General features: G+C 43.2%; 1 protein-coding gene across 2 annotated transcripts; it reads right to left on the bottom strand.

Moving 5' to 3' along the window:
* Positions 1–11,702: 11,702 nt before the first annotated feature.
* On the bottom strand, positions 11,703–39,124 carry LOC115638768 (phospholipase A and acyltransferase 3-like). Of its 2 annotated transcripts, none has more exons than XM_030540751.1 (6): positions 39,044–39,078; positions 17,041–17,176; positions 15,451–15,713; positions 14,729–14,811; positions 13,967–14,202; positions 11,703–12,147 (listed from the first exon to the last, which is right to left on the bottom strand). In XM_030540751.1, exons 2-4 carry the CDS (start codon positions 17,138–17,140, stop codon positions 14,740–14,742), a joined length of 435 nt encoding a protein of 144 aa, XP_030396611.1. In that variant the 5' UTR covers positions 17,141–17,176; positions 39,044–39,078; the 3' UTR covers positions 11,703–12,147; positions 13,967–14,202; positions 14,729–14,739. The 2 variants fall into 2 exon arrangements, with proteins under 2 accessions (XP_030396611.1, XP_030396619.1); XM_030540759.1 differs by lacking the exon at positions 11,703–12,147 and adding an exon at positions 25,907–26,015 and having other exon boundaries at positions 13,950–14,202; positions 39,044–39,124.
* Between the last annotated feature and the right edge of the window lie 32,965 nt (positions 39,125–72,089).

The following is a 72,089-nucleotide window of genomic DNA, read 5'->3' as shown; positions in this document are numbered from 1 at the left end:
TAAAAACCATTAACAACATTTTACATAAATTTCTTATACACTGACAATCAGGGATGGCTCCAGGCACCAGTGCAGCAAATGTGTGCCTAGGGCGGCAAGTTGTGGGGGGCAGCCTGCCAGTCACCATGAGAGCAGCAGTCAGACAGCCTTCAGTGGCATTTCTGTGGGAGTTCCGCCAATCCCGTGGCTTTGGCAGCAATTCGGTGGCACTTATGCCAAAGGCACAGGACCGGCAGATCACCTGCAGAGCTGCTGCCAAATCTGCATGACTGGCAGACCTCCAGCAGAAATGCTGCTGAAGGCTGCCTAACTGCCGTGCTTAGGGGGGCAAAAATCATAGAGCTGCCCCTGCTGACAATGACTATCAATAACCATTATAGCTGAATTTCAAAAATACAGAGGGTGGTGAAGCCAGTAGTTACATTTCCCTTCATGGAGATCTAAACAAATATGAGTCTCCTCCCATACCCCAATGGTACAGGTAAAGCCCAGTTTGTCTTGCTCCATGCAAGCTTGCAAATTCAAAGAATAATATTGCTCTCCTCTTACATGCAACCATTTGGTATTTTCCATAGACATCAGAGAATTGTTCACAAACATTCCCTAAGGAATCGGGGTGAATTATTTAATCTATGGCATCCCTTAAAGTAAGTATGTACGCCATGATAGTTTCATTAGCATGGTTTTAACTGAAATTCACCATTTTCCACCATTGCTGCTTTTCTTTTTCAAATTTGGTGGCATTAGACCAGACAATGTTTTTAATTTCTGATGGCACTTAACCGTTATAAACATCCCTGATTATAGCCTTTGCAATATCGAGCAGTAGCTTGCATGCACGCAAGTGCCTCCGTTAGATTAGACTGCAGTATCTCCAATGCTCCTATAATCTGAAGGTGATCCATTTCTTGCACTTCTAACCATGTTGGCAATGTATTAGCAATATTGAAACATAATTCACCCAAATCATTCAATGCTGCTGAGAGAGGTTGGCTAGTGAAGAGATATTGTGTTCCACTTCATCTATACATGATGGCACGAACTGCTGATCTACCGTATTTAGTACTCCTTGTCCAGTTCCCACCCCTCCTAGGATTTTAGCAGCTAGATCTCTCTTAACTCTGTGGGGAGATGGTTGTTGCAAGACATTACCTTGTACCCATGCTATCCATCCCATTAACAAAGGGGTTACATACTGGGCACATTCTGTATGCATAGGAATTACAGAAACTTGAACTTTTAAAACCAGTTTTTTTAATACAAAATGAGGGTTTATAATCAAACTGTGAGATACATCCTTTTTTTAACTACAAATGGTCCCACGAAACCAATGTATGGCACAGGGGTTACAAAAACTCTAAATGTCCTTTTTAGCCCCAAAGGACTTTCAATTCCTAGTTTCCAGTATCATTTACAGAAACATTCAGTTTTAACAAAACGTGGCATATTGCTCCAAAATTTTTAGGGTGTTCTTCCATTTCGCAAAATTTTGATTTTACAACCTCCTCAGGAATCTTATTACAATGAGCAATACATCTCTGACATTTTAGTTTAATATGATACATTTGATGACTAGAGAGGAGGACTTTTACATTTATTGAGGATACATTAGTGGGGGTAATACCCATTCTGATGGATACCTTGAAAGGACCTGGAGCCACGCTGTTATTATTTTTAATCATGGCATAAATACATTTTGAACCATGCCAATCTTGTATACTGCTAGAACAGCCCCTAAAACTTTGATCATCCAGCATCCTCTTACATTACCCCGTGGCCTTTTTAATAAATCTTATTTGCGTCTGAGGATTGATCATAGGGTCGTGCTTCCTTTGGCCATCATGGATAGTGAAAGCTATGATAGACTTGTTCCCTTCAATTTCCTCAAAAGATAACAATATCCATTCAAAGTATATGCATAAACATTCACTAGTCCTGACAATACATCTTTGGGGTATAACCCAATAATCAGGCTCTAAAGGAATTTTAGATGGAACTAAAGCAGGACTTCTTCCTGCTTTTTGCGACCTAAATGTTGTCCTCCTACTCTAGATGAACTTGGTCTCCAAGGCCTCTTACTTTGACCTTTTATCCATTTGAGAGGAATTTGTCTGGTTGTGGTTGTCTGCACATTAGGCATTTGGAACCTCTTTATTTCGGTTGCCTTATTAGAATACCATTGTCTCGTTGAGGCTTGTAGACTGGGTATTAGTGGAGCTGTTGTTCCTTCTACAGGTTCCCTGTCCTTTTCCATATTATCCTCTAGCTCCTCCAAATTAACTTCTGGGAATACGGGCTCTGCCCATTTATGTGCCAACTCGTGGTTCACTAGACAATACCAATGTTCGTTTTGACTAACCAATAACACAAACGATACCCTATTGGTATTCAATAATTCTGTGTACAAAATAATCACCACAAAAGGGGTCTTGTTTCTTTCCTATAAACAAACAGAGAAAGAGACACAATTACAACCTTATGGTAGTTTAGCATCATCTTTTACTTGTTCCCTTTCCATGACTTCAATTGTGAAGAATGAAACCATTTGGGAACCCTCTTTTTCCCTGTGGAAATTTCTCATAAGTACACAGTGGGACTAGCTTTTTCCAGTACGACAGCTGGACCTGCCCATGTAGGGGACAGCGGATGGTGTTTTTCTGAAAAACATCGGAAGAGGACTTTATCCCCTATGTCCCATTCCACGAAAGATAAATTGTCCTTTAACCGTTGGTCCATTTTCTTGGTAACACCCTTTAAATTGACAGCAACCTGCTTCTGCACTAAGCCAGTGGTATTCAGCAGTTCTTTGACATAGCAGTCCAATCTGACCTGTGGCGCATAGTTATCTGGAGGCACCCATCTTTTTAACCACCAGTATTCTGGAGTTCTCATCATTCGTCCAGTAAGGGTTTCATGAGGAATAAACCCAGTAACACTGCAGGTCGAACGAGTGGCCATAAGAATTAAAGGCAGCTTGACATCCCAATTTTTTCCTGAAATTTCTACTATCTTCCTGAGAGCATTCTTTAATGTGAGCTTGCTTCTTTCAACTTGACCAGATGGTTGGAGGTCTCCTGCAACATGAAATTTTTGCTTGATGCCAAGTGCCACACACAGGACTGGCTCCAAGCACCAGTGAAGGAAGCAAGTGCCTGGGGCAGCCAATAGAAAGGGGCAGCACTCTGTCCGTTATTGGGGTGGTACGTCCAGGTCTGCTGTGGCAATTTGGTGGCGGATCCTTTAGTCCCCTCTCTTCCTCTTCAGTGGCACTTCAGCAGCAGCTCAATTGCTCCACTTCAGTCTTCGGTGGCAATTCGGTGGTGGGTCCTTCAATCCCTCTCTTCCTCTTTGGCAGCAGCTCAATTGGGTTTTTCTTTTTTTTTGTCTTTGCCACTTGGGGTAGCAAAAGAGTTGGAGCTGGCCCTGGCCACACAAAGCTGTTGCATTAGCTTGCCTGTAAAATGGATACCCTGGTCCTAATCTATAACTTTTCGTAACCCTAACCTACTAAAAGCTTGCTCTAAAAGTACTCTAGCAATGGTGTTTACTGTGCAATTCTTCATGGGATAGGTCTCTGTCCACTCGGTGAATGGCTCTGTAAGCACTAAACAATACAGATTCCCTCTGCTTGTCTTCAGCAATGGACCTATGAAATCTATTTGCACTCTTGTCTTAGAGCCATCGATGGGCCGGTGAAGTAATGGTCCCTTTTGGATCCTTGAATCCGGGTTACACATGGCACAGCGAAAACAGTTGTATATCCAGGATTCTACTTCCTTGACCATTGAAGGCCACCATCCTAAGGTGAGTAGGCTCTTTAAGGTTTTCTCTGTTCCATAATGACCTTGCTCATGGGCTAATTTAATGAGCTCCTGGCAAAGACAGGATGGAATTACTAACACAGGAATGCTTTCGATGCCTTCCTGCTGATTTTCTTTTCTTGCCAGAACTAATCCTTTCTTATCTGTATAGATGGTAAATCTTTTGCACCGCTGCTTGCTCAACAGCTCAATCACACTGGTGCCCTTCTGCTGAAGCTGCCTTAAATCCTGATGTTGCAGGGTTTCAGTGGGATGGACAATGTTTACAACATCTGTTGGTACATTCCATTCAGCTCCTATGCCCAATAAGGCTGCCTGTTTTGCCAATTTATCCCCAGTACTATTCAGGATGGAGATGTCTGACTGATTTTTCCTGTGAGCCTTGACCTTAAATAGGAAAGTTTTTCCTGGCCTTCCTTCTGCCAGCTTCCAAGCATATAGTAAATATGAAGCATGAGCTATTGGCTGTTGGTCCGCCGAACACATGTTTCTCTCCAGCCAAACTGCCATCCAATCAATGAGCGTCCCCAGGACCCAGTCGGAGTCTGTACACACCGTGATATTCTTTAGTGGATCTGCTGATGTTAAAGCAGCTACCACTGCTGCAATTTCAGCTGCTTGTTCTGAGTGATGGCTGATGGTGCCTTGTACTATCTTCCCTGAAGAAGCCTGCATAGCTGAAAACCCAGTAACAGGGGATCCATCCATTATGATGGTAGATAGTATTATGATCCATCTACCAACCAGATTTCCCGAGAGTGTTCTTTAGCGTCTTCATATTTGGGGAGAAATGGAGTCTTAAATGCTGGTGCATGCATATCAGGTAATGGGCATTCATGAGCTTCTCCCGCAGACATCAAAGCATAGGGTACAGCAGCCAAATGTTGAACCTTTTGCACTTCTATCTCCCTATTTAAAAAGGTTAAAGTCCACGCTAACAGTCTCGTATTGCTGACCTTCCCTGAATTTGCCTTTCCAGTACTGTACAGGAGTGTGTGCTGGTTTTAGTATTATAGGAGACAGGCCTATAGTACAAGGCCAGTGTTGTAAAGCCCATCCCAATGTTAAAACTTCTTTTTCACAACTTGAAAACCTGGACTCTATTTCTGATAAACTTCTTGAGCCATAAGCCACCGGTTTTAGAGTGGTGCCTTGATGTTGGAACAACACAGCACTAATGGCTCTTTCAGTAGATCCCAACTGTAAGTAATAAGGTTTATCAGATTGTGAGTATGTCAAGGCAAGTGCTTCAGTTAATGCCTGCTTCAACTGGTATACTGCTTCTACCTCCTTATTACCCCACTTCCGTTGCTGATCTTTTCTTAACAAAGAATGCAGTGGCTTTGCAATGCTGGCATAGTCCTGTGTAAAATCTCTGGAAAATCCTACAGGACCCAGGAATGATCAGAGCATACTAACGTCCACAGGTGCGGGCAGTTTGCAGATCAGTTTCACCCTTTCTGTATCAGGGCATCTTCCTGCATCCCCTAGTTCTACACCTATGTATGTAACTCTTTTGGACACCAACTGAGCCTTTGATGGATTCACCAAAAATCCAGTAGCTAGAATTTTGTTCAGAACTTCTTGGAGGGCTTCCATGTTTTCCTCACTAGTAGTGGTTGTGATCAGCACATCATCTACGTAGCACATGATGTTGTTTTTATAGCATAGCCCGTGCCACATAGCTGCTACTGGTTTGAGGCATATCGTTGGTGCGTTATGATATCCCTGAGCTACTCAAGTAAACATCAGTTGCTTATCCTGATAAGTGAATGCAAATTTGTAGAAGTAGTCCAGATGGAGAGGAATTGAGAAAAAGGCATTTGAAATATCAAGGACTGAAAACCAAGTTGCTCCTGCAGTAATCAAAGACATAATTTTTGGATATCTCGCCACCACTGGCGTCATTCTCGGTGTTACCTTATTCAGTGCTCGATAATCTATTGTGAGAGGCTATGTTTTGCCATCAGCTTTTAAAACTGGCCACACTGGCGTGTTGCATGGGATTTTGCATTCAATTAGTACACCCTGATTTTGTAATGCGACTATAGTTTGCTTTATACCCTCCTTAGACTCAGCTGAATAAGAATACTGCTTCTGAGGCTTATAGTTAGGTCCTATGACTTTAAATGCTGCTATTACCTTTCCACAGCTGAGTTTGTTTTTAGCAAACACCGCTAGATAACTTTTTATAGCCATCTGTATATCACTCTCCCATTTGGGAAGAACAAAGTCTGCAGGTGCCTTTAAAGCACATAGTCTATGAACTCCAGATATCACTGTATCGTGATTTTGTTCCAAGGATTCACTAAGGGATTGATTAGGAATAGCCACAATAATTCTTAGCTGTTTCAGTAAATCAATTCCTAATATTCCACAGCCCCCTAAGGATTGTAATCCCCAAGAAGCTTATACTGATAAATGCCCCAAAGTACTTTTTATGTCCTTAGAAAAGGGTACAATACTGGTCTTACAATTATAACTTTCAAGAGTCTTTATACACTTAATAGGCAGCAATTCAGCTTGTGGTGAACCATCAGTGCACAAGATGCTGGTTGACGCCCCCGTATTCACCACACCTTTTGACAGAATGACCCAAACTTTCCCTCCAACATGATGTTAACTGTTGGTCTCCCCCATTCATCATATATGATGGGAGCCACAAAATCAGGGGAGTGAAAGCTGGGCCCCTTCACTGAGGCTCCATGCAGGGAAAACACTGTTGAGTATTTCCCTCTACCTGCTGCTTCTCACTCTCATATTTAAGCAGTCTCTTAAAGAGTTCAGTAGTAGCAACTCGATCTAATTGCTCCCTAGTTTCATATTTTAAAAGTCTTTTCCAAAATACATTTATTGATACAAAAGTGGACTCAACCTAATTTTAAAGGTCACTAATGTATCAAAAATCACTGTGGAATCCAAGTAATTTTCAATATTCTTTATATTACCTTTCTTCTTTCAAATCATATTACTGCATTTTCCTTAATAGGTCATTTTTAATCTTCTGAGGTGTAATGTTATTCTAGGCTTCATCCAAAGGCCACTGGTGTCTATAGACCAATAAAGTATCAAATTCATCCCTATAAAATGATACCAGTAGAATTACCTATTTGATTAATTTGGCCCATTGGATTTAATACACGGAAAGGATTAGCACTTCAGTCACAGGAAGAAAAAATATTTTGTAGTGTGTATAACTTTTACACTTGATCCCAACCAGAATAAAAAAACTGCAATAAGATCAATTTGTTTTCTTTGGAAAAAGACAAGTTCAGTTCAACACTTTACAGCCATTGCCTTATGAATGGAACTTGTGATTAGTTTCTGTAGATAACATCTGATGCTGAGGTACGGCAATTGCATCTTAGCAGTTAACTGTGAACTTTCCTGTTCACAATTGCTTCTCTTTATTAAGCAAGATGTTTCCTGGCATGATTTATGAATTTCTAAATGACAGGTTCCTTGAGTTAATCGTGAGTAAGGCTATGATTTTGGCAGGGGTATTTTTATTAAAAATTATGGACAGGACGTGGGCAATAAATAATAAATTATGGAAATATACACACAGTAATGAAGCCCAAATCCTGCTGCACAGGGCTGACGCTGAAGCCTGAGCAGAGCTGAAGCCGAAGAAATCACCAACATCTCTTAAAATAATCACGGAATCCATGACCGAATCATAGCCTTAATCATGAGCACGTAGACATTCAGTAGAACAAGCTGGGCACAGTCACTATGTTTAAAACCTAATGTTTTCTCTCTGGCATTACCTGTCCATTGCAAATTTAGTAGGAGATTCCAGTGAGTTCAAGTTTTGTCTAGTTTTTTGAAACTGAAAGTAGGAGCGTAGATTCTTCTGTATTGCTTTTATGACAAGAGACATTCACTTTCTGAGTTAGATGGAGAGGACAATGAACTATTCTCTGCTGCTCAGACAAATTACATATACCGAGTATGGCTGTGACAGACATTCCTTTGGTTTCTCTCACATGTGGCTTGAAGGCAAATGATTCCCAAAGAAACCTAAAATTGATTGGATAAATCTGAACAAATGTAGTGGAAAATTGTTTAACTGATTATACAAAAGTGGAGTAAATATCCTTGGACCTATGCGGAGTAATTTTCCTTGGGTAAGATCTTTTTGTTTATTTTTATTTCCTATTTCACAGAATCTTGCTATTTATCCTCTTAAGTATGATACATTGTTCTCTGTAGCAAGCCTTATTTTTCTCATTAATGTGCAAGTGAATTTAAAGCTTGAAATAGCTTCCAGATTGACAGCTCCAAAAACTCAAGTTTTCTGTTTAGCCACAAAATGGCTACAGCGCGAGCAATAGCAATGCAAGCTTCCCTCTCTGATAGTGTTTATTAACCTGGAGGGACCTTCTCTATGGGGACTGTAGTACTCTGCCATTTTCCATGTCCATTCAGCCTTTGGCACCCGGGTTAGCATTCTCAGCAGAAAAGAAGCAATTAGTGCCATTTACTGTGGTGGTTTTGCTTTGTGGCCACTGGACTGAGGCCACCAACTCATGTCAGATAGGCCATCAAACACTCATTAAATGAAAATGACCTTTGATTAGTAGTGATCTGGATACCCTGAATTTTATAAATGTATGTGGGGATGGAAGGGCATTTCCCATTGACTAAAGGCCAAATTAATCAATTGATCTTGCTAATGAGGACAGAGCATGAGACTAGTATGACAGAACCACAGAGTCATCTTGTCCTCTTCCACAATAATCATAACAAATATTCGTTTTTCCTCTCTGTCCAACACACTGTCCTGTTATTGGTTTGTGATAATGCCAATGATGTGCCAGGTAATTTCCAGATGGACAAGAGGGGCCAGTCCTTACAGTGAGGAGGTTCCAATTTAAGGTTTGGCAGAAGTACACAGAGGTCCAGGTGGGAGAACATCAAGAGGGATTTTTCCAAACAAATCAACAAGACTCATTATAGGCAGCACAATAGCCATGGGAGCTTATGTAGGAATTAAAAATGGAGAGGCCACGAGGAAGACTTCAGGAAGGTAAAACCATGAATAGAGAGTCATATGAAGGAAGCACAGAGGTGATTGTCTGAGCAGCTGACAAACAGGCAAGTGTGAACAGTGGTGGAGCTGAAGGAGCAGGAAGCCGTGTGGAGCTCAACAAGGGATTCTGCATAAGGGAGGTAGACTTATACAGAGCCCTGCAACAGGTGCCCAGTACTTTAAGTGATAGCTGATAGGCAGACAGTGGAGGGATTGAAAGAGGGGAGTGATATGAGCAGATTGACCTGCAAGAGAAATTATTTTACTGACTGCATTTTATATGGTCTGGACTCTGCTTGGCTGGGGAGCAGAAATTAAAGGGCTTCTCCCCCTTCCTTAAAACACACTCTCCTGCTGTTCCTCATCTCTGTTTAATGGCTCTTGGACCACACAGTTTCTAGCTCTCTATCATGGGAGGGTGCCAATCTGGGGTGCTCTCAGACTTGTTAACTTTTTGGGGTTTGCCTGTAGACTGCAGAGTCAAATTCTCCTCTGGGTCTGAGGAGAAGTTTCCAAGTGACAGGCTGTCTTTCCCCATTCTCTCTGCCTCCTGGGGAGGAGCAGCAAAGCAGGATGGGTGCCTCATGCCATGTAATGGGCCTCAGCACATGCAGTGGGAAGAGCTCCTTTCTTCCCCTGCACTAGATATGGTCCTGTGTTCCCCACTCTGAAGTAACTCATGCCCATTCACTGGCTCCTTCTGTTCCCCCTCCCTGCGGACTGTGGGGAGGATAAAGAACTGTTGCTGCTGCCTCACTGGGAGACTGAAGATTATCTGCTGTTATTGGCCTCCCTGCTTCCTTCAGAGCTGAAGGAGTGAAAATCCTCCTTCTTGAGTGTGAGATGCCAAAATTGATTGATCTTCTTGGTGAGTAGGGTAAAATAAATTTGTGCTTGTTTTGGGATGGAGCAGAGTTAAATGATTTGTGCTGCTGGTACAGGCCTCCCTGCTCCCAACATGGCACCCATCTCATAAGCACCTCTTCTGGTCAAGTGTGTCTACAGCCTTTAAGTAGTCCCAGCCCTAGTATCGGGCCATACCCCAGGGCTTTCTCCCTGGTGGCACTGTCTTTGTCTACTGTGGTCCCAGATCTCCAGCACAGACACTAAGTAGTTCAGTTCCCCTTCTGGGCATTTCTCACTGTTCTATTGTAGGCCAGTTCCCCAGTGGCCTATGTGAGGGACCCACCCCCACCCAGTATTCTGGGTCCCAGCCCAGAAACCCTAATAATAGCAGCCTTGTGCTACCATGCCCCTTTAACTACACTGCTTTCAGTTCCTTGGGCCACTTCCCCACAGCCCAGTCTTCACCAAAGCTTCACCCTTACCTCAGGGCTCATCTAAGTTCAGACCCAGTAGCCAGCCATGAGCTCTTCCTTGCTGCCCCAGTCCCTGCCAGCACTGAGCTCTCCATGTTACTGCAGTTCCCTTTAGCCAGCCAGGAGCACGACCTGCGCTACTCAAGCTCCAGTAAGGAACTAACTGTCCTTTTATATGGCCCTCCTGGGCCCTGATTGGCTGCTCCCTTGTAGCTATTTTAGGCTGCTTGGGGGACTCCTCTACTGCTCCTTTTCTGGGATGGGTGTGGCAGGACACTAAGGCCTCCAGTAAGGGGTCTCTGGGCCTAATCCACCCCATTACAACCAAATTGTTTTAAGTCTGAAAGGATGGGAGAGTGAGGCAATGAGGGAAAAGTTTGGAAGGGAGGAAAAACAGAGTGAGGAAATATTTCTATTCTTCCTACAACCCCTTGATTTCTCCCATATAAAATCTAATCACCATTCTCAAGGTAAGACAAGGGGGAAATGGTGATATTCTAAACTCCCACAATATAAGCTCAATGTGAGTAACCAAAATGGGAGGCTGCTAACTGTAGATTGTGCAGATGTTGAAAATATGATTGTATGTGTATTCTCTGAGCTCCACTGAGCTCCTTGAGATTAGCTCCCCTTTGTAGGGCTTGAATATGCCTATGGGCTCTGCTAGATCTTTGTGCTTGGCTCCTTCTTGATTGGAGAAAAAAAAGTTATACTATCTCCCAAATGCAACCCAGTTGGGGCACCAAAATGAGATGTCGTCCATAATAAGTGGTGCAGATTTGTGATCTTCCCTCTGTTTTTGCATGAGGAATGGAATAGTTAACAATGTTGATATTTAAATGATCATCATTGGGCACCTGAGTTTACACCATAATGTAATGAATGAGGCAGTTCACACCTTTCAGAGCTATCCAGTCTCTTTGTAGACTCGCTCAAATGGCTACACTCCTGAGACCTCTCCCGTTGGCTTAGTTACTCCATCTGTGTGGAGTGCTGTCTACATGGTGGAGGTTAAGCTTTGAATCAATATTTTGAAAAGAAACATTGTTTAAATTAATAATGAAAATTCTAAGGGAAAACAGTCACTCCAAAAAATGGGAATGGTGATTTTTCCTACTGAGTTTACTGCAGGAAAGCTTTTGATTTTCTGACCAGATCTAGTGTATTTGCATATATTTTTAGGTGCTTGCAGGAGAGTGTGTATGCTGACTGTAGTGTCCAAAGGTCCCAATGACACTGAAGCCCCTTTGTGCTAGACATTGTACAAACAGATGGAATAGGAAGAACTGACTAAGCGGAGACCAAAGCCACCTCATTGTCCTTGTTCAGAACCCTCCTTAAAACTCTTCTTTGCTCTGATACCTATAAAAATACCTGATCAGGTTGAGGCAGGTGGTGTGCTGTGACTAGAATGGGCAGGAAAACAGGATTTCCCTTCCACATACTCCAGTGAAACCATGACACTTATATGAAATAAGAAGATTCCTGTAATTAGTTTTGGTCAAACTCTTTAATATAGGTCCACAATCAAAATAATTAGCTCACTCTCTAGAAGGTCTGAACTAAGCAGTTTAATTCTGTTAAGTGATTCTTAATGTGTTTTGCTATAGGATATAGTCTTTGATGTCTCTTTTGCTGGTTGGTCAGCCCCTCAGTTTGCAGCCAGTTCTCCTCCAGATGACTGGCAGATTCTCTCAGACACATCAGGACTATACATTTAGGTCTAGGCATATTGGAATTGGTGATTTTTCCAGGAAGTTATGGGTTTTTGTGACTGGAGTTTGACTATTTAGGTTTTTATTTTGATGAAGCCGCCCACTAACAGTAAAATTTCTTGTATTCTACAGCATTGAATAGAAAAGAGGTTTAGGTTTTCAAAGTATCTAGCTTTCCTTTTTACTCTCCGAAGCTCCTGCAGAGAAGGCATCGTGTATGCATTTCTTTCCATAGACAAGGTTGAGTGTTGTGCTGTCTGAAGGAAAGAACACATTAAAAGAGTAGGTGAAAGTATCTATGCTAAAATGCAGCTAGTTAGAACTATGGATTGCTTTTACAGAGTGATCTCACCGACTGATCATATAATATAACTCAGCCCAACAGCCATTACAGTCCAAGGACAAGCTCAGGAGACTGGCAGTGGAAAATCATGGCTTCCACTTCCAGTGTAGATTGCTGGTTTCCCAACCAGCCCATGTGCATAGTGATGTAAATTTTCTAATATCTGAGATTTGTTTTGTGAGCTGTGAGACATGAATGGGTTTCAGGCCATTTCCAAGTGATCATGTATTTAATAACACCACTATGCAATAAGTGGTACCCTTTTCTGATCTCAATAGAAAGGCTAAAGAGGATAAACTCCCCTCACTTTGAGAGGTAATGTCTCCACAGGCAAGCATGGTATACATTAGCAGGGTGAGGCAGCTATCATGGCTGTAGTCTGTATTGTACCTGTTCTTAGGATATATAAAGGACATCCAGGACTATCAGTATTCATAAGCATAAACTCCTGTTGAGAGTACTGGTTTTGTTCCCTTGTACACCAGTCTAAATCAAAAGCAACTCTATGGGGCCAACATTCATCACCCACTTGTTAAATTTTCAGACAGCCACCTTTTTGCTTTGTCCCCCTGCTGTCCTTCATGTTTTGGGAGAAGGCCCCCATGAAAATCTTCAAAATTCAAGATTTCAAAATTTTTTTTTGTCACAATTAAGGGTGAAAAGTTAATCTCCGGGGTTTTGGGGGGAGTGGGGGGTGAGGGATTGTTGGAATGTAGTATTCTGAAATATTTTGTTTCGGAAACACTGACATTATTATTTACTTTGCATTAGAATATTGATTATTGCAATGTAATATAAAAAAGTCAAAATGGCCTCATCAAAATGAAACATTTTGAAAATTTTCCATCAAAATCTACACATTCCCAGAGAACATTTCGCTTACCATGAGACAGCATTTTCCAATGGAAAACTGTTCAATCAAAACATTTTCTACCATCTCTAGCTGTGACCACTATCTGTCATGCTGAGCAGTATTATCTCATTGTTTCTGTGTAGTCCTGTGTTTGTATCTACTCACTGGCTCTTATATTGTAGGTTCTTTGGGAAATGGACTGACTTTTTGTTCTCTGTTTGTACAGCACCTAGCACAACAAGGTTCTGGTCTGTGACGGGGCCTCCTAGGTGCTACCTCAATACAAATGGTAAATTTAAGAATAATCTCAGTTAAAGTCAACAGTATTCCATTGGTTTAAAACCAATTGAGAGCAGAATCAGGTACATTATCATTTTTGAAACACAAAGAACAACCATATAGTTTCAGTCCAACATGACTTATTTCAGCTCAAGGAAAACAAGAAACAAGGAAAGTAGCCTCCATGACAACACAATAGTCATGTTGCCTCATTAACAGGCTGCAACAACCAGAGAACAAAATGGCTGCTGTCTCTATTAGACTTGATCAAAAACGTTCCATTTAAACTTTTTATTGAAATAGAAAATGCCTTTTCAACCAAAGTGAAATTGCCATGAAACTTTATTTTTCAGTGAAAAATTTCAAAACTAAAAGTTTTAAAATATTCAAAAACAATTGAATGTTATGTTGTTAGGAATATAATTACTCTGTCCCTCTGCTACCCCTGCCTTTGTCCAGGGGAAAAATTAAAAAAAGCAAGAGAATGTTCCCTCTCGCTACTAAAATGAAATTAAAATTAAAACCAATACATGGAAAAAATGGTACGTTTTAAACAAAACTAAATTTTGATTTCTTTTGAGCTTTTGTGAATGATACTTACCTTTTTTGACCAGCACTAGTCCGGACGCGTAGGCAGAGCTCTTAGAAATGTTCAATATACAGAATACCAAAGCATCACAGTTTCATAGCCATAGCACCACGAAGTAGGAGGAGGAGAGTACACAAGGGTTGTTAGTAAGTATTTTACTTGCTTTTTCAAGTCAGTTATTCCTAGCCTCTGAATGCTGCTTCATGTAGAAGAGGTTCTTTCTCTAGCAATCCAGTTTTCCATTGCGTCTAGAGTAAATAACCAAGGCCGTTTAACATACTTCCAAGAGCTTTTTCCAGTCCCCCAAATTTGATGATTATTACACTCAATATTCATGCTCAGGGAGGTAGTGGGGGAGAATTTCCCCCTTTTTAGTAATGTATGAAGGAGTCTTGGACACCACTCATGAACATGGGGGCTGCACTGGGGGAGATTGATTGTCATTAGTGTGAAGGGGGCATAGATTTTATGGGAGAAGAGAGACTATTCCTTTGTTGATGTAAGTGGACTTAGTTATGTGGGGTCTGTGTTGAGAGAAAGGATCATCCCCTTCCTCCACAAACCCACCATTAATGAGGAAAGGGCTCAGTTAAGTGTGTTTTCTCCTTTTTGTGAGTAGGGAAGATGACCCTCCTATCACTAATGTGAAAGTTGTTCAGGGACATATAGTGAATATTTACCTTTGGTACTTGTGAATGATGGGCTGTATGTTGCATCAATGCAATTGATCTCTAAGAAATCAGTGCCCATGCAAATGCAGTAGTGCATACTCACCGATCCACACACTACTCATTGATCTCAGCTAGCCATTTCTTTATCTGCTTCACAAAACCTTCATCCACTTCAAAGTAAATTGCCTAAAACAAGAAGCCAAGTTCATGATAAGAGTGAAGATTCATGTGAGCCAGAATCTAAGAACTAACCACTTTTGAGTCTAATACAGATCTGTCAGTTATACTTTTTCCCACTGGGGGTGGGAAGGGCAAGGTGAAATGTAGCCGGTTTCATTTTTTTCTGATTCCAGGCTCAACCTGGGAGGGATTTCCCATGAAATCAGAGAAAGTGTTCAGAAATGACTGGCAGTGAACTGTTTCAAATTCATCTTTTATCTCCCTGGTTTATCCCATATTTGGTCAAACAAAGTGTGGCTCTACACCCAATTTGAGAGCATTTCTTTTTTCGTGTGTCGCACCTGAAAAGTTCCATGGAACTGGAACGCTTGTCTCTTTCACTAATACAAGTTGATCCAATAAAAGATATCACCTCATCCATCTTGTCTCTATTATGTAACTGTCATATACGTTAATTTGTTTCTTGTTTAACCAGAGTACCAATATTGCTTTATGTTCTATAAATATCTAAGGCCTGCTTCTGTTCTGTTATCCTGATGGCAATCTTGAAATCACTCCACTGATGTAATACAATGCAAATCAAACAGAATCATGCCCCTAGGGAGTCATTTCTAAATGGAGATCAGGTGAAGGAACCAGACTTACCTGCTGTGATTCAGCAATGCCATATCTTATCAGGGTGGCAAAATGTTCACAGTTAGACATTACTAGATTGTAGTCTATATTCTTCCCCACCAGGTGCTCAGCTCTCTTTACCACATGAGAAAGAGGTAACGGAGGGTGCTTTTTATCTAATTGGTTGTTCACAGCATAGCTTGAAACACGAGCCACGTTCCTCAGACGCTCCTTTTGCACTTTGGCTTTGAAGAATTCTCCATTAAGCATATTATTTAATCCCTCTTCCAACTCTTAGAAAAAGAAAAAGGAAAAAAAAAAAAGACAGCCAATAAGAGGTGAAAGAAGGCTGGCAGTTTGCCCAGATCTGACAGGATTGACTAGATCCTGACAAATAACGTGATTTTTTTGGTTCAGTGGCTGAACTGGAGGAAACCCCCCCCCCCAAGTTGGTTTTGGGTTGACTGAGACATTTTGTTAGACTCAGAATGAGATTCCTTCATTACATTTTGTTTAGTCTGGGTAGATTTTTCACCCTAGTTTCGTTATTTTTAAAGCATGAGCTAGATTTCAAAACAAAGTCAAAATGTTTGTTTAGAAAACGTCAAAACAAAATTTTTCAACTTTTTAAAAATTATATTTTAAGCTGAAACTATTCTCCAATTTGACCCAAATTTGTAAATAGTTTTGGTTGACCCCAAACTGTGTTTTTCAGTGAATAAGCTGTTTGTCAAAAAAAATTGCAGCCAGCTCTAAGGGTGTGTAACAGGGTGCTGGCCAGGAGACCTGGACAGGCCCCTGTTAGCCCCAGTTCCCATTAAGGGGAATTAATTGGAGCTGGCAGGGTGTGGCTCATTGCTGGGCTAAAGAACAAACACCTTTGGGTTTTACGGGCCAGGGGGCTGTATAAAGCTCACAGGAAGAAAGCAGAAAGAGAGGAACAGGAAAGGGAGGAACCTTAGGCTGGAGTTCCCAGCTAGCTGCAGAAGCTAGCTGTCCCCCAAGGGGCTACCTGGACTGAATCGAACTGTATATAAAAGGTGGTGGGAACAAACACAGAAAATAAAAGGGCAGTGGTGTTTGCACAGAGAGGTCTCTGGCTGGTTTTTGAGAGGAGCGGTGAAGTGCACTGCTATAGGGTGATATCTAGAAAAGGCATACTTAGTGCTGCTTCTCTTGGTTGGCCCAAGAAGAGCAACTCCTGACTGAGATATGCAAAGCATACAGTATCTCCTGTTGGAAGTGAGAGGAAAGGTTGTTGAGCGGTTAGGCGGAAAGCTGGGATATGGGAGACTTGAATTCGAGACTCTGCGGTTCCACAGACTTCCTGTGACACATTTGGCTTACTTGGGACACAGTCTCTCTCTCTGCCTCAGTTCCCCATCTGTAAAATGGAGATAATAGTACTTTCCTACTTTAAAGGAAGGGTAAATGGAAGTAGAGATTGTGACCAAGGGACCAATTAGTATAAATTGTAATGATGGGTCATGTGCTGTGCACACCTGTCCTGCTAGGAACTGCGTGAGATCATTTTTATACAACAGTCAAAACATCAGATGAGAATAATTTTGGATTATGTGATGAATCTATGGAAGGATTCATCTTTTTATTCTTATTTACCTGGAAATGTGAAGTGGACCACATATCCCTTTCCCACATAGATGCCCCAGTGTTGGTATCCCACTCTCTGAAATTCAATCAGATCTCCAGGCTCTAGCATTATTGCTGAAGTAAGGAGATCCCATAGATCCCGTATCTGAAAGTGAAAGAAAGATTGGTTGTTAAATCTTCGCTAAACAGTATATTTTTCTTTAAACCTTAAGAATAATAAACAGCAAATACCATATGTTTAAGATGTGCATGTGGCTTCTCCTGGCTTGATCCAGAGAGACTCATCTCCCATCCAAGACAAGCTGAACTCAGTTCCAAGTTCCAACCATCTTATCCAGAGAGCAGTGAATCCTATCAGAGACTACTCAGCACAACTTCTACTGGCTCTGCCCAGGGGAAAATAACTTATATCTTCTAACAACATACAGCCTCTACTGACTTGGTTCACGGGGAAGGAGGCTGTCATTTGAAGTATGTTCACTATGGGACAATCCAGATCTAGCCACTCTGGCTGTGAAAGTCCTTTCGGCATTGGAAATAATACAGTTCCACTGGCTTGGAGCAGCTGGATTTGGGAACTACACAAGATGTGTTCACCCCCTGCATGGCACAGAGCAGAGCTGGCAAGGGTGAGAGGAAGAAACGGTTTTGAGTTTTCACTACTGCACAGCTCCTCTGTGTTCTACCCACCCCTTTGTGGAGGGGTCAGGGCCACCCAGAGGGAGGGGCAAGTGGGGAAATTTGTAGGGGCCCCCATGAGAGTTTGTGGGGCCCCTGGAGCGGGTTCCTTCACTCACTCCAGGGGCCTCGGAAAACTCTGGCAGGGCCCGGGGCCTCGGAGCTTCTTCTGCTCAGGGTCTTTGGCGGCGGGGGCATCCTTCCACCCTGGGGCGGAAGGACCCACCGCCGCCGAATTACCAGTGAAGCAAGACCCGCCGCCGAAGTGCTGGGTCTTCGGGGGTAATTTGGCAGTGGGGGTCCCCCGCCGCGGGTCTTCGGGGCACTTCGGTGGTGGATCCCGGAGTGGAGGGACCTCCCTGACGCCGAATTACCACCGAAGCGGGGGTCCCCTGCTGCGAAAGACCCCAGGCCCCCTGAATCCTCTGGGCGGCCCTGGGAGGGGTTGCCCAAGGCACCATGGAGGTTAGTCTATGTTCCATGTATACACAAAAACTTAGATTAAAAATAAATATTCTTGCTGGAAAGTTGCAATGAAACACTACTTTCATTCTTAGAATTCAGAATGATAACACATAAGAACCCCACACAGAGAGATACAAAGAAGGCTACTCCTTAAGACAGAGAGGCATAACTCCCCCCACCACCCGCTTACTATAGACTGATTGGCTGCAGACTGATTGCTGCTAGGCCCAGCTTGAATGCCTCCCCACAGAGCCCCCTAGCCTGCAAGCAAGACCAGAAAAAACCCTGAAATTTGCAATGGCAGCTTACAGGTTTAACACACCAATAGGCAGGAGCAGTCTCCTCAGATTAGAACCACTGCCTATTACTGCCTGGTGGGGAGGGTTCCTTCTCCCTCTGGAGATCTCTCCAGGGCTCAGCTACTCAGGCTTGGCACTGTGGGATAGATTTGGGAATCTTCTATAGACGCAGCCAGGAAACATCTCCTTTTCAGTTACAGTGCAGTTACCATACAGCAGGGGAGTCATTTGCTATTATGGAGCAGCAGTGACAGTTACCTGCTCCCCCCAGCAATTTTTCATAGGTCTGTTTTCCACTTTCTTCCCCCATCCCACCACAACATTGCAAGACATCATATAATCACATAGCATATTCTATATGCTGACACAACTTTGTCCCTCCACAGAAATAATGCCCCTGACATACAGAACCAAAACAACATGGTAAGAACTGTCACTCAGTGCTGCCAAACCAGCTGTAATGCTAGTGTCGTGTTTGCTGCTCATGCTCAAGCATCAAAGGCACGGAACAAAAACTGCTGGAGAATCAGGATATGTCCCTTGTTATCACATCCCTGGCAGGAGCACATCACATGGATGCCCTTTGTCCTGTTTAACAGAAGGCCTGTATCCAATATTCTCCTACCTCTCCCCACCCCCATATACACAGACCTTCATGGGACTGAAACCTCCAGCTGAGTTGTCAGAGGAGGTGGGACAGATTTGGGGAGGTAGAAATTGGGTTGCACACATCCAGAGGCCCTACAAACACTTTGCAGGGGTTCCAGGTTTGTTTAAACTAGCCTTGAGAGATGTACACAGAGAGTGCAGTCATGGACAGATGGGAGTGGGTAAGGATGGTCTCCACTAACTGTTGAAGCTCAGCTTTAATGTCACATCCATGATGTGCTGACATAACGTAAGAGAGTTGAGTCAACTGCTGTACATGGGAAGAAAGTTACTTACCCAATCCATGTTCTCACTTTCTTTCTGGATTATTCAGAGCTCTTCTGTGTGACAGGCTTTATACTCCTTTCTTTTCTGACAGCAAGAACACAATGTGTTTGCACAGAAAACAGTTACTCGTCTCCTCTCAGCTGGTTGCAGCTGAAGTGAGGGCTGAGGTGGGGTATTACGGCCAGTTTTGTTTATCGCTAAAAGGCTGAATTCCAGGAATGAGCATTGTTTCTTTCAGGTCTTTGTGATTTCAAAGACTTTCAAGTGTTTTCTTCTAAACCCTGAGCAGAGTCCAAGTTCATTGTCATCCTGAAGTGAACTTTAAGGCATTTTACTTTAAGGCACTGCTGTGTGTCAGTCAGAATGCATCCCAGAAGTTCAGAATCAATGTACCTGCTGCTACACCTTTTGGAGCATGCAGCATTCTTCCCATGTGCTGATATTCCAGCTTCACTCCACAGGCAACCCCACTGGGAACAGTTCTTAAACTCACCTGCAGAGACTGCAAGTGCGCCTGATCCATACATGGGCCACGCAAGGGAGTGAGCAGGCTTCTTGCACCTTACCCATTCTCCCTTCATCTCGTCTTAATTAGTATTTAACTAGGTATGATGTCAAATGAGGTTAGTTGGTTTGATCTCTCTCCTTCTACCCCTGGGCTTTAATTCAACCAGTTTAGCATATACCAGAGTAAAAACATGCTTAGTCTTTACTAGTGTTTTAGAATGTATTATCTCAAACTGTCTAGCATAATTGAACATCACATCTTTAAATTCTTATCAACCCACGACCAATGTGTACCAACAGAGGGCCTCTCTTCATAGTCGAAAAAGTGCTTTTTCTACTGAGTTACCTTAACAGAGTTAACATAACTCAGTCGTGTTCCCACCTTGGCTACACCACAACCAGCTAAAACAGTCTTAAGTTGTGTCCACATGTGCTAATCAAGATTTTCAGTTGAGTTAAGCAGATCGGATTAGGCTAACAACAGAAATAAGTACCTTTTTTGCCCTATAGAAAGTGCCACATAATGTGTCTAGATTAGGAGAAAAAAAATGGAGTGAGTTAAAACCCCCAATTTAACTTCATACTCTTTTCCTAATCTAGAAAAATCCATAAGGACGAGCACAATGTTGCCCAGATGGGAAAAAGTGAGTGAGATAAAATAAGAATTCAGTCTTAACATTTCCCAATTGTCTACTTGTAATTTTATGACAATCTTTAATTTAATTGGAATATATTTTCCTCAAATTACTCAGTACTATAATAATTTTTGTCCTACAACCTTTGATATAAATTGTGCAGTATTTTGTAATGTTTGTATTCTTCTATACTTCTATTGTTTTTGTTGTCTTAATGGTTCAGTGCATCTGTAATGGGGAACCTTACCTCTCCCATGCAGAGATACATCTGCTGCCTCAGTTTCCCTTTGTCATAAACAGATAGCTAAGGTTTAATGTCTCTTACACCTGGAAAGAAGTAATCTGAAACACCTGACCAGAGGACCAATCAGGAAACAAGACTTTTTCAAATCTGGGTGGAGGGTTTTTTGTGTGTGAGTCCTTTGTTCTTGGTCTTCTGCCTGTCCCTCTCAGCTATGGGAAGGATTTTTCTATTTCCTGCTTTCTAATCTTCTGTTTCAAAGTTGTGAGTACAAAGATGATTTGTTGTTTTGTATTTACATGTCTATAGTTGCTGGAGTGCTTTGAATTGTATTCTTTTTGAATAAGGCTGTTTATTCAATATTATTTTAAGCAAATGACCCTGATTTTGTCACCTTAATACAGAGAGACCATTTTTATGTATTTTTCTTTCTTTTTATATAAAGCTTTCTTTTAAGACCTGTTGGAGTTTTTCTTTAGTGGGGAACTCCAGGGAATTGAGTCTGCAGCTCACCAGGGAACTGGTGGGAGGAAGAAGTCAGGGGGAAATCTGTGTGTGTTAGATTTACTAGCCTGACTTTGCATTCCCTCTGGGTGAAGAGGGAAGTGCTTGTGTTTCCAGGACTGGAAATAGAGAGGGTGGACTCCCTCTGTTTAGATTCACGGAGTTTGCTTCTGTGTATCTCTCCAGGAACACCTGGAGGGGGGAAGGGAAAAGGTTTATTTCCCTTTGTTGTGAGACTCAGGGATTTGGGTCTTGGGGTCCCCAGGGAAGGTTTTTTGGGGGACCAGAGTGCCCCAAAACACTCTAATTTTTGGGTGGTGGCAGCTTTACCAGGTCCAAGCTGGTAACTAAGCTTGGAGGTTTTCATGCTAACCCCCATATTTTGGACACTAAGGTCCAAATCTGGGACTAGGTTTATGATACCCTTCTGCAGCGGTAGTTTTGTTTTCTGGCTAATCCAAAAGCCCCATCCCTTCCAGAGCAAACAAAAGTCAAAAGGAAACAAAACAAAAAACAAAAAAAATGCAGACACTCTCCAATCAAAGCAACCTTTCACTCAGCTACTCATTCCCTAGGGTACACTCTCTCTCCAGGATCCATATGAATTTCTCCCCTTCTGTCAGGGGTTCACATCTCTTGGTGCAAGGATATAAGTACACCGTCTGCAGGTATTGCCACACAGTCATAGGGGAGCTCCCTCCCTCCTTCAAATACATACAGAAGGCCTATATGATAAAAGCAGGTGTCTCCTCCACCCTCACTCTGTCTCCCTTCATGTGCCCTTCCTCACAGTACACCCAGAGTATCCAGAGGCTATCATTACTAGCCTCCTAAGGTTATAGGCTTCTTCTAGAAAGTCCTTTTCTCTTTGGGGAGATGCGGAGCTCAAGTTCATTATTCCCTGCCCACTCCACATCTCTTCCCCGAGGCCCTTTCTTTCCCCTCTTCCCGAGTTTCGCAGCAGGGAGAACCACCACACAGCACACTCCCTCGCTGTTTCCTGTCACACCATGGAAAAAGAACGTACTTACAGTCCAGCTCCCTTCCCCACAATGACTGTCAGGTCTACAGCTCCCATCATCTTGGAAACTAGAATTCCTGGAATGTCTTCATTCTGGGCTGAACTGGGAACCGGCCTTGCTAGGCTAACAGCCTCCCTTACAATATCATATTGACTTTAATTTTTTCGTACAGTGTCACCTGCCCCCCTTCAACTCATGTCTCCACTTTGGTCCTTAAGTGTTTTCTTGTTTGTCAGTCCGACCACATCTCTGCACATGACACAGCTCCTGGGATGGGATCTCATTGGCCCATAGCCTGTTGATTGAGACATACAAGTGGGGTATGGTTTCAGAACCCTTTTCCTTTCTTGGCCTCTCTTCAGAGGTTTGGTTTTTTCGGCGTTGTCTGCAAAAGATTACCCAGGCAATTGTCTAAGACTTGTTTAGTTGTACTAAAGAAAGATTTATTAAAATAGAGGGGAGCATTTTAAAACAAAAAAAATGATTTGCATAATATATCTGGGATTAAGCTTAGCATAAAGTAATCTGGATAAGAATCCCTCATTTTAGTTCAATGAAAAGGAAAGAAAACACCTTACATTTTTAACAATCCAGTTTTTCCTTTGATCCTCTTGGTCTGTCTGGGTCTCAGAGCTCTAACTTTTCTTCCAAGTCCTCTGCCAGATATATGTAGTGGAGTCCTCTGATATATTTGATTTATCAGCATAGATACCCCTCACAAAAGGATTTGCCCAGTTGTTGTGGTTGATCATACCTGACAGTCCTTCTGATGACTCTCAGATCCATTCAAAATTGTATATAGTACCTAATTCTTTTCCACTCTGCCTCTAACTAGGTAGATACACACAATAAAGGGTTGTCTTAAAGGTCAAAGTTACAACGTGTTTAGCTAACACACATCATCTGGGTGACTGTCATTGATTCCTGTTGATTACCGGGTGGTAGGAAAGATGTCGGTTTCTTGAGTAGGTGTGGGTATATGTGTGTGAGAAGGTGATGTGTATAGTTAGGGAGCTTTCCTCTGCATTGCCTAGATAGACAGTTCTGAAAACTCAAGTCCTTTCTCTATCCACAAAATCGATACAGCTGAAGCACTGCCCATGCAAGCTTCCCTCCTTTGCTGCTACTGTCTTAGCCCCTACAGCTCAAGGTGGTCATCTTTAGGTGATGCAATGACAGCTCATAGCTTTATGTGTCTATTCATCCATTGGCTTTGCTGCTGAGAATGCTGACAGGGTACCAATCAGTGCCATTTATTGTGGGGCTTGTGATATGGGCACATGACCACTGCACTGAGATTACCAATTCATTAAACAGAGACCACCAAGTATCCATTAGATGAGAATGACCTTTGATTAGTACTAATCTGGGTCAGCTGATTACCTAGAACGGAGACTCCCTATTCTGTTACCAAACCCAAGAGTCATCTGGTCCCCTTGTATAGCAATTGTAACATTCCTAACATAGGGGAAAATTAGCCTTCCAAAACACATTAGCACTACAAATATACCAGGTCTCTGACTAACTACAGCCCTGGTGAAAATAAAGGGAGGTAAAAAGAACCCCAAGTAATTTAAGTAGACCCAGCTATGGAAACAGCACAATCTAAGTCCATATTAAAAAAAAAATCCCTCTCTAATTGTCACAGCTTTCAGAAAACTGGCTGTGATGTTTCATTTGTTTCTAATGGGAAAAATTAGTCTCTGACTCACAGGTGTCTGGAAGGGCCAGAACAGTTGTCTTAGTGTATATTTCATCATAGGTTTTTCAAGAAATTAGTAGAGAATTATGTCATTCAGTGAAAATATCATGCCACCGGAATTTCTGTCATGCCTGCCTCTACTTAGTGAGTTGAAAAGGTCAGCTCATGTTAATGTTTGAGCTGAACAGACATTTATGTCATGAAGAGAGTTTCACAACATAACATCATTCTGTTAACATCCTCCTTTTATTTTGTCTGAGGTTTATTCTCACCCCATTTTATTTCCTCATTGTTGTTTTTGCATATTATCTACAGTTATTATTTCAGTGTTAAATATAAAATCAAGAGCTACATTTCGAAGTGGGTAATTGAGTCTATGGTCTTGATTTTCCTCACACATTTAACTTCAGTATACACTTGATTTCACACTGATTTCAGTATACGCTTGATTTATACCAGCATAAGTAAGAATCAAGCCCCGTGAGCTTTAAGGAAGTCTTAAGTTTGCTAAGGGCTGTGTAAGTTGGTCCCCTGCCCCCTGCATCTTCTTGTTTCCCTCAATGTACACGAGACAGCAACTTAGACTTCCTTAGAGTCACTCCCACTTTCCAAAGTGTAAACTTACTTCTGCTAGTGAAGTGGCGGAAGGGTCCACTCACCATAGGTTAGCCTTCTTGTGGCTGGGTCTGTGAATTAGTTTTCACTCCATCTGGCACCCCTTTCCATACATTACTCATGCTGTAACCCACCCCCTTCATGAGTCAGCTCTCCAGCCAGTCAGTATATAGTCTCTTCACACCCCCTCTTTTCCCCTAGTGAGTAACAAAGTCCCGTTGGACAAGCTGTCCATATGCCATCTGAGACAGTCTTCTGTTCCAACTCCAGTCCTGAGGCCTGCCTGCTACTCTGGGTTCCAGCCCAGGGACCCTATGACTAGCAAACTAGGTCTGTTCAGTCTCAGACCCTGTTGCTGTGTTATTGTGCTCTTTCCTACCCAACCTCTCTATCGCCTTGCCTATCTCTGGGTTTACCCCCTGAGCTTCCTACACTCTCCATTGCTACTTCTCCCCTGGAGGCCTCTTGTACGATTTCCTAGCCCAGGGCAGGACCCAAGGGCTTATTCTCCCCCTGGATCTCCTCCTTGTCCATAGCCAACTCCTTTTTTCCTTTAGGGAGTAATCACAGATCTCCTCCCTGCAGCCTCTGCTGCTGCTGCTCACATCCTTGCTTTATAATGCTCTTCCAGCTCATCTGCCATTAGCCCCTATCAGTACCTGGTTCCCCTGAAGGTACAGCATCTCTAAGGTGAATTGACTCCTTCTGGCCCATTCAGGGCTTGTGTGAAGTGAACACTCCATCACACTGCCCTATGCCCATCCCCTCTGAATTTCACTCCTGGTCTCTCTCCCTGAAAAAGCTACACATTACTCCATCTCTAGGAGTATTCTCAAGACTAACTCGACTCATTGTTTAGTTGTGTCATTTTGTATACTGTAGTGTGCTTTAGCTATTTGTGTATTTATACCGCTAGGCCCAAATCCACCCTTCGAGTGCACAGATTGATTATTGAGTGCTTGATAGATTTTAAGGGACACTAGCAGGAAGGAATTCACCTTATTAGACCGCAAAAGTGTTTTTGAGCCAATCCCACTGCCATCACCTCCACCCTAAGGCAGCAATAGGCAGCATGATCCTAGCATGCCATGTATATGAGGGAAAGAACAGGAGGATCTTAGTAGTAGCTGGTATCAGTGAGGCACTGAAGCTCCGTGCTACATAAGGTACACAAACCGTGTGGGGACTCCCAAATCCTGGCCCTAATTCTGCTCTTGCACAGCAGAACTGTGCTAGTTCTTCTACTGGGGGTGGGGGTGGGACTAACCTACCTGTAAAGGAAGATGCAAGATTCATTCCATAATGCACTGCTGTCTAGATCTGTACAGTTCTTCCCAGCACTTGCCATTTCTGGAACATAAGCTGGCTTGACGTGAACGCCTGTTTAAGAGAGTTTAACCAGTGTGTTAAGCCATCAGAAACACCTAGCTAGATAAGGTAGATAATAGAAACCAATTCAAAGAAAGCTAACAAAAAACAAAGCAAAGCATTTGTTTACATTGCTTTGTTATTAAACAGCAAAGTGTCTGTATCATTTCCCTTTTTACCATAAAGGCCGGTATTTAGGTGCCTAAAGTTAGGTGTCTAAATTCCTCTGAGGTTATGAGCCAAGATTCTTATTCACTGTACATGTCCCATGCTGAGTGCATATTCCTATAAATAGGATACGGACAATTAAAGCAAAACAGACCATAAATCATCTCAGTCAGAAAACTAAGCACCAAAATACGAATCCTGAGAAGTGCTGAGCACTCACACCTCCATTTAAGTCAATGGATGTTATAGGTGTCATGCACTTCTGAGAATCAGGCCTTCCCAGGTTTATAATATCGATAGCCTCCCTAGAAATACAGACTCCAGTCTTTTTAAATGGCTCCCTACTGTTGTTCTCATTCTAGAAAAAGAATTACGTTCTAGTAGGTGAGGGTAAAATGGGTGTGTAAGGGAATATGAAGGGAAAACAGAAAGAACAGGAACTGAATGGTGGATGGCTTTCAAAATGAAAATGCAGAATAACAACATTCCAGACAACACACACATCACAGGGACTATTACTGTGGCTAACACCTTTTGCAATCACACCAGCTACCTATAACTGCATATACCTTTAAACTCTGTTTTGTGCTCCTGATCATGAGAAATGAATAATACTGCTGCTACTGCCATAGACAGACAGTCAGATACTGTTCAAACGCCCTCAATCCTCAGCCACAAGATCCCCTGTTATTCCAGTGCTCTGGGTTGAGTATAAATGATGCAGATAAACCACCATCATAGAATATAAGCACCAAAGTTTTGCATTAAAGGTTAGAACTGGGCATGTGATTCATAATCTGTCTATCCAGTCCCCATGACCATAATCACTGAACCCATCACAAGCTTTAATGTATCCTCAGAACACCCCTGCTATTATCCCCATTCTACAGACGGGGGACTGACAGCAATGCTAAGTGAATTGTCCAAGGTCATACAGGAAGTCTGTGGCAGAACAGGGAACTGAACCCTTGTTTCTCAGGCTCAGGCCCAGTCCCATATCTCCTGTTGCTCATTCAGGAATTGTAGCCTGTCCAAAACACAATAAAATTGGAGGAAAATTGTACATGTGTTAAAAATAAATAAATAAAATAGAAATCGGTGTTGTCCAGATAGGAGGACATGGCATAACACGACAGGATTACGAGGAGATGTGGTGGGGAAGGTAAATATAATTGAAACCGGAGCTGAAATTTTAAATGCAGGGGGTGGGGAGGGGACAGTGTACTCAGGCTGCCATTTGGCCATGACACCTGGATTCATACCCTGATCCTTGGGCAGAAGGGTTCAAAAGCCTCGTGAGATCTTTAACACAGACACACACTGCATAACACCTTGGTTTTACATCTCACTGGATAACACAGAGGTATTTTTATTTATTTTAAACACATGTACAACTTTCATCCAGCTTCATTCTGTTTTGCAGACTCCATCTGAAAAATTCCCGCTTTCAACACCAGCGATTGCACCCTAGCTGCTGTTGCTTGTCTGTGCTGAGCTGCAGTGACCCACTCCTGCCATCAGGATCTGGTTTTGCTGCTCCCCTCTGGTCTGTGACTCTATCTTGACGCATAGTCCGGCTATGGCTGCTCTCTGTACATCTTTTTGCTCCATAGTTTCCCAAGGGAATGTCTACATGGCAACCAGAGATGTGACTGAAGCATGCGTAGACATACCCAAATTATCTTTGATCTAGCCAGCTTGAATAAAAACAGCAAATTAGCTACAGCAATGCAGGCTGTACAAGCCAACCCGGGACTCTGCGTATGTGTAACCTTTTTGTCACCCATACAGGCTGTCAAACCTCTGATTGCAGTGTAGACATATCCTAAGGCCATTTTCCATTGCACAAGGTTTCCTTGATGCTGGCTAAGCAGTTCTCGCTATAAATTGAGGAGATTCAGGCAGCTGTTTGGGGGCTGAACAGAGGATACCCAAAAGCAGGAGTCATTTGGGAAAACCAGAAACATGTTAGTCAGGAGTTTGTAATCATGCCTTAGGTTAGGACATGCTTTGGTCAGGGGAATGTTTTTGTCAGGATGCTAAGAAAAAGGGGAAAGGGAGCAAACAGCGAAATTGTTTGAAGTTCTCACTTTCCCTCCCCCTGCTTTTCAATTTGTTCCTTTTGCTGACAGGAGCCTGGGCCATACCAGTCTGGGATTTCTTCACTTAATCCCAGCAACGACAGGTGCCAAGTGAAATGTGCTATGAAATGACAGTGATTCAACAAACTGACCTCACCAAACAGAACTGCGAGGCTTTGACCCATCCCTCAGCCTTGGGACAGTGTTTTGTGTGTGGTATTTCTATTCTCCCGATCCCTCCAGGGTCTTCTCAAAGCAGCTGCAAAAGCTCAGTGCCAAGTATTGGATGGAATCAGCAGTAGACGAGCTGAATACTTTGTCTAGTATCCCCAGCTTTTCCTCAACATAAAACACGTCTCCTTGTCCTCTATTGAGCACACATCTTGGAACACATTTTCAATCAATGCTGAGGTTACCCTGTACCTTTCTGATGGTATCCTATGAGCAGAACATGGTACCTATTCCTTTTCAAAGCCCAAAGCACTAAAGCATGCACATTATTTTGAGCATCTGAGTAGTTTCATTTGCTTAAATTTATGCCCATTCTTAGGAGCTTTTTTGGATCCGAGCCTGTATTTCCAGCTCTACATCAGCTGCTGTGTTATGTAGGGACCTGCTTTGCTGTGGGGACAAAAATCTGAGGCTGAAGCAAAAGGCCAGATGCAAAAATTCCTGCACTTTGAATCCAGACTTGCCTCTAACTGAAACTGCTTCTCCTCATCTTGGCATGTGCCTTTTGCCACACTATTGGAGGGAATGTGATGACGGCCACCACAGAAGAGGGCAGAAACAGTAATATCTGAGAGCACTAGAAGTGGCAGCAGTATCAGGAGCTTTAGCAGGTGTTTGTTTTGGCACCTTCTCTTACCTGGTCTGCTGAAACCTGTTACTCCAGTTCCTGACCAGGTTGACAGAAGCTGCCATTTTGTTGTCAGTGTCAATGTGTTTATTTATGCGTTTAATCCATGTGCTTTGCTTATTTACATGGTCAGAAAATAAGGAATTCCTGTACCCATCTCTGGAATGTGCAAGCAAGGCTGGGGAATCCCTTCTAACAGTGCAGGGTGCTATACAGCCGCATATGTTAAAGGGTCTTCTCGCTGAACCATGTGTGAAATGTCCTAGTAGATGTAATCCAGCAAGCAATGGGCAATCCATGATTTAAACTTTGAGAAATGAGTCTCACGCTCTTTTTGTGAAGTGTTATATAGGGTTGTTTCAATCACCACTTTTCTGTTTTACCCCTAAATATCCAGATTGTCTTTTATATGTATATAAATAAATATACAGCTGCATATATATATATGCAGCTGTATATTTATTTAAAACATTATATGTATTGAAAGTGTCACACTGAAAGATAACATACAAATAAATTAAAGTGGTGAGGGGTCTGATCATTGCATCAATCACATGCACACAATTGTCACTAACTTCAGAGTGAGTTATGCAAAACAGTTGATGGAATAATTGAATCCCACTTACTACTGGTGTCTCATTAACTGTGGATTCTGATCCATGGTGTATTAATTCATTCACTCTCTCTCGCTCATCTCCCTTTCTTGAATCCTTTTACTTTTTACCTCCCATTTTTCCCCTCACAGGATATGAGTAAATCCCCCAGAAGTCCAGGAGAGTTACTCATATCCTGTGTGGGGAGAATCAGATCTCTGAAGTATAAACTTTGAGGAAAAATACAAATAATCCAAATGTTTACAAATTTTTGGATGCATGTGTGAGATCAGGATGGAGATCTTGGAAGAACGGTCTTGCTTGCAGGATTTCTAATATCTTTTGGTTTCAGTCAAATTGGAAACACTGAGAATTGTCCTGTCTTGCAGTATTTTTGTGTTTCTGATTCTGGACCTAGCCAAAATGACTGTAGAAAGAGCAGAGTTGTGCAAAAGTTGAGAGAGAGAGAAAGAGAGAGTCAATAAGTAGTTTGGGTTTGGTTCAAGAGAAGGGTTTTGTCAATTCTGATTTTACCTGAGTTAGTTTGTTCATCCCTAATGTTAAACATTTTGTGCCTGATTAAACTTCAAGATAATTTGGTGACTCTTTAAGCTATGTCAAATGAAAATCTGTTCACCACATGTTGGTTATCAGATTTAGAGGTGGGTCCAAACCAAAACCCCATATCCAAATAATCCCAAAGTTTGGTGATGTTTGGAGCCAGATTTGAACCTCTCCAAACATAAATATAGACAGATCTACATTTTGTGTCTGATCCCGGTGTCTGTATTGAGAGGAACCAAAACTCTAGATCTGAAGAACCTTGGACTTAAGGGGAAGTTAATTTTCTTTTATGTATTATTCACACTTCTGTATTGGTTTATGAGCTGTTCTGATGCCTTTTCTATAATACCTGTATCTGAATAAACTACACTGTTAGTGTGAAGGGCAGTAATTATTGCTGCTTTCTGCTAGTCTTGTAACTTCTGCTGGGTGTGTATCCCACTAAATTACACGTTACCAAAAGTTGATTTCAAACATGTGAACTGGTTAATCGATAATAATGTAATGGTAAGGGGAGGCGGTTCAAGAGAATCTTGTCTAATATCAGTGCATGCTTGTGATAGGAATTCAACTGAAGCAAACAAGACTAATGTTCAAAGAGACACATCTTTTCTCTTATTAATAAGTGGACTCCTCACAACCAGAATTCTCATCTTGCTCTGGTTCAGTAGGTGATGTAATGGCAAATGCTAATTGAGACTTGAGACTTAAATTTCCCAAAGCTAAGACAGACTATAAAGAGAAGTCTCGCTGATTACAAAAACATACACCCTTGGTATTGGTCGATCATACACTAAGCAGAAAGGCAGAAACGGACAGCTGTCAGTTGCATAGGACAACAAGGATTTTTCAGCCATACTGCATGTAATCTAGAGTGTAACTAGTATATTGCCAGTCCGGAGATGCCTTCTGCAGTATTAGTCTCAGTATGTTTGTTTTTATACATGCCTCTTTTTTTTTCTTTCTTCATTTTTGTGCAATTGCCCAGGAAATAGTCAATCATTATATAGGAGAATTTGAATTCTCAGAACATAGCCCCCCCAAGAGAGAACTTGAACTCTGACCTCAGTACAGCAGTGCTAGGATTACATAATACCTTTGGTAACAGGTCTTAGTTACAAAGAAGGATATAAACTCTTGCCCCAAATAGGGCCATGAGAGCACGGATCAAGGTCTTCGTTGGCACAGAGAGACCGAAACCGCATGAAAGTTAGAGAAACATGTAACTCTGACAAAATCATAATTAGGGTTGTGTTCCTTTAAAGAAATAAATATGGTTATCCTTATTGTTGATGACAGTGTCCTAGCCCATCTGTCCCCTTTTTTTCGATTATATTTAGTTTGAAAAGGCTTGAAATTAAAATTTAAAAAACCCCAGAGCAAATACCAGGTAAGATAATCAACAGGGCCCAGGAGGAGACATTATACAGTATCAGGATTCAAGTATTCCTGAGTTCAAATTCTGGGTTTGCCACAGATTAATTAACCTAGTTACTTAAGATGTGAAGTAAAGCTTTATTCAAGCTGTTTAATACTCTTTGCTTTATCTTTATCTTTATCTTTAACTTAAACTTTTGATAAACGGGGGAGAAAATATGTCTGTTAAAGATTCAGTTCCCTGACTTCATCATTTAGGAGCTAGGAAAAGCCATGCCCACATCTGCACCAGCAACCAAAAAGTCAGATTTAACATTTCTGTTATTTTTGAAGTAAAATCAGACAGAAAATAATAGATTTTAGATATTTACCCCACCAGGCCTGCCTTCTATAAACATCAGAAAGATGTTAAAAAATATTGTGCACAAATCCAATCTTTTTTTTTCTTTTGCAGGTCACCTTTAAGAACAAGGTATGGTCATGGTATTGTGTTATATTTAAGGACCAAAACAACAACAAAAGAACAGGATAGTCTGTATTTTGTCAACACCTGTGACACTTTTATTGCAGATTTGTTATTCCTGGGCTGTGGGAAAGTCACTAGAGTGTACAGTATTATTCTGTGCATAGTCTTCCTCTCACATGCTTCTTAAATGGTTGAAAGTAATTATGCAAATATCTGCATGAGTCTGTAATGACTCTGTCCCTAGTCCATACTTTGTCACTGTCTATGACAGGGGTGGGCAAGCTACTGCCCATCAGCTGTTTTAATCTGGCCCTCAAGCTCCCGCTGGGAAGCTGGGTCTGGGGCTTGCCCTGCTCCTGCGCTCCAGCAGGGGAGCAGGGTTGGGGGCCACTCCATGCAGTGCCCAGAAGCTCCCCTCTAGCTCTTACATGTAAGGGCAGCCAGGGTGCTCCACTCTGCATGCTGCCTCCACGCCAAGTGCTGCCCCTTCAGCTTCCATTGGCCAGGAACCTGTCAGGGATGGTCTTGGTAATACTTAGACCTGCCACAGATGCAATGGAGTTCTGGTGACTCACGGGCTGAGGGAGAATTCTGTTTTGTTCTGGATCTTATAGTGTGCTGCTCACTGTCGTGGCAGACAGGGGCGGCTCCAGGCACCAGCACGCCAAGTGCATGCCTGGGGCAGCAAGCCACGGGGGGCGCTCTGCCGGTTGCCACGAGGGTGGCAGGCAGGTTACCTTCGGCGGCATGCCTGTGGAGGGTCTGCTGGTCCCGCGGCTTTGGCGGACCTCTCGCAGGCATGCTGCCGAATCCATGGGACAAGGGACCTCCCACAGGCAAGCCGCCGAAGGCAGCCTGCCTGCTGTGCTTGGGGCGGCAAAATACCTAGAGCCGCCCCTGGTGGCTGAGCAGTGACTGAGACTTGTGCTCAGAGAGCACAGAGGACTGAATCCTCCATTCCTCCCTCAGGCACAGCTACACAGCATGGAATTGGAGATTTCCCTGAGGAACTAGTGCAGGAATGGGTTCCTGGAACTCTCTAGCATCCTGCCTTGGAAAATGGCTGACTTGATGCTTCAGAGGAAAGTGATCCCCCCCTCCCCTTCCCATCCAGTACTGCAATTCTGTACCGTGAAGATTGAAAGAAGATTTCTAGTACTGGAGAAAGATACCTGATTAACAAACCAGGTGATTGGAGTCCTTTATGCAAAGAAGAGATATAGCTTTCCGACACTGAGCTCCCACTGCATCTCAGTCATGACCTGGTGGGACCACCTCTAGTGTAGGCTCAGTCTCTATGCACCTTCAGACATTGGCCTCTATAAGACTATCATCACAGATGCCATTTATGGTGGGGATTTTCATGGTGTCCATTAGAAGATGCATTGAACCACCAGTTCATTTTTTCCGTAGGCCGCTGAAGAGGCAGGTGATGGTAGTGACTTACAGTCATAATAAAAGAGAATAAGCCAAAATAATTTTTGTGAACATCTGAAATAAGCTGTGGCTACACTCCTATTCCCATCACGTGTTTGCATACACTGTCATTGTCAAAGCAAATGATTAAGTGTTTCTCAAATGCGTCCACCATAGCCGCATGGATCCACAAGGGGCTTTTCTTATGGTAACAGTGGGCAGTGATGGGACAGTGGGGGGTGCAAATCAACAGACCCTCTTCCAGGGCTGCAAAGAGTCCTGTGGCACCTTATAGACTAACAGACGTTTTGGAGCATGAGCTTTCGTGGGTGAATACCCACTTCGTCAGATGTATTCACCCACGAAAGCTCATGCTCCAAAACGTCTGTTAGTCTATAAGGTGCCACAGGACTCTTTGCTGCTTTTACAGATCCAGACTAACACGGCTACCCCTCTGATACTCTTCCAGGGCTGTTAGTAGTGGTTGGGCCCTCCCTCCTCTGGAGACACACAAACTGGAGGAGCAGGCAGCCCATGAGTTCCTCACCTTCCTGGGAGCCGTGGGGTTGGGCTTCAGCCCTTGAGTGGTGGATAGCAGGCTATAGCCATGGGGCTTCAGGCTCTGTACCCTGCCTACATGGTGGCAGGCTCTGGCCCTGAGCTCACTGTCCTCATCATCCTGGCCTCTGCTGCCTCCCCTACTCCACCATCACCTCTGGTCCCCATTGCCTCCCTACCCACCTCCCCATCCAGGGCTTAATTTTCCCCCAGGCTTGCGGGGACTGAGTAAATCTGCTGTGAAAAGTGATATTTGTATGTTTGTTAATATCACTTTTCACAGCAGACTTAGTAGCTAGCAAATTGTAAAAAAAAAGAAAAAAGGAAAAGAAAAAAAAAAGAATGTGCAAAGCACTTTATTTGTGTTTCTATTCTGTTTAGGTCCAGTAAAGAATAGAGACAACTGTACATTATTTTTAATATTGAGTCTGCAAAAAAAAATCCACCCTAAATAAATTACAGTGATTTGGGCATGTGTATGTGCATATGTATTTTTCTAAAGTTAATTAAGTATTTTAGGGGAAATTGTCAGAGCAGCCACCAGCAAGAGTTGGCACCAGCTGCACTCTGAGGCTGCCAGAAAATTTCATAGAATATCAGGGGGTCATCTAGTCTAACCCCTTGCTCAAAGCAGGACCCATCCCCAGTTAAATCATCCAGCAGCTTTTTGCCCCATATCCCTAAATGGCCCCCTTAAGGATTGAATTCATAACCTTGGGTTTAGCAAACCAATGCTCAAACCACTGAGCTATCCCTCTCCCCCAGAATACTGCCTTTGACAGGTGAGAAACCCAAGGGAGGAGTAGAAGATGGCTGTTCGGCATCAGAACAAATCACAGAGATACTTTACCAACTGTACAAGTCTGGTTAATACAAAAACAATCTGAGAGGCTGCAAGACTGTTTTCACTTCCTTATAATTGTACGTTGCACAATTCTCTCAGTCTAAGGTCACAGCTGTATTTAAAATAGGAAAACCAGGAAAACCAGTTCTGAACAGAATACTGTTTTTTGTCAGTCATGCTTGCTGCAGGTTGGAAAATTAACACATGACAGTTCAGGCAGAATCATTGTGCATGGTGAGGATCCAAGGGCTCAGACTGATTCTCCTGAAATGGAAGTGGGAGAAGTGAGCCTCTTTAGACTATGGTCAGTTTATTCATGTGGTTTGCCAGAAACTTCCTGAGGTCCAGAGTGCTGTGCAATACTGGTCTCTTTCATCTGGCAAAATCAAGTTATAAAATTTGGCAGAAAACATCTGAACAGGAATCGGATGGGTTGTACAAATTCCATATTGGGCCAGGCCAGGCCACGCCAGAAATGGGCTAATAGTCTGTCCTGGAGACAGCGCATGAGAGGAAAGATGTTCCAATGATTAGGTCACTAGTTTAGGACTTGGGAGGCTGGGTTCAACTCTCTAATTCTCACAGCTGCAAGCCTTGCGTCTTCCCGTCTGTAAAATAGGAATAATAGCACTTCCCCACCTCACAGAGGTATTGTGAGAATAAATGCATTAAAGATTGTGAGGGATACTATGGTGATACCATATAAGTATACAAAATAGCTAGAAACAGGCTTTAACTTGCAACACTGTCTAGAAGTGTCAGGCCTGGAGGGAGGCAGCTGCAGTTAATAATCCAGAGAGTACAGGATATAAATGTGAGGCGATAGGCCTCAGCAATAACTAGTCTGATCAGTGGACTACATGCTAAAGAGTAGCAAGGGCCCTGAGGCTAGGGAGGTAAGTGTTCCCTTGGGGAAATGGAAAACTGTTGGGGTTTTTCCCAGTTAGTTAAAGAAACTTTCCTTGTCTTCCTGATGAAAGGACAGGCCTTGATTTGGACTAGATTGTTTTCCCTCTGGCATGGACCCCAACTCAGGCAAGGGAACTCCAATTGTTTTGACAATGCCATCTGGTGTGTCCTTTGTGACTCCATCTGTGGCCCACTAGCACTCTACTGATCTGATACAGGCATTTGGATTCGGGGGGCGATAGTCTTGTGGCTACATTACATGACTCAGGGTGCGTCCACACTGCCCCGCAGTTTGGACTGTGGGGCGTGAATAGCCTGGTGTACCAAAGTGCTGCACTGTAACTCCCCTGGGTATTGCAGGTGCAAACTAATATGTTGCTACTTTGTATGAATGCAGTCCTGTTTGAAGCGGACTACATTATTGGAAACTAGGAACCTTTCAGTTTGCACCAACAACATCCATACAGGGGAATTACAGTGCAGCACTTTGGTCAAGTGTGCGTACTGCTATTCACACTCCCATAGTCTAAACTCCCAAAAAGTGTACATATAGCCTAAGAGTAATGAAAAACTGGGTCTTGGTCCTATTTCTGCTATGGTCTTTCTGTGTGATCTTGGACAAATTACTTAATTGCTCTGTATCAGTTTTCCCATCTCTAAAATAGAACATGCTATTTACCCACCTTGTGAGGTGGCTGTGAGGCTGAATTCAACCATAGTTGGAAAACTCTTTGAGAAGGAAAGGTGACCTGGATAGAAAGCACTATAAAAGTGATAGACTATTATTGTAAGCTATTCTCTTCTGCCTTGCTTCAATGCTATGGAAGACTGCAGTCAGTCCTCAAGAAAGGAAGATGTGGCATAGAAGAAGTCTGACATCATTGAGCGTTCCTGGAAGAATTAGAAGTGCCTGCTTGAGTCTGATCACCAAAGAAGAGCTTTTGTAAAATTTTAAGATGCATAAGTCTATGATACCGCAGTAACTCCTCTAGAAGACTCTCATGGGTTAAGAAAAGAGAGAAAATGCTTCTGATTGATGGTCTGATATGACTCTACTAAAGATGTCACTTATACAAGTCCTTCAATTGTTTTTCTGCTGACTAAGGTTCCTGGTAAGCTGGGCCGATTGTCCCTTCAGCACTGACCCATGGGGTCATGCTTTTGAAAAGCTGGCATTTCAGTGGTATGTCAGCACGTCGAAGAGCAGCCCTGTACTCCACAGAACTGCAGAGAGCCAGCAGTATAACCGTTAAGAAAAAAAATAAAAGAAGAAAATGTTCCTCTAAAAATTACACCTCTTCCTGCCAGGTTCCCTAAAGCTTTGAATGTCTGAAGTGGCTTTTATCTGAGAATATCAAGTTACTATACAAACATTGATTAATACACGATGCTGCTCAACTGAGTGATCCTGTCTGAATTGCTGCCATTCTACTAAGGTACAAAAAGTTTTTCTTCCTGGTCAGGCGCAGTGTAAACCCACAAGCGGCTTGCACAACATTAACAAGGACAAGATCTTCCCCCAGATAGGTGCCTACAATTTCCATTAAAATCAGTGGGAGTTGTTCGTAAGTTTTTTGAGCACAAAATCTGGCTCATGCTTGTCTTTTTTTAGTCTGTTTGTGCAGCAGGTTCCTGGCCCATGACTGAGGTTTCCAGGAGCTATTGCAATAGACAATTACTAATCTGTCCTAAAATGTTCCTCCTTTAATCTATTACAACCCCTCTCCCACGTTGCAGTCTGTCTCCTGGTATGTACTAAGTAAGAACACAAGCAAACTAGCCACCTATCAGAGTGGCTATGTAACTAGCAACACATATTGTGATCTGTTAATACAAAGAGAAAAAAACCAGTATTCAAATATAATTATCTGCCTTTTTATATTGTTTCCATCACTGTTGAATCTGAAACACTTTCTCCATGTTAATAATCTCACTAACTTTCCTCCTGTTTTAAAACCAGCCCAATTATGTTATTTTGTTACAGAGGCAGTCTCCCAAAAAGGAGTGGTACAAACATGGGGTGGTGTATGCCAGTTGTTTAACCATATTAGTACCAACTGATATTGTTTAAGGAACAAAAGAAATAAGGAGGAGAGGAGGAAGGATACATCTTCCTTGTTCCATGAAATTCTTTGCTTTTTGGCAACCTGATATGATCTAATTCAGGGTCTCAGAGATCATGAAATGTTCATGCTATCCTGGACTCCTCAAAGTATTTTTTTTCTCAAGCATTGTTCATTTCAGAGTCAGAACTCAGCAAAAGCAGAACCATCTGTTATACAATGCACAGTAATATCATCACTTATTGATGACTGAACCTTTTGTTGACAGGCTCTCAACTACTGAGCTGTAAATGGATACATGCCAGTGAGGAAGAAAAATGAGAATGGGCTGCAGAGAAGAATTTCCTCCTCATCTCCCTTCAAAGCTATCTGTCTGCCCCAATATAGTTTTTTTTATCTCTACCTTAGGAGGTGAAGGTTGATGCATCTTGTTCTAGCAGAAGGGAATGAATATGATCCAAAGGCTATTTAGGTCAATGCAAAGAGTCTCCATTTAGTTCACTGGACCGGGAATCAGGCACACAGGAAATACTCATTTTGTTCCATGGAGCTTGTAGGTTGTGCAATAGAAAGTAAATCAGTAGCAAGACTAAATCTTTTCCAACCCAACAAATGATTTGACAAGAAACTTAATGAAGCAGTCACTGTGACTCTGACTTATTGGTTAAGCCAAGTTAATCAGACCCTGAGATTTGTGAAGAAGTCAGAATGCTCATTTTGTGTGGATTTTAAAAGTGGTGCTGAAGAGCATCCTGGCACTAGAATATAATTAAATTGATTCATCCTAACTCAATTCGTTCTCAGCTGGCTGCCCATTTCACACAGGGCCTCCCTTGACAATGCATTAACCTGTCGCCATTATCAGTGTCCTGATGTCCTCATGATTTATTAAAGCAATGCCACTGCATGAGTAAGTTGCAATGAGAAATCATTACTCAGAGGATAGTTTTCTAAGGAAAAGGGTCCAGGAGCTGATTCATTTATATTGATCTGTTCCAGAATGGCAGTTCCAATGGTCCGTCTACGTGCTACCCTGTTTTGGATTGTGGCCAATGATAGATGCATAAAAAGAGAATGTAAAATGCTGTAAATGGGCCTAACTCTGTAATACCATGCACTGGGAAAAAGCTTCTTCACCTTACCTTAAGGTATGAGAAGATCCCAACGGTTTTCACAAGAAAAGCAGGGCTGGTCTGTAAAAGGGAGTGAAAGGGCTTGTTTGGCTGGTTGCAGCGGGGGAGGTTGGCGGGAAGCCTGCCAAGAATTATCTCCATGCTACAAGAAGTGGGGTGGGTGACTCAGCAGCTGGCATTCTTAATGTCTCAGTCTGAATAGAATCAATAGTCCGGAATGGAGTTCTAGAGTTCTGTGCTGCGGCAGGGCCTATCTTTTGGATGAGACTTAGAATGGGGGTACTTGCAGCCATTACAAATCCCATGGTAATATCCGTAAGGAAAAGGGTGTTCATCATGATATCTTGGCTAAATTCCAGATCAGGTAATTTTTTTCATTGTCCATGCAAATCCCCACTCCCCAGTTTCAAATTAATATTGTATTCGTCACTTTCTGTCCTAAATGGTTGTAAAGCACTGCAGTGCACTGTTAAGCTTCTACTGTATTCCACACCGAATGTTACTACATTCCAGTAGCCAGTGATAGAAATCTGTAGATTTCCCACTTACTTCACAAGGATGTTAATAAACTTAATAGTTAAAGAGAGCTTCAAGATCCTCATATGGAAGAGGCAATGGAAGTTCAGAGCACTAGCCTGATTAATAGCCCTGGAGTTTTAATCCTAATGAGCATAGTTGCAGATAAATCCTTTGTTTCATACACTGATACTTGCAATAGGCCAGATCCTAACCTGGGCCACCTTCACATGCAGCAGCCCAGAAATTCCCAGCATGAAGCAGCACTCCAGCTACATCCAGTCTTATCCCCTACTGCAGGGTTTAGCAAAGAGCAGCTGGATCTGTCCCACCCAGGGATTTCCCCAGTCACTGGTTTTAAATATGTCTTGGATCACTAGCACAGTGCAAAGCAGCCTAAACCATAAAGGCTCCCTTCATACAGAGCTAAGCCCCACAGCAGTAGTGTTCTTCTGACAAATGTTGGGTAGGGAAATTTTAAAAACTCCACAATACATTAAGTCAGTCAGATCCATAAGATGAGCTGCCCTGCAATTGTTATCTGGCTTTGATGTGTTAATGACTGTTACTCTCATTGATTGTTCTCTAGGTTTGTACACTGGTCACCTTGCATTTATGCAATGGAGTCTTCTGTGTATAAAAAAAGTTAATGTTCACTGATGGGTCAACTACAGCAGCAAGTGCCATTTCCTGTTGTCTAGAAGTGTCTGGAAATAGATAACATCCTTCCAGCATTAGTAACATTATGGCAATGCCAAGCGGCCCCAGCTGAGAGCAGGGCCCCATTGTACTAGGCAATGTGTAAACCAATAGTAGTTCCTGTCCCAGAGAGCCTACCCAGAGACAAAGCGTGGGAAGAGAAGCAGGGGCCTAGGGATGAAAATGTTCTAGCCTGCACCTATGGTTAAGTCTGGAGACAGAGGTTTGTATAACTGCCTGGTAGAAGAATGCTAGTTTCTAATTGTTTTGAGTGGCTGTCATGATCTCTACCCCTCCCTGCGATAGTCACCTTCTGCCCACGTCCAGACTAACCCGCGGCATCGGCGGGTTAAAATCGATTGCTCGGGGATCGATATATCGCGTCTAGTCTGGACGCGGTGTATCGATCCCCGAGCGTGCTTACATCGATTCCGGAACTCCATCAACCCGAACGGAGTTCCGGAATCGACACGGAGAGCCGCGGACATCGATGCCGTGCCGTCCAGACTGGTGAGTACCTCGATTTTAGAAATTCGACTTCAGCTACGTTATTCCCGTAGCTGAAGTTGCGTATCTAAAATCGATTTTAATACCTAGTCTGGACGTGGCCTAGGTGTGCTAAATAAACATTGCCCATTTTGTTAAGGAAATCTGAGTATGATTCTTCATTGCACAATGGAACCAATAAAAGATCAGCCAAAACAAAGCTGTGGAAAACGAGGCAAGCGCTGAAGCAGAGCAACTCTATTCACAGCAGGCATGATTTTTAAAATCATAGACATTATTTTTATATCAAAGAGCACACGAAAAGTTATGTGTCATAAGATGCTTCCTGACTCTAAGAAGAAGATTTGACCCCCTTTTAAAACTGTGTGAACTCAAGAGTTTTCATTTTTGTTCCTGTTCTTTATTGGGAATGAAAGCCTGAAGGTGGGATGCTGAGAGTGTTAGCCAGCCAGTTCCTGTGTTCTAGTGCAGGCAGGGGAGTCTCCCTCTGGAAGCTGGAAGAGAGAGGCTTAACAGTCTTCCTGTTTGAGTAGAACAAAGGCCACTCGCTTCAGTGCAAGGAATCAAGAAACTTGGCCAGGTGGGATGTATGATTGTATCACACCAGCTGAGGTGAATTACATCATTTTACCAAGGAAGAAAAGTCAATGTCACCCCAGCATCTGGGTTAGCTAGTACTAGGCTCAATCTGTCTATATAGAAATGAGGACGTATAAACTGGGGGAAGAAAAACAAAGCAAAGCTAAGCTAAGCTCATTATGATCTGGACAGTCTTTTGCTGCACACACTTGTCCTCTTGGTTAATTTCATCTGGAAAAGAAGCTGAGGGAAAAAAATCCTTTTGGACTGGAGCCATGCCCAACAGTGGCAACACATAGGCAACGCAGCATCAGCAACAGGAAATCCATCTCATAGAGATGTTAAGGGGGGCCCCAATCTCAACAATGCAAGAGCTGTGGAGTGTGGGTTGATGTAGCATAGGGCCTTGCGTATGAATCAACCCAGGTAAAAGGACCTATAATGGGCTTACAGAGCAAGGGGACAGGGGGAAAGTGTAACAGGATTTTGGGTCTGGTTTTGCATGTGTACACATGTAATATTGTGGTGGTAACTCATTGTGATTGAGGTTGATTTCTATTAATAGAATTCCATTTTAAGAGTGTTGGGGAGAGAGAAGGAAGTGCTACCCTGGAGCTAGTGCTGACCTCCTTTAAGAAGCATGGCTGATGGATGCCAACCTACTGGAGGTTCTGAGTGGCATGGCTATAAGTCTTAAAAACTGTTGTAATGTCTGGCCAAAGATGACCTACACTAAGAACACACCCTGGATTTGCAGACTAGAAGAGGAATGCAGTAACTTAAGCTGGGCTCTTCAGTGGAGCCTAAGGCAGGTAGGTACCCCAGTGACATTGACTTTCTGCAGGTAGTTTCCACTTAAGGTGCTCTGTGGGATTTGACCTACCTGCCTAAGGCTCCTTTGAAGATCCCAGTCCCACTCTCTAACTACCTGTATCTAAACTGAAACACATCATAGAAGTTGCAGGGAGCCAACTTTACAGTTAAAAGTGTAGTCACTGGACAGCGGATGGCCTCTCCTTTCAGTTAATGTAGGTAGTTGTAGCCACCATATTGCATGTTGCTTAACTGATAAGCTGGCTTACTGTAAATGGAGATCTACAGATAAGCACTGATAAGAATACAGGAGCCAGGATGGGTGGCTCCAGACAATCACACCTGGAGTAGGCCCTATGCAATATATTTGTCAAAAGCATATGCACGAGCCCGTACTGCTATCATCCTGCATCCTTGCTGTGGGGTCACATCTGTTACATTGCCACTAGTGTCCCTTCACGGGGACGCGTGCTATTACCTCAAACTGCCAAATATACTGTTACATACAGGTGTTACAAGAGTGCCCTTTGTCTTGAAGCTATACATGCAGCTATATTGTCAATATGACCACACCCTGCCTGAGGCAAGCCCTGTTTACTCATTCATAACAGATTATGGCAGCCATTTATTGTACATCACAGCTCCAAAGGCCAACCCATGTAAACACTCACTATGCAAACCTACTGTATAACAATAAGTCAATCAACATCGCTTATTCCCTGGTAAAGCACTTAAAGGCTCATTGAAGGAGACAATGGTGCCCAAGGTAGAGTGATATGTATCTAGAGGAGTAGATTATTCAGGATCTTAGGCCATGTCTACATCTAAAATTTTGCAGCGCTGGTTGTTACAGCTGTATTAGTACAGCTGTATAGGGCCAGCGCTGCAGAGTGGCCACACTTACAGCAACCAGCGCTGCAAGTGGTGTTAGATGTGGCCACACTGCAGCGCTGTTGGGCGGCTTCAAGGGGGGTTCCGGGACGGAGAGAGCAAACCGGGAAAGGAAACCAGCTTCGCCGCGGTTTGCTCTCTGGTCCCGGAGCCACCCAGCAAACCGCAGGGAAGGAGACCTGCTTGCTCGGGGTTCCGGGACCGAGAGAGCAAACCGGGAACGCCGCGGTTTGCTCTCTGGTCCCGGAGCCACCCAGCAAACCGCAGGGAAGGAGACCTGCTTGCTCGGGGTTCCGGGACCGAGAGAGCAAACCGGGAACGCCGCGGTTTGCTCTCTCGGTCCCGGAGCCACCTAGCAAACCGCAGGGAAGGAGACCTGCTTGCTCGGGGTTCCGGGACCGAGAGAGCAAACCGCGGCGAAGCTGGTTTCCTTTCCCGGTTTGCTCTCTCGGTTCCGGAACCCCGAGCAAGCAGGTCTCCTTCCCTGCGGTTTGCTGGGTGGCTCCGGGAATGCGAGAGCAAACCGCGGCGAAGCTGGTCTCCTTTCCCGGTTTGCTCTCTCGGTCCCGGAACCCCGAGCAAGCAGGTCTCCTTCCCTGCGGTTTGCTGGGTGGCTCCGGGACCGAGAGAGCAAACCGCGGCGTTCCCGGTTTGCTCTCTCGGTCCCGGAACCCCGAGCAAGCAGGTCTCCTTCCCTGCGGTTTGCTGGGTGGCTCCGGGAATGCGAGAGCAAACCGCGGCGAAGCTGGTCTCCTTTCCCGGTTTGCTCTCTCGGTCCCGGAACCCCGAGCAAGCAGGTCTCCTTCCCTGCGGTTTGCTGGCTGGCTCCGGGACCGAGAGAGCAAACCGGGAAAGGAAACCAGCTTGATTACCAGAGGCTTCCTCCTTCCACGGAGGTCAAGAAAAGCGCTGGTAACTGTCTACATTGGATTACCAGCGCTGGATCACCAGCGCTGGATCCTCTACACCCGAGACAAAACAGGAGTACGGCCAGCGCTGCAAACAGGGAGTTGCAGCGCTGGTGGTGCCCTGCAGATGTGTACACCTTCAAAGTTGCAGCGCTGTAACTCCCTCACCAGCGCTGCAACTTTCTGATGTAGACAAGCCCTTAAATGTGTTCATTACCTTTCAGTACTACAGCCAGCCAGTTGGTCAGCAGGGACCTCCACTACCGTTGCTTTGGGACAAAGCAACTTTGTTCATTCAGCCTGGGAGCCACTGAGATGTATTGGATGCAGTCTGATTTGTAACGATTGTTTTTAATTTCTCTCATATGCCCAAATGTCGTAAGGGTGGATGCAGTGGAGAGAGCAAACAGTGGTTGTCAGCTCTGAGTGCTACATGGCCCTGTGATAGCAGTGACTGCTGGAAACGTGTGTACTTCTAACAAATGATGCACAGCACTTTCATATTGTCAAAGCACTGTGCAAACTGGCTTCAGCAGGAAGAGGAAGAGTGGGGAAAAGGAGGCGAGTCTTCACCTCCGTTTCGTACCTAGACGCTAAATGTAGTTTTCACCAATGACAGGAAGGACCCAGCGACATAATTTCTGTTCCCAGCTTTCAGATAGACTAAGTAGGGAAACTATAAAAGTGATGCTAAAACTGAGGCATGCAGTAGCAACCCTACTCAAACATTAAAATACAACTGCAACAGGGTGATGGCACTGATCTCTTCAAGGGGTGTATATCAGAATAGATCCAAGATGGGAGAAGTGTCACGAATGGCAGCTCAGTGGACAGGGCAGCAGGGGCAAGGATGCTGCTAAAACAATGAGGCATTCATGGCCCCAAACCATTCCTGATGCAGTATGACATAATCAGTGTTCTGTGACTAGACCGTCTAGGTAGCCCAGTGGAAGGTGGCTGGAGGACCATATTGCATAAATGTCATGGAATATTCATCACGTGAGTGGCTTTAGCCTTGCAGGAATAATCACATACATGATTGGTTTCTGTGTATCAGCCTGTTGACTGACACAGAGCTCAGTAGTGTGTCCGCGGAGATTACGTCACATTGGTAGGTATAAATTGTCAGCTGTCGGCAGCTCAGTTGTGATAGCATCCAAACCAAGCGCTATATTCATGGCATGCAGTGACACAGATTCAGTCAGCCTCAAAACAGCTTGATCAGAGCAACAGAACAGCAAGTCACAAGCTGCTGTCAGCTGTGTCTTTGTAGACAACAGCTGTAGGTGGTGGGTATTGCCTGGCTGCCGGCCCTCGGGCAGACAGCGTAGAGAACCATTAATCTAGGCCCCGCAATGAGTTGCTTTAGATGAAGCTAATAAGATACATCTGCAAGTCTTACATTTTGCTTCCCTTGTTTCTATGAATGGAATAAATCCTGCTGCTTCTGTATTTGTGGTATCTTTAAGGTATCAGCAAGGTGATGGTACGTGGGGAAATAGTGTAACAGTGCCATTTGCCTGGCTGGACAAGTGTGATTCATCCACAGGGAAGATGCCTCCTTTGAGATATCTGCAGCAAAAATCTTGAGTCAACTATTGCTGTTCATATTTGTCCTAGACACCTATACCATAGCTGGCTATTTCATGACAGCCGTCTTTTACAGGTGGGCTGGGGCCAGCGTGATTGGCTCCAGATTAGGTTTAGGTTGGGGATGGGCTCAGTTCAAAGCTGAATCAAGCCTTAAGTTCAGGGCTGAGTCTGAATTCAACACCAAAATCTTCTGGGATGTTCTCGTGAGATGTCCACCCTGTTATGGTGGAAAATCCAGGTGATCAGTTGTGGTCACCAGATGTCTGCTGTTTTGGGCCAGATCCAGATGATAGAACTTGCTCCTCCTTGTTTTGAATCTGACCCTAAACCAAAATAACTGAGGTGGGTTTGGCTGCAGAATTCAAATTCAAAACACCTCCTGCTGAACCTTGAAATTTGAAGGACTTTAGATTCAGATCCTGGCTTTTGACTCTTATAATTGCATGTTTTAGTATTTGTTGTTAATAATAATAATAATTAATACTGCACTATGCTATAGCTAAAATATGAACCTTCCTTTTAGCAATTATCCTATTATCTACTCTTAACAACAGGCAAAGATAGAACTGTGCCTTAGCTTAGGCACATCTGGTAAAGACATCCCTGAAAAAAATTAGCCTTGCAGCATCCTTTGAGGCTAACAAAAGCCAGGGTTTGACAGCCTGCCAGAGGGGACGAGCTCTACAGTTCCTCCCCCAAGAGCACCCCGATTCTATATGAGGCGGAGGCAATAGTGATGTAGTTATTGGGTGCTGATGAACTTTCAGCTGTACTTTTCTGCTAGCTGCCATTTCCCTTTGATTAGTGCAACAGTGACTATCTACCTGAGACACAGCGCAGCACGTGTTCTCATAACAGGACCATAGTGCATGATGACAGAAGCAGACATCCAAGCTCATTAAATATAATGTGATAAAATAAACAATGAATCCTCTCCTTGGAAGGTTGTGCTTAATCACCTGTATCGCGTTACTGTGGATATGTTGACACATCTTAAGTTTCCGTCTTCTCACTGATTACCTGAGCAATGTGTGTGAGCAGCTCATCAGTGTAAGCAATGTAAACTGTCAGACTTCTTTTGATTTATTAGAGATGTTGCACATCGTAGGATTATTGCTTAATTGTAAGGTTATTATTTACCAAGTGACTCTAACTATGTCTCATACATACTGTGTAACACACAGCATGTACCTGGTTCAGATGTATAGACCATAACCATGCATCAGTATGCAACCTCTGCTCACATGCTCTCTGATGCGTCCTCTAAACGTGCATATAACTGAAACTGACGGCTCCTTTGGCATATCAGTGGAGTGCAGCCACAGTATTGTTGTCTCACTCACTATTGTCACATAGACTGGCAAGGATTGCATGTGTGCAAGAGGCAGATGGTTAATATACAGCCCCTGAGATGCCCCACTTTGATTCTATGGGGCCTGAGCTGGGGAGGGGCTCACTATCTGTAACTCCAGTGTCCAATCAAAGTTTATAGGTCAAATTCTCAGCTGATTGATTTACATCAGCTGAGAATCTGGCCCACTGTCTTACTGAGGTCTCCTCAGGATCAAACTGCTACTAGGGGCAAGGTGTCATTATTAAATATCTACTGATGTCTAATTGTAGCATCTTAACTGTGCCACTCTTGTTTTATCCTATTTATTCCTGGTGCCAAGCCAGATTTACCTAATGTCACTTATGAGCATGAAATATATATTGGTCTGTGGCATTCATTAGGTGCTGACTGCTACTTAGAAACCCCATGTGGCATTTATCTGTTGATTACTTGTTACAGTCACTAACTATACCCTTCCTTGTGCTTCACTGTGATTAGACAGCACTGATGCTTTCAGCAACACAGACCAGCTGTTCTAGCGAAGTCTGAAATTGCCTACAGTAGGTATTTCTTACTCACTATCTGTTGTGTCTGGAGCTAGTGTGTGCCTTCATTTCTTGCAATCTGTGTGGTTTATCACCCATTCAGATTGCCCTATGTGGTAATGTAATGCAGTCTCTTGTTCCTGGGGAGAACATGGATCTTTTTCATTGTCCACATTTATTTGTCAGCTTTGTAGTAATAGATTCTGATTTACTGTAGCAACAGATGTTTTTGTCTATAACCCGGTAAAAACAACAATTAGTCTGTTGGCCATTAATTGTCAAGAAAATAAACAAAATAGATCAACATTAGCATTCTCAAACCCGAACAGCTGAACTTTTCACACTAACAAACTTCCACCTTCTATTGTCTGTGCAGCTGCTTGCTCCATGATGCTAAACAGTTGATTAGAGATGTTACTGGCCACTATAACTGAACCTCTCACTACCGTATGATCATTAGAGCTAGTTGGAAATTTCTGATGCATCATTTTTTCCATCAGAAAATGTCAAGCTGTTGAAATTCCCACATGATGTGGGAATGTGCTGATGTCAGAGAAATCCTAATGGAAGTCAGGCAGGACAGGAAATGTGACAGAACCCTACCTGACACTCTGGTTTCAATTGGAAACCTGCCTGACTCTTCAGTGGCCTGCCTGCAGGCTGATAGGAAGCTCATAGACTGAATGCTATGGGAGCCCAGGCTCTCTTCGGGGTTTCCATTTTGAAGGAAACTTCAAAATTAAATTTTTCATTCTGTTTCTTGGAACATGTAGTATGATTTTTTTTTTTTTTTTAAGAATTTGCAAGGAATGGGAATTCTAGTTTCTGGCCAGATCTCATGATGATGTCACTCATTTCTTATTATACAAAATGCAGCTGGTAAATTCCAGTAAGATGCAAACAGAGGGAAATTTAGTCCGGAGAAGAGAAACTGAGAGAGGACAAAGCAGTTTTCAAGTACATAAAAGCTTGCTACAAGAGGAAGAAGGAAAAATTGTTTTCTTTCACCACTGAAGATAGGACAAGAAGTAATGGGCTTAAATTGCCTCCAGGGTGGTTTAGGTTGGACACTAGGAAAAGCTTCCTAACTGTCAGAGAGATTAAGCACTGGAATAAATTGCCTAGAGAGGTTGTGGGGATTTTTAAGAGCAGGTTAGACAAACACCTGTCAGGGATGGTCCAGATAATACTTAGTCCTGCCTTGAGTGCAGTGGACTGAAGACTCTCGAGGTCCCTTCCAGTCCTACACTTCTATGGTTCTATGGTACTTGAAGGAGATGTTTCTCCTTCTCCCCAACCCTTTCTTCTTTGCTCCTATTCAACGTGCCCATGTTCCTCATGACCCTACGTCTCTGCTAGTGGTGCGGGCGTGCTGCCCATCTCCATGTGGTTAGAACTTCTCCTTTCCCTCAGTAGGTGAGACACAAGTGCTGGTAGGATAGAGTGACCTTTTATATCCTTACAGGGCTACCAAGGTTAATGCCCCTGTCACAGGACAGGTGTCAGTATCCACTGACTGTGATAGGTACTGTTGTATTCCCTCTCTCCATCCCCCCCCCTTTAAAAATCAAATGAAAATAAATCACAATACCAACCAAAAATAATAACCACAAGCAGATACACATAAATAACTCAGAGGTAGTGATGACTATTATGGAGATCCCTGGAAACCCTGGCACTGCCAGATAGGAGGATTGTTCTGCCTCTCATTGGACATCTGTGAGCACCTACTGTCTTTGAACCTCAGTGGCTTTCTGATCATCTGGCCCTCTCTGGTTCTCAGAACTATTCCTTCTACACTAGCCTATCTATCCACTCAGCTGGGTCCACCATCTGGCTTGTCATTTGCTGCTTTTGGTTTGTTAGACGGTCAGTGGCTGGGTGGGTTTTACTTTTGTCAGCAGCATTCTGGATGTCCTCGAGAAACAAGGAGCTGGTGTCCTCGTCCCCTTGGTTTTATTGGGATGGCTTCTGTTTCCCATGTAGACAACCTTTTTTCTTATCTGTGCTCCACTCCTCACTCTGACCACATGTAGGAAAAAAAGAAGGAATCTACCTTGAAGCAGGACAGACTGGCTTTGCTCGGTAGTGGGTAGCAGAGAGAGCTAGTGTGTTAGAAAGAGCTTAGAGGAGGCTGGTGGGGAAATGAGGCTCTGGAACCTTGGTCTATTGGCTCCAGAACAGTTGCTGTGCCCACATTATCACCTGATAGCTCTGGCAAAGGAGGGAACAGCAGCATATGAGCCCTATAGGTTCAAGTACCATGGGATTGCCTGCTTTCGTAGGTCCTGATTGGCAGAGTCTACTACGTTCCCTGATTGGCCCAGGCCAGGAACACCGTTTAAGACCTAGAGCAGGCGTGAGCAAACTACGGCCTGGGAGCCACATCCAGCCCTCTAGACATTTTAATCTGGCCCTCCAGCTCCAGCCGGGGAGTGGGGTTGGGAGCTTGCCCTGCTCCATGCGGCTTCCAGAAGCAGCAGCATGTCCCCCCTCCTGCTCCTATGCATAGGGGCAGCCAGGCAGCACACTGCTCCTACCTCAGGCACTGCCCCCGAAGCTCCCATTGGCCGGGAACCACAGCCAATGGGAGCTGCAGGGGTGGCACCTGCAGACGGGGCAGTATGCAGAGCCGCCTGGCTATGCCTATTTGTAGGAGCCGGAGAGGGGACATGCTGCTGCTTCTGGGAGCTGCTTGAGGTAAGCACCCCCCAAAGCCTGCTCCAACCCCCTGCACCACCCCGGTCCCCCTCCCATTCACCGAACCCCTCAGCGCCAGCCTGAAGCACTCTCCTGCACCCCAACCCCTCATCTTCAGTCCCACCCCAGAGTCTGTACCCCCAGCCGTAGCCATCACCCCAACACCATGACCCAGGCCAGAGCTCCCTCCTGTACCTGAACTCCTCATTTCTGGCCCCACCCCAGATCCCACACCCCCAGTTGGAACCCTCACCCCCTCCCACACCCCAACCCCCAATTTTGTGAACATTCATGGATTGCCATACAATTTCCATACCCAGATATGGCCCTCAGGCCAAAAAGTTTGCCCACCCCTGACCTAGAGGGAACACTGTGAGGCTGTCTGCAACTAGGTGGATCCCAGCTTGGTGCTGCAAGCAGATCTTTCTGTGTGTTCCTGATACCTTGCTTTGCTCCTGGTTCATGATCCCAGCCCTGCTCCTGATACCCGGCCTTGCTCATAATCCACTCCTGACTTCTTACCCTGCTTCTGTTCCACTCATCCTACTTCAGCTAATTCCCTTGGCTCTGACCTGATGTGGCTCATTGACCTCAACTCTAGCTTGATCCTGTGGTGTGACACTGCTACAGACTGCTGCGCCTGGTTTTGATTCTCTAGACTGAACTTGGACTGCATTGTTGACTCCCTTGAAGCCCAGCCCACCACACTGACCCATGTCCCCAGACCCCCAACAGCAATGTTCTAAATAGGCAAGACATGCCCATTTCAGGTGGGCAGGTCTTGGCAGGCTGAACTAAATCTGTACAACCTGAGCTTCCATTTTAGGTTCTGTTAATTCTTCTGGCTGTGCATAAACAGGGCCAGATTTTCAACAGTGCTCGGGGACAGATATTCATATGCTCAGCACCCACAACTGAGGCCAGATTTTCAAAAGTACTCATCATCCTGCTGTTCCCATAGTGATGCCTATGACCTATTTTGAAAAGAGCTCAGCTTCCAATGCACACTCAGCATGCTGAGCTCTTTTGAATATCTGGCCACAGTTGTGGGTGCTGAGCCATTCTGAAAATCTAAGTATGCCCCATGTTTGTTGTCTTCAATAATGGCACATGGACCTCACTTTTGATCGATGCTGGCAGATACCTTGCATTCTCAGTGTCATCATGGTGATCAAGAAGGCGGAATTCTTTGAAGCGGGCAGCATCTGTAAGTGAAAGTACTGATGAGAGCATCCTTGAATGTCCTACAGTAGAACCTCAGAATTACAAACACCTGGGGAATGTCAGTTCTTCATGACACTGAACAAAATGTTATGGTGGTTCTTTCAAAAGCTTACAACTGAATATTGACTTAATACAACTTTGAAACATTACTGTGCAGAAGAAAAATGCTGCTTTTAATCATCTTAAATTAAACAAGCACAGAAACAGTTTCCTTAGCTTGTCAAATCTTTTTTAAATGTTTTCCCAAGTAGTTTGTTTAAACTGTATTGTATTTGCATGGTGTGGGGTGTTTTTTTTTTTGTTTTTTTTCGTCTCTGCTGCTGCCTTATTTTGTACTTCCAGTTACAAATGAGGTGTGTGGTTGACTGGTCAGTTAGTAACTTTGGTGTTCATAACTCTGAAGTTCTGCTGTACTTTGTCTTGGATCCAGCCACTTAGGCTCTTTTCTACTTGTATATTTGCTGAATTTTGTTATCGTACGACATGTCACCCTGTATTACACTACAGTGATTTCAGGGATGAAGGCTGACTCCTTTATCTCACCCTTTGTGTACACAGATGCTTGAACTATAAAGGATGAAAAGTGGAGAAAGAATGGGGGCCCCGGGACCATTAATAATCCACAATTGTCAACAAACTCTTAAGCAGAAAAAATAGTGGCTTTCAGCAAGCAGCCTTGTCCTCTTGGAGAGAACAATGGCTTGCAAAGGCTGCTATAGCATGGTGACACTGGCTGTTTCCTCCCACCCAGGTAGCACTGCTGCCCCAAAAGCAGGCCATGAAAAATAGATTCCTCAGAGGCAATATACATTGATAGATTATTATTTTTTTAAGGCCAGAAGGGTTCATTAGATCATCTAATCTGATCTCCTATATTTCCCTTGATGAAGAAATATTTGAGAACCAGCCATCAAATGGTGTGGAAGCTTTGTTCTTCAACTGGCTGATCCTTTTCTCACTATCCATTAAAGCTGGGCAAACCCTTCTTTTATGGCTGACAAGAGGCTAACAAATTCTGTTCACAGGCCTTCAAGTTGGAAAAATGTAGGGTTCTAACCAACCTTATTTTCCTGTAACTGAACCCCTTTGTTAAGCCACAATGGTCTACCTGGTCTCTGCTGACTAGCTAGAACCAGGGCGGATACTAGTGTCTATGTACGAAACATTTCTCGTCAAATGTTGTTTGAAGTATAAATGTACCTTGATCTGCAGCCTCAAGCAACTTTCAGTTATTCAACTAGAGCCAAACACCGTTGATACTATACACATGGGCAAAAGCTACTCACTTAAGTAATGGTTTGCAGAATCAATCCTTGATCCACCTTTATTTACATGTGGGTTTTTTTTTTATATATATATATATATGACAAAACTGACTTGGGCTTGTTCAGTCCTGTTACTGAAAAACAAAGACGAAATTCCAAACAGCCCAGAAGCTGCTGAAAGATGTGCTTTCCTTTGATAACAGATTTTTGGCTATTAAATATTTATGCAAAAATTTGGACACAAACGTCTGACTCTTAATATGCCTGCCTTCTCTCCTTCCAGCTGATGACTCCCCCCACCAATGAGATAACTCAATTTCCTTCCTCCCCACTTTGCTGTGCAATCCATTTCATTCCTGAATTGCAATGTAATCCATTCATCTGCCCTGCCACTCTGGACAGCCTTATTGGGTCAGGGAAACTGAGGCAGAATCTGGCACTAGGGCATCATTAGACTTTTTTGTAGCTGAAAGTCCTAATCTGCTCCAACTCCCTGCTGCCAGATAAGGAATAGATTCATTTAAGGCCATTTTCCTTCATTTCTACTGTGTTGAGCCAAACTCAGTGCTGATGTAAAGGAGAACAACTCCATTGACTGCAGTGAATTTGACCCATATTTTGAAGGATGGGTTCGTGATGTTCCTTTTTTCCTGTTTGAAATGCTTGTAAAGACAAAAAATATCCAGTAAACAAGCCCTCCAGTTGCTCCCTGTATATTCTTTTAAAAATATATATGAAGATGACATGCCCTGGAATGCATTATGTGAACTTTGTCTAATATGTCTGACCCCCAATGGGGTCATTTGTACTTACCTCTCCCCGCTACACTTTCCCTGCCATGTTAATGAGATTGCAAGAGTGTGGTAGTGTCATGGTATAATTCCCCACTCTGAGCCTTAGCGTCCAAAAGATGGGGTACCAGCATGAATTCCTCTAAGCTTGATTACCAGCTTAGGACCTGTAGCACTGCCACCAACCAGGAATTCCAGTGCCTGGTATACTCTGGTCCCCCCAAAACCTTGCCCAGGGACCCCCAAGACCCAGACCCTCTGGATCTTAACACAAGGAAAGAAAACCCTTCCCCCACCGTTGCCTCTCCCAGGCTTCCCCTCCCTGGGTTACCCTGGAAGATCACTGTGATTCAAACTCCCTGAATCTTAAAACAGAGAGGAAAATTCACCTTCCCCCCTCCTTCTCTCTCCCCCGCCCAGACAATCCCTGAGAGAGAAAATAATCCTAACACAGAGAAAATTAACCTTTCTCTCCCCCTTCCTTCCTTTCTCCCCACCAGTTTCCTGGTGAATTCAGATCCCGTCCCCTGGGGTCTCACACCAGAATAGAAAAACAATCAGGTTCTTAAACAAGAAAAACTTTTAATTAAAGAGAGAAAAACAGTAAAAAATTATCTTTGCAAATTTAAGATCGAGTATGTTACAGGGTCTTTTGGCTATAGACACTGGGAATACCCTTCCAGCCTAAGTATACAAATACAAATTAAAATCCTTTTAGCAAAATACACATTTGAACTCCTCCCAGCCAAATACACATTTGCAAATAAAGAAAACAAATATAAGCCTAACTCGCCTTATCTACCTAGTACTCACTATTCTGAACTTATAAGAGCCCGTATCAGAGAGATTGGAGAGAAACCTGGTTGCACGTCTGGTCCCTCTCAGAACCCAGAGAGAACAACAACCAAATTCTAACAGCACACACAAAAACTTCCCTCCCTCAAGATTTGAAAGTATCCTGTCCCCTGATTGATCCTCTGGTCCGGTGACAGCCAGGCTCACTGATCTTGTTAACCCTTTACAGGCAAAAGAGATATGAAGTACTTCTGTTCTATTAACTCCTACTTATCTGTTTATGACAGATAGATATACATCTATGGCCAAACTTCAAATAGTCATTTAAGTTGCACCTGGAAACACACACAAAAAAATGGACCCAAACATGCAGATAAATACTTGCACATACAAATCCTTGTTTACACAAACCAAAGTTTTGCTTGGTTTTGAGATTTTATTTTTTTTTCATATGAAACCATAAGTAGTGAAGGTTCACTTGAAAATGGACTCAGACTGGCTTGAAAGGTGAACATTTGGCATACCTGAGCTAAGGTCCGAATTGGCAATAAAGCCATAAATGGACACATTTTGCCAAGATTTAATTTTGAACAGCTCTAAAAGTGAAGTCTTCAGACCAAATTTGGAAACTCACACACTCCCAGGCCAATGGCCTAGATGTCATAAACATAGGACTCTTACTTCCCTAGGAGAGGAAAAAGTAGCTGAGATACAAAAACGTATATAGAAGAGTAGACTAGACTTCTCCCCGCCACCCAACAATGCATTGCGCTTCTATAGCTCTATCCTTCCAATAATCTCTAAACACTTTACAGACTTTGGTTCTCACTCCCTGAAAATGGAAAAAGATGATTATCCCCATTTGAGAGTGGAAAACTGAGTCCCAGAGATGCTAAGTGATTTGCCCATGGTCATGCAGACCCAGTATCATAGCTAGGAATAGTATCCAGACCTCCTGACACAGTGGGTAGAGCACAGCACTAAGTCATGTACCCACTTCTGAGAAACAATATATGAAGTGCTATGGACTTTAACTATGACCTTCTCTATGTGAGCAAGTTGCACCTATTTAGCTTAAGTCAGTTTTCCAAGTGACTTAAACTGGTACAAGTACCTTTTGTAGACACTCTTCATTCAGCTTAAGAGTGGCTTAATTCAGTTTAGTTTAAACTAGTTCATAATCCAGTTAAAAGACAGTGAAATAAATCTGGCTAAAAGTGAAATGAGTGTCCAGTCAGCTTATTGCACCCGTTTTAAACCAATGTAGTTAAAGCTCACCTTTAGTTAAACTGGTGCAACTTTTTCAAGTAGGCAAGCAGTAGCTCATAAAAAGTTAAAACTTATGTTAAGAAAGAACTCTTAATTTTATGTTTCCACATCTAAATTTACTAACTTGTGGAAAGAGATCAAGATTTTATAGGAGCTCACGAAAGCATAAATAAGGATGCAGTGATATGAACTGAAAGTTTTTAAAGCTTAATCTGTGTTTTGTTTCCCAAATACAATAACAAATAAAGTAGTTTCATTGTCTCTATGATACTTTAAAATGTTCCCAGCACCACAACTTTTTATATAGTTATTTTCACATCATCCCTGTGAGATAGGGGAGTACTATTACCCCATTTTACAGATGGGAGTGGGAATGGAGGCCCAGATCTTCAAAGTTACTTAGACCCCCAAATCCCATTGAAATCCATGAGAGCTGAGTACCTAATAGCTTTGAAGATCTTGCCTAAGCAAGTTGCCCAAGATGACATATGATGTGAGTTGTGGAACAGGAATTCAACCCAGGTCTGCCCTGGCCCAGGCTTGTGCACAAACCACTGGACTATCCTTGCTTTCCAGCTAGTCTCTGAACAGGGACTGGAACCCTGCCTGAACCCTCAGATTAAAAGTCTGATGTTCAGTTAATGCTTAATAAAAAAGCACCAGTTCTCTAAGACTACTGGATGTGTTTGGGGCTTGGTTTTGTGTTGTGGTGGTGTTTTGTTTGAGAGATGGAGTCTCTTCTTGCTTTTTCATTTCTAGCCTACAGTAGTAAAGAGCTGTTACCTTCCTTACCACCTGACTTTTGCATAGTTTATATGAAACTCAGACTGGCAGAGTTTCTGCTGATTAGGTTATGAGGGGGTGGAAAACAGTGACTGAAACCTTATTTGGGCCCCAGCTTCATGAAAGGTGCACACAGCATTTTTGACTAGTAGATCAGCAATTGACAACTTACACCAGCAGATGAACTGTATCTATGCAGATGTTTAAGCTTTTAAAATTATAGTTGTTTCTCTCTCTAGTTGGGAATGTGCATGATTTACTTATTCTTACTGTATGATTCAACCAGTGCTTTTTTTTTCTTTTTCTTTTTTTTCCTTTTTTTCCTGAGTAGTAAAATTGCTGGGAAATTGTTTACCTAGAAAATAGCTTTCCCAAGCCAAAAAGAACAAATTTAATATATAGCTCCCACTATTGTTAATCTTCTTCTTGTTAATCTGAAATTGGGATCTACTGCACTAAACTTATTTACTAAAATGTAAATAAGTTAAGCACTATCAGTCCTGAATCTCTGGGCAAGAAACAGAAGAAGACCTGGTCCCTGCCCCATGGAATATACAATATAGACAGTAGAACACTTTAAATTGAAAGTTCTTCATCCTTTCTAACGCTGGGAAGGCTAAGGGAGACAGGCTGAGGATTTGTGAATATGAACAAGCAATGTAAATTCCTTCCTCATTTTAAATATTGCAATCACAGCAGTTGTGTGTGGGGTTTTTGGTATCATTACCTAATCATGCATCTTCCACCCTTCAGCATTGATATGGCAGAGAACACAGCACACTAACAGTTTATTACTATGACCTCTGTATTGATACTAACTCTCAGATGTAACTACTACTGTTCTCTCATGTCTGTCTTCCTCTGGAAATTCCCACTGGGTTGCATTAGAAATAGAATATCTCACATATATATGTCATAAGCAGATTGTTAAGGGTTAATGTCTCTTGTACCTGTAAAGGGTTACAAGCAGGGAACTGGACACCTGACCAGAAGACCAATCAGAAGACAAGATACTTTTAAATTTGGGCGGAGGGAAACTTTTGTGTGTGTTCTTTGTGTGTTGTGTGGTGTTCTCTCGGAAGGTCTGAGAGAGACCAGACATTACTACAGGCTCTCTAAGTTTCTTTTCATATAGTAAGTAAAAACAGGCAGTTTAGGCTTTTTGGTTGTTTTTACTCTATTTGCAATTGTGGATCTGGCTGGTTAACTTTTATATGTGTAGTTGCTGGGAATATTCTGATTTGTATTGGTACTGGGGGGAAAGTCTCTTTCTGGTGTCTGTAAGCTATAGGACCCTGTAAGATTTACATCTTGAAGTTACAGAGATAATTCTTTACTTTTTCCTTCCTTTTATTAAAAGATTTCTTCTTTTTTTTTTGAGAACCTGATTGATTTTTTTCTTCCTTGTTTCCCTTGTGTTATTCCTGGGGATTGGGACGCTCACCGGGACGAGTGGGGGGGAGAGAGGAGGGAGAGAGATAGAATCTCTCTTTGTTTTCCTTGAATCTGTTTACCTCTTGGTGGAAGGGAAGGGAGATGCTTCTCTGTATGGTGATTTAGAGGTTAGATCAGTATCTCTCAGGATAGCCCAGGGAGGGAAATTCTGAGAGGGGGAAAGGTGGGGGGAATGGTTTATTTCTCCTTGTTTTAAGAACCCAAGGGATCTGGGTTCTTGGGGTCCCCCGGGAAGGTTGGGGAGGTCAGAGTGCCCCAAAACACTATATTTTGGGGTGGTGGCAGTGCAATCAGATCTAAGCTGGTAATTAAGCTTAGAGGATTCAGGTGCTAGTATCTCATTTTCTGAACTCTAAGGTTCAGATCTGAGAAGGAATGCTATGATATGGTTGGCAGCTAAGTGGGATAGATAAGAATCCAAAAGCCAGTAAGATTATTAATTTGCTTCTCTGCTAGCTGGTTAATAGCAGAGGGAAGGGGTTTGTTTGTTTTTTAAACTGCAAGCCAGAGTATTTTCTTCCTTGCTCTGTTCTCGCTGTGCATAGAGAGGGCTATTAAGGTTTAACGACGGTCGTTTGTTAAACAAAGCAGCCTTAAGTGGTCAGCAACACACTCCAGCCAGGACACAATTTGTAAATGAAAGAGAGTTTTCTTTTGCTTTTTAACTCTTTCGGGAGGGGCTAGTAAGTTAAAAAGGATTCTGTTGCTAAGCAACCCCAGGAAGCCAACAGAGAACCAGCAATTCAGGCAGTAAACACCAGAGGGCGCCTCAGCACAAGAAAGCAGGAAACATGACTTCCAGGACAAAAGTGGTCGCAGAGAAACAAATCAAAGAGGCAGACCACAGGCAAGACCTGGAAAAAAAACTACAAGAGATGGAGCTGAGAGAAAGAGAGAGAGAGGCAGCCTACAAAGAGAGCAAGCAGCCAAAGATGCAGAGCAACAAAGACAGCTGGAACTCCAGAAGGAGACCTACCAGCAGGCCCTGGAATTAGAAAAGGCTAAGCAACAGAACACAGCCAATCCTAACAAACCATCTCAAGTTGTTGTTCCACATCCCCCAAAATTTCCCACCTACAAGGCAGGTGATGACACTGAAGCCTTCTTAGAAAATTTTGAAAGAGCCTGCCTTGAGTCCAGCATCTCTGAAGACCAGTACATGGTAGAATTGAGGCCACTGCTCAGTGGACCCTTAGCAGAGGTGGCGGCTGAAATGCCTAAGGAGAAAATGAACTATTATAAACTTTTTCAAACCAAGGCCAGATACAGAATGGGGATAACACCTGAACATGCCTGTCGGCGGTTCAGAAACCAAAAATGGAAACCAGATGTGTCATTCCCCCGACACGCCTACCCCACATTGCAAAGAATTATGAAGCCTGGATATCAGGAACAAAGGTTAACAATATGGACGAGCTGCATCTCCTGATCCAAATGGAGCAGTTCTTAGATGCTATTCCTGAGGAAATAGAGAGGTACATCCTAGATGGGAAACCCAAAATGGTAATCGAGGCAGGAGAGATTGGAGCCAAATGGATGGAAGTGGCAGAAATGAAAAAAGCTACTGTCAAGGGGAACGAATACCCCAGAGGGCACACCGACAATAAACCCTACAACCGAGGGCTGCCAAAGATCCCACCTACAACCCAAGGAAAGCCACAGATGCCCTATTCTTCCACCTCACCAATCTCCAGTAACCCACCTCAACCCAGTGACCAGTCAGCTGGAAGATGCTTTAAGTGTAATGAACAGGGACACATAAAGGCCAACTGCCCAAAGAACCCCAACCGAGTGCAGTTCATTACACCACCATCACACCAAAGATCCCCAGGCCCAGAAGCCTCTCAAATACCTTTGGAGCGAAGGGAAATTTTGAGAGTGGGTGGAAAGAAAGTTACTGCGTGGAGAGACACGGGGGCACAAGTGTCAGCTATCCACCAATCCTTCGTCGACCCCAAATTCATCAAGACAAAGGCCCAAGTGACAATTTACCCCTTCATGTCACAAGCTGTAGACTTGCCTACAGCTGAACTGCCTGTCCAGTACAAAGGCTGGTCAGGAATGTGGACTTTTGCAGTCTATGACAATTATTCCATCCCCATGCTACTGGGGGAAGACTTGGCCAACCAGGTGAAGCGGGCCAAGAGAGTGGAATGGTTACCCACAGCCAAACCAGGCAAGCTTCCAGACCCATTCCTGTTCCTGAGCCGTCCACAGAGGCCCCGTCTGTGTTACAAGAGATCCAGACAGAGGTAGTGGACCCGGATCTCCTGCCAACAACGGAAACAGCCACAGTGCTTCCAGTCCCAGACCAGGAACTGGAAAAGCAGCCAGCACCAGAACCGGTGCCAGCACTGATGACAGCGCTTGCAAATCCATCTTCAACCCCAACGCCAGAGGGCACCAGCGAGCCTGAACTGGCAGAAGCAGCAGACAACCACACCTAAGAGGCTCAGCCAGAGCCTGAAATACCCCCTGGTGCACCAGCCGAGAGCGGTTCACCAGCACCGAAAACAACCCCATCACCTACATCGCTTCCAGAGGGACCAAGCCCAAGTCCACAGTCTAAGGAAGAACTGGTGTCTTCAGCTTCAAGGGAACAGCTCCAGACTGAGCAGGAAGCAGATGACAGCCTTCAGAAGGCTTGGGCGGAGGCACAGAGCACCCCAACGCCTCTCAGCTCTTCTAATCGATCCCGGTTTGTTGTAGAACAAGGACTTTTATACAAGGAGACTCTTTCTGGTGGACACCAGGAAGACTGGCATCTGCAAAAACAGTTGGTGGTTCCAACTAAGTACCGGGAAAAGCTCTTAAGCTTAGCCCATGATCATCCCAGTGGCCATGCTGGGGTGAACAGAACCAAAGACCGGTTGGGGAAGTCCTTCCACTGGGAGGGGATGGGCAAGGACTTTGCCAAGTATGTCCGGTCTTGTGATGTGTGCCAAAGAGTGGGAAAGCCCCAAGACCAGGTCAAGGCCCCTCTACAGCCACTCCCCATAATTGAGGTCCCATTTCAGCGAGTAGCTGTGGATATTCTTGGTCCTTTCCCAAAAAAGACACCCAAAGGAAAGCAGTACATACTGACTTTCGTGGACTTCGCTACCCGATGGCCGGAAGCAGGGCTAAAGCTGTGTGCCAGGCCCTAACAGACATTTTTGCTGGTGTAGGTTGGCCCTCCGACATCCTTACGGATTCTGGATCTAATTTCCTGGCAGGGACCATGAAGGAACTGTGGGAAACTCATGGGGTGAACCACTTGGTTGCCACCCCTTACCACCATCAAACCAATGGCCTGGTGGAAAGGTTTAATGGAACTTTGGGGGCCATGATACATAAATTTGTGAATGAACACTCCAGTAATTGGGACCTAGTGTTGCAGCAGTTGCTTTTTGCCTACAGGGCTGTACCACATCCCAGTTTAGGGTTTTCACCATTTGAACTTGTGTATGGTCATGAGGTTAAGGGGCCATTACAGTTGGTGAAGTAGCAATGGGAGGGGTTTACGCCTTCTCCAGGGACTAACATTCTGGACTTTGTAAGCAACCTACAAAACACCCTCCGACACTCTTTAGCCCTTGCTAAAGAAAACCTAAAGGATGCTCAAAAAGAGCAAAAGGCCTGGTATGACAGACATACCAGAGAGTGTTCCTTCAAGGAAGGAGACCAGGTTATGGTCTTGAAGGTGTAACAGGCCCATAAAATGGAAGCATCATGGGAAGGGCCATTCACGGTCCAAGAGCGCCTGGGAGCTGTTAACTACCTCATAGCCTTTCCCAATTCCTCCCTAAAGCCCAGAGTGTACCATGTTAATTCTCTCAAGCCCTTTATTCCAGAGACTTACAGGTTTGTCAGTTTACAGTCTAGGGAGGAGATGACGCTGAGTGGCCTGATGGTTTCTACTACAAAGGGAAAAAAGACAGTGGCGTGGAAGAGGTGAACCTCTCAACCACCCTGGAACATCTGCAGCAGCAACAAATCAAGGAGCTGTGCACTAGCTTCGCCCCATTGTTCTCAGCCACCCCAGGACGGACTGAATGGGCATACCACTCCATTGACAGGTAATGCTCACCCAATTAGAACCCCACCCTACCGGGTGTCTCCTCATGCCCAAGCTGCTATAGAATGGGAGATCCAGAACTTGCTACAGATGGGTATAATATGCTCATCTACCAGTGCATGGACATCTCCAGTGGTTCTGGTACCCAAACCAGATGGGGAAATACGCTTTTGCGTGGACTACCGTAAACTAAATGCGGTAACTCGTCCAAACAACTATCCAATGCCACGCACCGATGAGCTATTGGAAAAGTTGGGATGTGCCCAATTCATATCTACAATAGACTTAACCAAGGGGTACTGGCAAGTACTGCTAGATGAACCTGCCAAGGAAAGGTCAGCATTCATCACCCATGCGGGGGTGTATGAATTTAATGTACTTCCTTTCGGGCTGTGAAATGCACCCGCCACCTTCCAGAGGCTGGTAGATGGTCTACTAGCAGGACTAGGAGAATATGCAGTTGCCTACCTCGATGATGTGGCCATCTTTTCTGACTCCTGGCCCGAACACCTAGAACACCTGGAAAAGGTTTTTGAGCGCATCAGGTAGGCCGAACTAACTGTTAAGGCCAAAAAGTGTCAAATAGGCCAAAACAGAGCGACTTACCTGGGACACCAGGTGGGTCGAGGAACCATAAACCCCCTACAGGTCAAGGTGGATGCTATGCAAAAGTGGCCTGTCCCAAAGTCAAAGAAACAGGACCAATCCTTCTTAGGCTTGGCCGGCTACTACAGGCGATTTGTACCACACTACAGCCAAATCGCTGCCCCACTGACCGACCTGACCAAAAAGACCCAACCAAATGCAGTTAAGTGGACTGATGAGTATCAAATGGCCTTTACCCAGCTTAAGGTGACACCCATGTCTGACCCTGTGCTCAGGGCCCCGGACTTTGACAAACCATTCCTAGTAACCACCGATGCATCTGAGCGTGGTATAGGAGCAGTTCTCATGCAGGAAGGATTGGATCACAACTTCCCCCCTGTCGTGTTTCTCAGCAAGAAACTGTCTGAGAGGGAAAGCCACTGGTCAGTCATTGAAAAGGAATGCTACGCCATTGTGTACACCCTGGAAAAGCTACGCCCATACGTTTGGGGACGGCGGTTCCAGCTACAAACCGACCATGCTGCGCTAAAGTGGCTTCATACTGCCAAGGGGAACAACAAAAAACTTCTTCAATGGAGTTTAGCTCTCCAAGAGTTTGATTTTGAAATTCAACACATTTCAGGAGCTTCTAACAAAGTAGCTGATGCACTCTCTCCTGAAAGTTTCCCAGAATCCAGTAGTTAAAAAGTGTTCTTAAAATGTAGAAGTCTGTTAGTTATATACTTAGTAGTATATGTAAAGGTGCATGTGTTGTATTAATCTGTTTATTTTAGAGTTCTAGAAAGAAATCGCCGCCAGCAAGGTTCCCCACTGTCTGCAATTTGGGGGGGGTGTCGAAGGAGATTGTTAAGGGTTAATGTCTCTTGTACCTGTAAAGGGTTACAAGCAGGGAACTGGACACCTGACCAGAAGACCAATCAGAAGACAAGATACTTTTAAATTTGGGCGGAGGGAAACTTTTGTGTGCGTTCTTTGTGTGTTGTGTGTTCTTCTCTCGGAGAGTCTGAGAGAGACCAGACATTACTACAGGCTCTCTAAGCTTCTTTTCATATAGTAAGTAAAAACAGGCGGTTTAGGCTTTTTGATTGTTTTTACTCTATTTGCAATTGTGGATCTGGCTGGTTAACTTTTATATGTGTAGTTGCTGGGAATATTCTGATTTGTATTGGTACTGGGGGGAAAGTCTCTTTCTGGTGTTTGTAAGCTATAGGACCCTGTAAGATTTACATCTTGAAGTTACAGAGATAATTCTTTACTTTTTCCTTCCTTTTATTAAAAGATTTTTTTTTGGAGAACCTGATTGATTTTTTCTTCCTTGTTTCCCTTGTGCTATTCCAGGGGATTGGGATACTCACCGGGACGAGTGGGGGGGAGATGGGAGGGGGAGAGATAGAATCTCTCTTTGTTTTCCTTGAATCTGTTTGCCTCTTGGTGGAAGGGAAGGGAGATGCTTCTCTGTATGGTGATTTAGAGGTTAGATCAGTATCTCCCAGGATAGCCCAGGGAGAGAAATTCTGAGAGGGGGAAAGGTGCGGGGAATGATTTATTTCTCCTTGTTTTAAGAACCCAAGGGGATCTGGGTTCTTGGGGTCCCCAGGGAAGGTTGGGGAGGTTAGAGTACCCCAAAACACTATATTTTGGGGTGGTGGCAGTGCTATCAGATCTAAGCTGGTAATAAAGTTTAGAGGATTCAGGTGCTAATATCTCATTTTCTGAACTCTAAGGTTCAGATCTGAGAAGGAATGCTATGATAATATATAATATAGATCTCTAGTTACAGTAGCCTAGATGAGATTACTAAATACATACCTCTCACTTAGAGGTAACTGTCAAGCAGGGAAAAAAGCTAGGTTTATTTCTTCCCTTCCCCCTCCCTCCCTGCTTATGGTGTAAACGTAGGCCAGAAATATCTTGATTGTACCTTAGGAATACCAATTTTTTTTTCCCATGGGGATGTTCTTTGGAGCGGAATCTTTCTCAGCCCTTTATTGAATGTGGGTAAGGGAGCAGTAAAGAATCTGTAACAAAGACCACATTTCTTCTGCAGCCACTGCTTTTAGAAGGGGACTTTCAGACTTCCTGGAATGCAATTAAGGGGCATTTGATAACTGTCTCTGAATATCTGAAGGTGCTAAACATTAGGAGGGAGGTGAATTTGTTTACAGTAATCCCAGGGGAAATAAGCAGTTTTGGACTAAATTAAGCAAAGGAAAATGTAGACAGAAAAGCAGGAAACATTTTGAATAGGCAGTTTAGTTATTTTAGACAGTAGATGCATCTCTAAAGGGAAGGCAAAAGCCACATAGTGTGTGATATTTGACCCTAGGCTGGATAAAGCAATAGAAAATAATCACTGACAAGGGAATGCACAAGATGATCTAAGCTGTATTTGCCATTCCTGACTTCTGTGCTATGGGTGGATTACTATAACTTTGGACCAGTTATGATAGTCTGGTGTTTATGCTGTTATGGTAGCCTTGACATATGTGGCCTGGGATTCTTCACAAGGTGACAGCAGTAGCTATAAAATGTTTACACAATGTTGGGAAGGCAATAAAAGTATTTAAAATTAGTTTCAGTGAAGTTTGGTTATGGTGGAAAATTTGGCTGATCACGCAGGCAAATACTTATAATCCACTTAGAAAAGAATACTACTACTTAATACATACTTAGTGCTTTTATCTTCAAAATGCTTTACAAATATTAACTAATCCTCTCCACTGCCCCTGGAAGTGGCAGGTAAACGCTGCTATCCGTAATAGGCTATTCCCATATCTAATATCTGTAATTCTACCACAGACCTTCTTTTGGAGCATCATTCTGACTAGAAAATGGGCCTGATCCTTTTCTCATTAAAGTCAACGACAAGGTGACATGCAAATTTATTGATGTGCCTTCCTTCAGCACAAACCTTTGGCAGTCACAAATGCCTGTCCCGGGCTAATGAGAGAAACAAGGTGAGTGAGGTAATCGCTTTTATATATTACCTCACCTACCTTGTCTCTCTAATATCCTGGGCCCAACAACCCAGGCTGCTGATGTCATGTTTGGGGGGGTTTGACAAACAGGTGTTTCCTCTGGTGTTATCATAGGTCACACATTCCTATTAGGTGGGACTCTAGGGATTATTTCCTGTTTACCAAGAGTCCACTTCAGAAAGATATTGTTTTATTTTGTTTCACCTATGACTGTAAGCAAAGTTCTAGTCCTTTATTTGGTTATAAAAATGTATTGGAAATTTCTCAACCTTTTCCTGAAGTGGATGTATGTTTAGGTACCTTTGTGATAAAGTGATTATATGACAAGGCTGCCTGTGACAGTAGGAGACGGGATTTGATGTCCCAAGAGGTGCCTTCCAGTCCAATGACTAGTGAAAAAACTACCAAAAGGAGAGAGACTTCAATTGAAAACCCAGATCAACACATCCCACTCTAAAATTTTCTCCAAAGGATTTGGATGAGTTTCATTTTCACTAATAATGGAGGCATTTTCTGTTTTGGAGACACTTGTGATAGAGTATGACGTATGTACACTGGTATCCTATTTTGTTTAATGCTCCTGAAGTAAGGTAATCTGGTGACTTTGCTAACGCACTACATCTGCCAAGGAATTCACTGCCTTTTGACTGATAGAAGCTTTAACTGGAAAGGAATACCCCTGTGAGGTATTATGAGTAAGGTTAAGATTTTGTTACAGATACTTTTAGTAAAAGTCATGGCCGTGTTGGCAATAAACAAAAATTAGTCTGTGACTTTTACTAAAAATAAGGGGGAGAGAGGGCTGACCACTGGAGAGGGGGGGAACAGGGACTGAAGCCCAAGCCTTACAGGATGGAACAACTGACAGCTCCAGCTGCCCACCACAGCAGCTGACAGCTCCAACTTCCACCATTGTGATGGTGGAGGCTGAAGCCGAAGAAGTCATGGTGGTTCTTTGAAGTCACTGAATCTGTGACTTCCATGACTAAAGCTTATCCTTAATTATGAGTATTCTATGTACTTTAATGTAGGCAAATTGAGGCAGAGACAGGGCTAAGCAACTTGCCCAAGGTCACGTAATGAGTCAGGGATAGAATCAAAAAATCTTGACTTCCAGTCCCCTGCTGTAATCACTTTTCTGCGCTGCCTCTTCAAGTGGTATTGATGGTCTTGCCATTATGAAGTGTCTCCTTTTTATCCTCTGTCTTATTTAGAATGTACTAATCTGTTCTTACACCAACTCCACTTCCCTGAGTCTCACTGCCTTCTCATTTCAAATTGAGATGAACTTGACCAAGAACAATAGGTCTGAACACATCTGAGTTTTGGGGATATTTAGATACAGATCTGTAACTAAAGTTTGTGATTCAGGCCTGTTTCTAGTTTTGAGAACAATTAACAGATTACCTATATTTCGTCTAAGTCCTTCACTGCAGGAAACAATGTTATGCAGATTGTCTGGGAAAACCCCTTACTGGGCAGGGTGCTACATTGCATCTTTTGGAGAAACTATCTGTAGTGGAGAATGCATATTTCATTTCAAACCATTTCACCTCCCCCACCCCCCATTTTCTAGAGAACATAACTGAGCAAATCACCCAAATGCACTGGCTAAATTTAGGCACCATAAAATATTCTGTGATGAATTGCTGTGTGAAGTTCAGAGTTCAACCAAATGATCTCTAGTCTGTGTGCAAATCAAACTTACCTGAGTTTTGCATTTTTTGGTTGCTGATGTATGACATCGATAGGATTAGCCAAAAATCCATAACTGCTATATGTGTTTCCAAAAATATGCTTAGTACTGTTCCCACAGGAGATCGAGTCACTCAGAGCTTGACTGAACACACATGACGGTTCCTAAGTTTTAGCAAAAAGGCCCTGAACAAGATAAAACATTTAACTCTATGTATTCATTTGGAGTGTTGTGTAATATGGGATCATGGTATGGAAAAGACTGAGCACCACTGATTGCATGTAGGTTGGTAGTCAGGACGTCTGGATTCTTTTCCCAGGAGGACTACCCCTGCTACAGTCAGTGTGGGTACAGCTACACTGGAGCTGAGGACTGAGGAGACATACCTGTGCTAGCTCTGATTGAGCTAGCATGCTAAAAATAACAGCGTGTAGTCATGATGGCATGATCAGCAAGAGGGGCTAGCACCTCAAGTACATACTAAGGGTCTTGGATGGGATTGTACTTGGGCAGCTAGCTCATCCTACTGTTCACACCACTGCCACCATTGCACCAAATTTTTAGTGAGCTAGCTCTGATCAAACTAGTTCAAATATGTATACTTGAACTGGAAATCACACCTTTCAGCTCCAGGGTAGACGTAGCCTGAGTGATGCTAGGTAAGTCACTTGTTAGGATCTGATCCTGAGATTTTCTTTGACTGTAACTTCATCAACCTCAGTGGGAGTTTTTGGCTGCTCTGCACCTCTCAGCTCAGGCCCCAAACCTGTGGTTGTATCTTTATGAAATAATTCCCACCAACAAGGACAATGGTCAGTATGGTGAGGGGGGTGGGAAAGGAGAGCCCAATGGATGCCATGAAAGGGTAGCAGTGTGTCTTGTTCCAGCTTGAGGTGGCCAGAGTGCTGAGAAGAATTCTGTATTAGTTATTCACAGAGGCGCTCTGGCAGTGTGAGATGTCCCTGTGGATTAAAGCCACGACCTGGCCCAATGTCAGGAAATCCCATCTCCCCATGAGTAAGACCAAATGTGGGGATGTGGTCTTTGTACCATCTGAGTGTTTCAGTAATAAACCTGCACTTAATGTTAGGGTAAATACCATTTACTAGGTTCATCATTCAATTTGCTCGAGTTCCCAGATTAAAGTGACCCCTTCCCTCAATTAACTTTTTTCAGGTGTGAACAAGTCTCCTTAATCAATTTTCCTCCAAATGTGTCTAGTACCTTTGTGGCTTCTTGCAGCTTTTGTTCCCTCCTGTAAAATAATTTTCCTGCAATCCATTCTGTGTTACATGATTTTTGGAGCTGCATCTCATGACATAGAACCAAATAAGAAGGTTTTAGACCTTTGGGGAATCCTGCATGTCAGTTGACCAATGAGGAAGTAATGATTTATATAATTACTATACTAAGAGAAAGGAATCTCCTTCCATTAAATCCATCAAAGATATTGCTAGGCATTGTACCTTCCAAACGTATGTGCATATTTCCCAGACTCTAGTCACATCTTTCCACAGTTAGGTATGTCTTAAAGAGCCCATTTTGCTGGGCTATGAATGTGATTAGAGTTGACTTGCATATAAATTACATACAATTGTTTTCCTTCCCCTAACCTGTCCTCTGAGCAAGAATCATCTATCCAAAGTATTTGCAAAGTGTTCAATGAGTAATAGGCAGCGCCATCCACAAAAAAATAATTGAAACCAGTGCATCCTTTGCATCCCCTTTAAATGTGGGGGACAAAAATGGAGGAAGTAGTTTATAATTATTGATTATGGAGTCACGATACTGACTCTGTAGTCACCGTTGCAGGAGGCACTCCATTCTAAGCCCGGGTTTATTTCCTGCCCTCACACCCCTCATTCACTTTGTTGGCACAAAAATTTGCAGTGGGGCTGAAAATTCTCCTGTCTGTTCTCAGCCCAAAGCTGAATGATGTAAGGGAAATTTGAAGAAAATCTTTTTTTGAATTTATATATTGTTCCTTTACAGAGGTCCTTTCTTTTCAGAAAGTAACTCCGCACTGAGAATCCAGGCTGACCCCCACTGAAAAAAAAATTCATTGAGTCAAGCCAAAGTATTCACACTGCCACCTTTGGTGTTATATGTAGGGCATGGATTTCTGAGAGGATGTGGTAAATTTGTTTCTCAGCTGACACACGCTTGGAGCTCTGTGCAATGTGACTTTTTTTTATTTTTATTTTTTTTGCTATGAGCTGTGAATTTGGCAAGAACAGCTGACTTAGTCTGTATGTCAACAGTGGGTTCTGCACTCACAGCCTGGAGGCCAGTGTGCTAGGGAGAAAGTTCCATGAGCAAGGCTAATTAGGTCAGAGAGTAGATAATTTCTTCACTTAATTGTTCTCATTACCATCTTACATACAGTAACCAGGTTTTGCAAATGATTCAAACCTTCATTAATTTTTTGTTCCACATTTAGGACGCAATACCAAAAATAATTTTTTGTTAACATTAAATGAATCTTGGCCCAAGGACAGGCATATGCTAGCATAACCAGCTTTGGTGTAAGGTGCAGTTATGCAAAATTTTTAAGTTAAGAGAACACTGCCAACTAGTTATATTTTTAAAAACCCTCTTGGCTGTTTGTAATACTCTATTAGAACAAAACATGAAATGTATGTGGTTCTTCCTTCCAACTTTATCCTTTTTCGCAAAAAGTCGATTATTTTTCTCTTAACAAATTTGTTATGAATATTTTAAATTAAAAACATTGCCATTAAAACATAAACTGACCAACCAATATGATAGATGCCCAAAGAATTCCGCCCCCTCCTCCCATGAATAATAAGATAAATTTCATGGAACAGATACAACATATTGTGATGGGAAAATATATATTTACTAAAAGGATACAGCTAAACTGTTTAGTCTACAGTAAATGATGCAGAATCTGACTTCAATATTATTTCCCTCAAGTTGTAAAACACACAATTGGAAAGTTTCACTGTCTAGTCATCAAATATTTAATTGCACAAGATAGAAATAGAATGGGCTTAAGGGTCTGTCTGATCCTTTGTGAAGGAATTAGATTAGAAAAAACTTCCATTGACTTCAGTAGTATGGGATTGAGCCTGATTTGCAAATAGACAAATGGGATAATCTTTGTTGAATTGCTTCATTCAGACAGAACCACTTCTCTTAACACACATCTCAAAAATGTCTTATTTTGGCAGTAATGAATTCCATCCCCTGAGTCTCCTGATGCTTCCTTAACCACACCTTTATGGAAGGATTTTCCTTTAGATTCCAGAAGCACTGATTTTTGTTGGTGTGTTTTTACCTTTTTATGGTTGGCTTGTTCAGATGGATTGTCTCTAAAATGTTAAAGAAGAGGTATCTTATGAAATTGGATTTGTGGCTTTGATTCTAAAACAGCCTTAACTCTTGACCACTCCTGTAACCTAAGGGTGACTTGCTATTTAACTGTATCCTATCCTAAGAGAAATCAGTTTGGAGACGTCTTTAAAATTACCTGTGTGGAAGAAACTTCCACAGGGAAATAGAGGCTGTAATCACGTGCAATTTGTAATATTTCTAATATGCCAACTTTTGTTGCTTTTATTTCTGTTTTGTGCCTTGACCTCATTGACATCAGTACACACGTAGGAATATTTAGTAGTGGTAATAATATGTTAACTATGGCATCAAGACATGGCATCCATGCTGCTAGCTAGTCCCCAGGCATATAGCTTATTTAAAGCTTGGGAGACTAACATGGCTGCTTATAAAATATATAAGTCTGACTGCATTTGACCATTTCCAGCTCCGCGGGTGTCTATCTGCTTTGGTCGAAATAAGTTTATATGACCCTGACCATAATGGTGGTGGGAGGGGAAGATGGCAATTAAAAACAAGACCACAAAGTCTCAGTCACATTACCCCCAAACAAATTTTGTTAAGTGTTTTCTCATGCACCCACTAGGTGGGTGAAAACCTCTAGGGCTGATGTGGTAGCTTGAAGCATGAAGTTGCTCTAGTAATGAGTTACTATTCAACTATTATTTAATAAACTGAAACATCCACTTGAACTGTAAAGACTGAATGACCCAGCTGTATCCTCTTGGACTTATTAGTGTCACATCATAGCACTTCTGGTTGTCCGGTTACCAGTACGTAATTTGCATTGACTCATCTATTTTTCTCCTATTCAGTTCTGTGCTAATGGGAGATGGCTGTTTATGAGGTAGTGTTAGTTCTTTCTCTGACAGGGCAAGCGAAACTCCTGTGACCAGTAGCCTGTGAATTTCATGGTTTAGAATTCAGTATAGGAAGTGGAGGCCAAGCAGGGAGTATGCTTATAAAGACTCTTTGTTTTTAAAAGAGAACAAAATTTAGTGTTAACTTTGACTCAGAGGAACAATGTGACCCAGCCAACTAGCGAAAGCGGTGACAGGACACTAATCCTACTTGGCATCGATTCTTCTAGAGCAGTGGTTCTCAACCTGCAGCCCAATAAGCACATAGTTGCAGCCCACGTGACATTCTCAGGGCCATACAGGTAGTATATCTATTGTGCGGATGTGGCCCACATAACACAATGAGCTGCATATGCAGCCCACAATGGTAAATAGATTGAGAACCATTATTCTAGAGTGAGGAACTGGAAATGGCTAATGCTGGCTGGTGTTCCCCAACAACACTTTGTGGAGAAACTGGAGTCATCCTTCTCTCCTTTTAATGATATTGTGGTAATACAGACAGGCAGAGAGAAGCTTTCAGAAAAGTACCCAGGGAATTTCACTGAGAGCATCACTTTGACATCTATTTATTTTAAAATGTGTTCTATGTCTTTTTTGGTGACGCTTCTAGATGCCTAGTAGCAGTCAAATTTAAACAAATATGTAGATACTGAAGGTACCTAAGTGATCATCTTAGGCAGGCAAACAAACCATACACAGTGGCTCAATAGCTGCATCCAGCAGCAAGAAAACCCTGTGTTTCTTCCTTCTGATAGCCCGTAAAAGGCCTGGCTAAATCAGTGCACCTTGCATCACGCCCTGAAGAGCACCAGACTCCAACTCTGGTGTATCT

This window comes from Gopherus evgoodei, chromosome 1 (genome assembly GCF_007399415.2).
Source record: "Gopherus evgoodei ecotype Sinaloan lineage chromosome 1, rGopEvg1_v1.p, whole genome shotgun sequence".
Taxonomy (NCBI): domain Eukaryota; kingdom Metazoa; phylum Chordata; order Testudines; family Testudinidae; genus Gopherus; species Gopherus evgoodei.
Note: the sequence above shows the minus strand (reverse complement) of the source record. Positions and strands in the feature narration are given on the sequence as shown.

Coding starts and splice junctions, on each gene's coding strand:
- LOC115638768 (XM_030540759.1), bottom strand. CDS start 17,140: ATGCTAGAGCCTGGAGATCTGATTGAATTTCAGAGAGTGGGATACCAA. Junction 15,714..17,040: donor GGTCCACTTCACATTTCCAG/GTAAATAAGAAT, acceptor TCTTTTTCTAAG/AGTTGGAAGAGGGATTAAAT. Junction 14,812..15,450: donor GCATTGCTGAATCACAGCAG/GTAAGTCTGGTT, acceptor TTCTTGTTTTAG/GCAATTTACTTTGAAGTGGA.